The 72,089-nt window shown below is 38.9% G+C and overlaps 1 protein-coding gene across 2 annotated transcripts; it reads right to left on the bottom strand.

Annotated features, from left to right (window-relative positions):
- Positions 1-29,773: 29,773 nt before the first annotated feature.
- On the bottom strand, positions 29,774-61,621 carry ELOVL4 (ELOVL fatty acid elongase 4). Of its 2 annotated transcripts, XM_074368704.1 has the most exons (7): positions 60,668-61,620; positions 41,789-41,935; positions 39,762-39,949; positions 38,517-38,597; positions 35,447-35,618; positions 34,284-34,411; positions 29,774-31,816 (listed from the first exon to the last, which is right to left on the bottom strand). In XM_074368704.1, the coding sequence occupies exons 3-7, from the start codon at positions 39,921-39,923 to the stop codon at positions 31,541-31,543; spliced, it is 819 nt and encodes a 272-aa protein (XP_074224805.1). In that variant the 5' UTR covers positions 39,924-39,949; positions 41,789-41,935; positions 60,668-61,620; the 3' UTR covers positions 29,774-31,540. The 2 variants fall into 2 exon arrangements, with proteins under 2 accessions (XP_074224805.1, XP_010971145.1); XM_010972843.3 differs by lacking the exon at positions 41,789-41,935 and having other exon boundaries at positions 60,668-61,621.
- Positions 61,622-72,089: the final 10,468 nt, after the last annotated feature.

Below are 72,089 nucleotides of genomic sequence, written 5' to 3'. Positions count from 1 at the left end.
GGGGAACCAAAATATAATCATGGCTGTTTTAACCAAATTTTCCTTTGGTCATTTAGATCCTACATTCATTCCTTAAACATGCTATTTTTAAAGAGCTTACGGGGCTTTGGGCTAAGCTAAGAGCTGTGAATAGGATGAATAAGAGTTGCTTGGTTTCAGTAACCTTAGTGTGTCTCACACCTCCACAAATTCTGTTAAGAAAAGTCTCAGTCAAATAAAGTCAGTAAGTAAAAATGAAACTGATTAGAGACGTTCCCGCTGGGAAAAGGATCACCGTGCACCTGGGGCTTCACGCTGACGGACACGTGAGTGGGAATGATGTCAGCAGCTCTCTTTTTGAACATCATCAGTTAGAAGAAGTCCAAAATGCTTTGAAAGGAGATTTTAAAAGGCTGTCTTTGAACCCCATGTTGTTGAATCGCATAGTCACCTGGTTAGGTGCACTATTCCAACCAAAAAAGATCATGTCAAGTCCTTTGGCAAACACTCCCTCTGCTACCTTTTACCATCTTTTGGTTTTTCTAATTATTTAATTCTTGGGCCCTTCAGTTCTATTCCTCCTTGGCTATTTGCACCATCCATCCTCTTCAATAATTCCTATTTCCTTCTTTAGTCATCACCCACAACACACATCCTTCATTATCTTATTGTATCTGAGTGTGAGAAACCCATCTAAATACACCTGTGCACTTCCCTTTGAAGGTGGTACCATAACACTAGTAACATTAGTAATCTGTCTCTCGGTAATTGAATTAGCTATCTAGAAAATGATTTTCACATCTTTTGATTTCTTTCCTTATAAAACTTCTGTCTCTATTGCTGTCACCTGCTGAAACAGCCAAGATTCAGTCTACTAGTTGGGCAGGCAAGTCACTGATATGTGACTAACTGGCCCTCCTCCTTCAGGAAATGCAAGAATCATAAGGATGCCTGACTCACCTGCTGCACGGGCATTGTGCAATCAGAGCGACAACAGGGAGTGGAGGTGACAACAGCCCAGCCCAGCTGTGGCAGCTGGTTCTCTAACTGCCTCCATAAGCCAACAGGAAAATTATGACCTAGTGAAACAAACAGCTCACGACATCCTTCAAGAAACTCCAAGTGGTGTGATTTTTCTTCTCATGCTTGCAGTGAAGAGACCACATTGCTTAATTGATGCTTTTCTTGATTTGCTATGTTGTTTTTATACTTGACTTATAAGATTTTTTTTTTTTTGCCTTGTAAGACTCTTCACAATGGCTCAATCCAATTTCTGTTCAACAAAGATTTCTCAAGCCCCTTGTCACACTAGACACTGTACTGGGAACTGGGAATGCAGTCATAAATACCAGTAAGTGGACATAGACTCTAGTCTCTTCTGTTAAAAAGTTATAAAAATTATAATCATCCTTTTCAGTTTATTCGGTTCCAAAATAAGTAATATTTATTCTGCTTGAATCCAGTTTTCCCATTAGTTCCAGAAATTCTTACCCAATTTAGTTTTATAATCTTAAAGTTATCTGAAACCTATATTTGTCAAAGACCTTTCTATAAATCTCCTTGAAGGTGACACACTTCTGCAGGGAGACTTTTGCGAAAGCATCTGAGTAAAACAGTTACTGTCTGTAAATTATGGAAGACTTTTAAAAGTGTCTGATGAGAGCTTATTACAATGGAATTCATGAGGAAATTTGGTTATTTCTGTGACACACAACATTTTAAAATAACTGGAATTACGATAACAACATTATACCAGGATATATTAGACTTGAGGAATTCTGTACAATTTCTGGAACGTTTATAACATATACCTATACAAATACACCATAAAGAAGGCTTAGTGTAACCTCTCATTTGACAATGCTTCTCATGTAATTTAACATATTAGGTAAGTCTAATTCATTTAACATCTCCTTCTTTTTTAATAAGAAGAGAAAACAAATCTTTTGAAATGTTACTGGGACTCTCGGGAAAATCCCGAAGTTGGTTATAAGTCAGAAAGACTTCATTTAGGATTTGATTTGAGAATGTCTGTCCAAAAATAAATAAATAAAAGGTTTTAAAGCATTTAGTCAAATAGGCTTATAGGTCACTGTGAAGAAACACCCAGTTTTCTACTTAACCATCATGACAATTTAAGATATCAAGGGCAAATATAGAAACTTAAATAATTATTTTTTTTGAAAACCTTAGCTCTTTTCATAGAAAAGACTCAGCTTTCTTAAGTAATCAAAGACCTGATAAAGACAACATAGGAAATTATTTGACAGAATACAGAATCTTTGTTTTCTAGATTACTTTAAAAGGTAAAGAAAAGCTTTTACAGTCTCTTAACAAGAGCAAACCAGCAATCCAAGAAAACTTCATCCTTTTAACAGAGAGAAAACCAAGTTCTAATTTTGCACCAGTTTACTGTCCATATTAAAATTCATTCACTCAATTAAATTCATTCCAATCTTAGCTGGTCCTGACCATGCATAAAATTCCTTATCAAAGATTCCTTTTCTACAAACCTTGGTGGCTTTAATTACATACGTTGGAATTTTTAACGCTTGAAAACCTTAATTTTAGTGAAAATTAAGATGTAAACAATTATGAACTGTCTCTCACACTAGCATTCTGAATTGGCAGACATAAGTATTTTTAATAATTTCTAGAAATGTACACTTTCTCATAGTAAATTTCTCTGTGTGGCACAAACATTTTTACTAATAGACCCAAATATCTTTAGTTATTCCATAAAAGGAAACCAAAAATTGATAAACCAAGAAAATAAACCCCCAAAGAACGGGGACTGTGAAGTGATTCCAAATAGATGAGGAACTGCAGCTGCCACCAGTGGGTCCCAGTGTGGACTATAGGGACCGAACCCAGGACTGGCATTTCCCAATAAAATGGGAAATTGTGTTCCTAACTTCTAGCAGTTCCCAATATGGAACTAGGGATTCCAATCAGACGGGGGAACTGACTGGAGAGCCAATTAGATCAGGACCTCATCACTAATAAAATTTGCAGCACTTTTCAAAATATTAGAATTTTAAAACCATAAAATAGTATTTAAAAGAGCAAGGAAAATAAAAACAGAGAGAAAGCACAAAATACAAAAATGATAAAAATGGACAACAAATATCAGTTTTGATATTTTTATAATTAATAATAAATACAAATAGATTAAAATATTTTATTAAAAAGAAATGTTTTCAGATTGGATCAGAATATCGAATCTAAGTAAATGCCATTTCCATAAGACAAACTTAAATAAGCAATGCTTAAACATTTCGGGATGTGTAAAGAAAAATCAAGAAAGGAAAAGAAGAGGAAGCAAAACCAGATGGAGATAGAAATAGGATTCAACAACTTCAGACAATAAACAGGATCTAGAGGTTATAAATAAATGATAACTAAGAATTTTTAAAATTTGAATAATATAATTAAAAGTCTGATTGAATAAATATTTAACTTTATGCTCTAGAGAAAATACATCATTTTGGAACATCATGGCAATTTTACAAAAGATTCCAATGCAAAGAAGTTGCTGTTACCACGTTCTCTGATTACAGTTCAAAAAAGCAGAAATTAGTAACAAAATATTTAACAGTAGTAGAAAAACAGCCACTTGTAGGGATTTAAAATCACTCAAACTGCAGGTTAAAATAGAAAATGTCACTACAACTGCAACCTGTTTAGAAAAGTGATGTAATAAAAAAATTCTGACTACTGCAATTTACAAAATAGCATGGTAAATGAGTAAAGAGAATCCAATACATTTGTAAAGAGTTAATAAGCAGGGATGTATGAGGGGTTCAGGTCCAGAGGGAGGAGTAGGAAGACCTTGAGTTTGCCTCCTCTCACGGACACACCAAAATTGCTACTATTCACAGAGCAACTATTGGTGAGAAAGACTGGAATCAAGTGGAAAAGTTCTTCAACTAAAGGTGTAAAGAAGGAACCATAACAAGATGGGGAGGAGGGGCAGAGTCATGGTAGAGTCAAGACTCATGCCCGTGATTGGTGACCCACACACGGGAGAAGAGCTGCAATTGCAGAGGCTCCCCCCAAGGAGCCAGGGGTCTGAGCTCCACATCAGGTTCCCAGTCCAAAGGTCCTGCACCAGGAAGACGAGCCCCAAGGACGTCTGGCTTTGACGGCCAGCAGGGCTTACTTTCAGGAGAATCAGAGGCCTGTGGGAAGTAGAGATTCCACTCGTAAAGGGAACACAAATTCTCACACACTCTGGGACCCAGGGCAGAAGCAGTAACTTGATAGGACCTGGGTCAGACCCACCAGCTGATCTTGGAGAGTCTCCCAAAGAGGCAGGAGGCGGCTGGAGCTCACCTGGGGACATTCACACAGGTGGAAGCCGTTTGCGGGAGCTTATTCTACCACGTGGACACTGGTGCTGGCAAGCGCCATCTTGGAATCCTTTTCCTACCATATTAGCACCAGGACCTGGCCCCACCCACCAGCCTATTGGCACCAGTACTGGGGTGCCTCAGGCCAAGCAACCAGCTGGGCAGGGTCACAGCCCCACAAACCAGCAGGCCTGCTGCCTTAAGACGTCTGAACTCACAGCCGCCCTGGGACATAGCCCTGGCCACCAGAGGGCCCAGGACCTGACCTCACATCCCAGTGCGCAGGCACCAGCCACAGGACCCCCTGGGGCTCGGCTCCACCTTCCAGCAGGCCAGCAGCAGTCCTGAGACACCTTGAGCCCCTCAGCCAGCAGCCCCTCAGCCAGCAGCCCCAGGATCCAGCCCCATCTACCAATAGGCCAACACCAGCTTTGGGACCCCTCCGCCCAGGGCCCTGCAGCCAGAGAGCTTGGGACCTGGCTTTGCCCACCAGTGAGCAGGCACTGGCCTTGAGATCCCCTGGATCCTGGTCCCACTTCTGCCCACCAGCAGGCCAATACCAGCTCTGAGATACCTTAGTCTCCTCAACTAACTACCCCAGGATCCAGCCCCACTCACCAGTGGGCCAGCACCAGCAGGAGACACCTCAGAACCCACAGTCAGCCCTATCAGGAACTGACCCACCCACCAGCAGGCCGCAACTATATTCAGGAGCCCCAGCCCAGAAACCACCTGCTCCAGAACCCAGCTCTGCCAAACAGTGGGCCAGCACTAGCCTTGGAACCCCGCCAGGGTTCCTCAGCCAGTCACGCTATGATCTGGCCCCACCAGCCAGCAGCCGGCAGTCTCCACACAAGGCAGAGCCTGGCAACCCACTGGACTAGGGGTCAGCCACACCTCGCAGCCTGCCCACAGAAGTCAGCCCACACAACAGAAGGACCCCCACAGTCCACACAGGGCACCCCTAGAACACATAGCTCTTGTGACCAGAGAAGAGGGCACTGCTGGGACACAATATCAAAAAACACAAACAACCCAATTAAAAAATAGGCAGAAGACATGAATAGACATTTTTCCAAAGAAGACACCCAGATGGCCAACAGGAACACAAGAAGATGCTCAGCATCACTAATCATCAGAGAAATCAGATCAAAACCAATATGAGATACCACCTCGCACCAGTCAGAATGGCCATCACCAAAAAGTCTACAAATAACAAATGTTGGCAAGGATGTGGAGAAAATGGAACCCTCCTACACTGCTGGTGGGAATATAAATCGGTGCAGCCACTATGGAAAAGAGTATGGAGATTCCTCAAAAAACTAAAAACAGAATTGCCATATGATCCAGTAATTCCATACCTGGGACACCATACCAAAGAAAAAGAAAACACTAATTTGAAAAGATACATGTATTCTAATATTCACAGCAGCACTATTTACAACAGCCAAGATATGGAAGCAACCTAAGTGTCCATCAACAGATAAATGAATAAAGAAGGTGTGGTGTATACAGCCAATGGAATACAACCCAGTCATAAAAAGAATAAATAATTGCCATTTGCAATAACATGAAGGGTATTATGCAAAGTGAAATAAGTCTGACAGAGAAAGACAAATACTCTGTTACCACTTTCAAGTGGAACCTAAAAAAACAAAACAAATGAATATAACAAAACGGGAGGGGGTAGTTAATAAGAGGGACTTGCACTACATGACATTGAACGTTATAAACCCATAGTAATTAAATCAGCTTTCCTCTAACTCTCTTACACTGGATACCTGATCAGACTCCACCTGGCCTAGTGACGTTTTTTCTCCTTTTGATTTACACCCTCAGTAGCAGCACTGGACTCCTTGCTGGATACCTGCCCCTCTTAGAACTGGTTCCAGCTAAAAGATTTGAAAGGTAATCATGGACAATGATAGCGGAGGTGGCCAAATCTGTGTAAGCTGCAGTAAAGTCCCCTGGTCAAGGGGTGACTCTAAACACGTAGTACCCAAAGTGTAGTTTACAGCTGAAGCATCAAGATCCCCCGGAAACTTGTACAAAGTGCAAATTCACGGCCCCACGCTGACCTACTGAATCCCTGTCTGGGAGTAGAGCCCAACACCCATCCTGTGTTCAGCCGTCTCTCCGGGTCATGGTTATACCTGCTAAAGTTTTAGAAACACGCTGTAACCTAGTCTCCCCTTCACAAGTCAGCTTCACATAACAACTAATCAAGTTGGTTTTCCATCAATGGGGCCAACATTTTCTTTTAGATAATCAACAGGTATGTGGGGTTTGGATGTTGGGCACAGGAAACGGGAAAAGTGGAGGTGGGAGACAAGATGGAGGTCAGCGGAGATATGATTCCATCTTCCTTCTAAGGGATAACATTTTATACTTCCCGTCTCATAGGAATGGAGAAATTCAATGATTCTTTTGAACAAAATTTTAACCCAGCATCGAACTGAGTATCCAGGGGAAGGACAGAATCGCAGGTGATTATCTTCCAATTGCACCCGGTTTCTTTGACCTTCCCTTCCTCTTCTCTTTCTCATTCTGGCATCTAAAGACTACTGCCGTTAATAACAGTGTATAATAGCTTAGATATTTCTTCCGCAGAGTGACAATTATCTTGCATTCGATTCCCAAGTTCTGAGGAAAAGAAAACGGTTGTCCATTACACTGGGGATCTTCTATCCATATGTTATATACAGATCTCCAGGTTACACAGGACCATGGCAACCATGACAGCCCACCTTCTCAGAAAGCAGATACTATTAAAATAGCCTTGTGTGAGTGCGTTTCCTGCAATAATACCACCTTTAAAAAATTCCTGTCTCTTACCATATGATCCAGCAATCTCACTCCTGGGCATATATCCAGAGAAGAGTGTAATTCAAAAAGACACATGCACCCCAATGTTCATAGTAGCACTATTTACAATAGCCAAGAAGACATGGAAACAACTTAAATGTCCATCATAGATGACTGGATGAAGATGTGGTACACACACACACACACACACACACACACACACACACACAATGGAATACTACTCAGCCATAGAAAAGAATGAAATAATGCCATCTGCAGCAACATGGACAGACTGAGAGATTATCATATTGATTGAGGTAAGTCAGACAGAGAAAGACAAATATCATATGATATCACTTATATGTAGAATCTAAAAAAAAGGATACAAATTCTATTTATAAACCAAAAACAGTCTCACAGACATAGAAAACAAACTATGGTTACCAAAGGAGAAAGAGCAGGAAGGGTAAATTAGGGATTGGGGATAAACAGACACACACGACTGTATATAAAATAGATAAACAACAAGGACCTCCTATATAGCACAGGAAACTATATTCAATTTCTTTTAATAACATATAATGGTAAAGTATCTGAAAAGAAAATATACGTATGCATATGTATAACTGAATCACTTTGCTGTATACCTGAAACTAACATTGTAATTAACTACACTTCAATAAATTTTTTTTAAATTCCTGTCTCAAGATTGTAAAAATGCATCCATTTTAAATTTTGAAGAGAATATGAGTCATTTAACACAAGGATATAGATCCTAACACTTCCCTTCAAATGGGACAGACTCACCCTTTGCAGGAATGAAGGGTAGTGGCTACTGATCTGTGACAAAACAATTCACATAGGATTCCTAACATTTCCACAAGGAGTTACCAGGCTTTGGGAAGTCTTACATTGCTAAGGTGATGTAAACATTTTGCTGGAGGCTTAGTACGATTGGTTGAAACAGGTCACTAGAATTTAATTTGTCTTCTGGGCGGAGTCCCAAAGAAGCAAGCAAAGTGTTTCCACAAACCAGACAACAGTTTGAGTGCTTCTCAGCATGTTACAAATATTTTCAAGGATCGATGAGACTTTAGGGATGACTTAGAGAAGAGGAAGATAATTTTGTTCCCTTAAAAATCATTGCTCACAATAGATATGATACCATTTTTCTTTAACTTTTTAATTATTTATTTGTGTGCCATGGGACATGACTATTAAGCCAAATTTCTTTCCTTTTTTTATTGAGGTATAGTCAGTTTAGAATGTTGTGTCAATTTCTGGTGTACAGCACAATGCTTCAGACATATATATACATACATATATTCCTTTTCATATTCTTTTTCATTATAGGTTACTACCAAATTTCAGTTCTCTTAACCTTTCATATTTTTTTCCATTTAAGACTAATGTCCATAAACTCTCTCTCACGCATACCATTAGAGTGCATGCTGTACTATGTAAAAGCTAATAATTAGGCTGATGAATCAGGTACAGCAATAAAAAATTGGGTGGAGCTTAGCAAAATTTTTAATTTCGTAAGAATGAAGAGATTTAGGGAAGAACTTAGTTTATTACCCACCCCTCCTCCAAAATGAATCCTTTCCTGGCTGCTTCTCTTTAGTTTCTAAAGTAAATTATTATATATGAGCCATATCATTTGAATGTAATTTTTTTTCAAAGGTAGTTTATTTGTAAACATAAGTGACTAATTATTACATCACAGCTTTCCTGTTTTCATCTGTGCCTCTTTGTTAAGCTGGTGTCTATGTACCATAGGCAAAACCAACCGGAACTTAAAAACCTGGTCCGTCCAACTCACTGTGATCTGTCTGTGTGGCCACACCTCACAGTGGGAGCCTGGACACGCCAGTTTTGCTGGTCCCAGTGGAAACTGTCCACACCTCAGAAACAGATCGTTCCCCACCTCTGTTCTCTCTCCCTGCAAGCCTGTTATTCTCTCTCATTAAGGACATGAAGCTGTCTCTCTTTGTCTAGAAGGACCTGTCCTAATTCTACCCTGAATCTGATGTCTCTGGGGTCATAATTAGAGGAAGAGGACAAGCCCAGGACCCCCCAGCCCCGCCCGTCTCTGCCACTGTTACCTGTCTGAGGTGGGGCAGGTAGGTGTGAGCTCCCCCTTCTCACTCCCAACCTCTTGCCTCCCCTCCCTCCTCTCCCCCCTCCACCCGCTGCCTCCACCGTCAGCCTGGTCAGAATGAAGGGCTCGCCTGGATCATGGCCAAAATGCCACGACTCTGATTCTTCAGTTGTTCACTTTCACACTCCCCAGCTCACTCCCTCAACTTTATAGTTTACAAAGTGATTTCATAGCTTTACATTAGAAAAAAAGTTTTTACACTATTTAAAAGAAATTTTTTCCTAATTTATTTTTGTTTTTACTTGAAGAGCCTAGTTTTTGTGGGGGATTTTTTAGCTTTTTTTTTTTTTTTTTTGGAGCGGGCGGTGTAATTTAGGTTTATTTATGAACCCAGGACCTCAGGCATGCTAAGCCTGCACACTACCACGGAGTTAGACTCTCCCCCCTTTTTTTTTTTAACACTCTTGATCTTATTTGATCTTTATAGCAGCTCTGAGGGGCAGACATGGCAGATTTTAATACCTTCATTTTAGAGTTGAAGAAACTGAAGCCAATAGAGGATTTTCCACCTGCTCACTGGCACACAGCTTCTAACGGGAGAAGCCAGGGCCAAGAACCTTGCCTTTACTCAAGGGTGCCTATTTCATGCAGCTGGATTTTATGACTCTACATTATATATCAAATTAAAGAAAGTTTGGTCCTTCTACTCCCATTTCCAGTCATGGAAAAACATAGACTCCAATTTGTCTGTTTGTTGTTTCTGAAATGTCCTCCCTTGTTCTGAAGCTTCAGAACATTCAAAAGTAACTCAAGGGATATATCCAAAAACAATGAAAGTACATGTGTTTAACAAGAATTGTTGTAGTAATTGGTAGGCAGGGCCAGGACTAGGGGTAAGGCAAGTGAGGCCTTTGCTTCAGGCCCAAAATTTAAGAGGATATTTAAAAAAAAAAAAGTAGTCAAGATGAACACTTTAATGCAATATTTTAAAAAATCAAAATTAATGGAAAAAATACACACTGAACAAAATATCAAAATTTTAAATAAAGTTGAGATCAGTAGAGAAAAAAAGGATAATAATTACTTGAAGAATCACAGGAGTTCTATTCTTCAACCTGTCAAAAAAAATTGGCAACTGCACCAAATCTGTACCTTCTGCTTCCAGACTTCTGACTATGTGAGAAAAAAAATAAAGCTATTAATTTAAACTACTATTAATGGTGCTTTTTCATACTTGCAGCTAAACACGCTCCTTCCTGAATCAGTAGCTTTGAGTTTCACTGGCTGAACAAACCAGTTCCCTAGGTTAGCATCTTCTACCAAGAAATGCATGGCAAATATTTATTGATCTGAAAGAAATTTCATTTGATTGAGAATATTTCTAAAATAAAATGCTGAGCTCTTATGGGGACAATTTGAAACTGCTGGGCTTAACAGAGTAGAGAGGCAATACTGAGAAAGCCAGAACAGGTCTGCAATCAATAGAAGTAATGATAGTAATGTTTACTGACTATTCATCATGTTTCAGGGACTATTGATTTTATTTCTAAGATCTGAAGCTTTCTGAAAATGGGGCACCTCCTTTTTTTTTAGTCCATGGATGCAGTCCAAGCTTTCAGTTTACTCTTGGGGTGAGTGTGTATTAATGACTTTAGGCGTTATTAGACAAATCACAGCAGCCGTTTTTAAACAGCTGCTTTCGCCAAACCCTAAGGCTTAAAACATCTTTCCAAAGACAAATAAGATACTATCTCAGCCCTCAACGAACTCGCAATCTGATGGGAGGCTTATAACCCGGTGAGGTGTTTATTCCCATTGATCTGTTTCTGCCTGCTTTATTGTCCCCAATACCCAGCCCCTGACCTTTCTTGGGTGGCTCTGCCCTAAGCTGCTGGACCTGCCAGCAGTGGTTTGGAGCTCAGTAGGTTCCTGCTTCCATTGTGGTGGGGATGTCAGCTGTGAAACAGTCACCTTGGTGAGAACCCGGAAAGCCTTTTCCCGGATAAATGCTGTTGATTTTCTTGATGATTAAGTTTCAAGTACAACTTTCGATTTCATATGACATTCAAGTTCAATAGTTCCTGTGTGTAAGCCTGAAGTTTAATACCTGGGTATGACATTGTTTCAGCTGGAGGGCTAAATAAGTGAATGACCAACAAATTTTTGAAACGCAACGCTAGCTGGGAGACCACCGATACAGATGCTCAGTGCATTGTGTAGTATTACTAAGCCCAGGAAACATCCCCATTGTATCAACTTGAACTAGTCGCCATGAATCCAACTTGCTTAGCAAGGCAAACTCTGTCATCATCCTTTATGGATAGTAAACACCTAGTTAGTTACTATTGCATAAATTAATAATTACAGAATAAACTGGTTCAACTTGGTCTCAACTAGCTTTTATTTTTGACATGTTTAAAATTTTCCTAATGTTTATGAGCATTTATTACATACTCTCTTCTAGTGATATGTTGGCATTTGGCCATTTTACCACAACTGCATGTTAAAGGAATTAATTAAAACTAGTGCACTCTCCAGCACCATATCAACAATCTTACTTCTGCAATTTGTAACTAACAGTAAAAATCCACTGTACTTGCTTTACATATTCTTTTAAATATTGTACCATGTTCTTCCATTAAACCATAACCTCATTTCCAGTAGATGTGAAACAAGCTGACAAATTGCCTACTTCTTTGAGCTTATTATTTTATCTACCTCTTTCACATAAACCAATGTCTTCTGATATTAAAGATGACAGCACAGACTAGGAAAGAGGAAATGTGGATTCTAGCTCAGACTCCGGCTGGGTATAACAACTTGGTCAAGTTTTTTAACTTTGTATCCTGACTATTTTTTATATGCATAGTCAAAATAAGATGATTTTTAAGTTAAATATCCTCCCAGATTCATGCTTCCATAAGCACAGGTTTCAGTCGATGATTTCATCAATTAATGTACGGAGGAGTAGTATGTTCCATTTACATTGTATCAAGAGTTTCCAGGAGGCAGTTCAAGATGGCAGCATAGGAATACCCTGAACTTACCTTCTCCATAGACACAACAAATCTACAGCTATGTACAGAATAATTTCCTCTGAAAAAGATCTGAAAAACCAGATGAACAGCACCTCCACAACAAAGGATTAAAGTGCCCCAGCAAGACTGGTAGGATAGATGGAGACATAGTCTCTCCAAAAGCCTCACCCAAGTAAATTGACCCACAATTAAAAGGAATCTCAGAAATACGTAACTTTTCCCTGAGGAGTGAGGGGCTTGTGCTCCACATCAGGCACCCCAACCCTTGGGTCGGGCACCAGAGAGACAAGCCCCCCAAAATGTCTGGCTTTGAAAACCAAAGGGATCGCTTTCAGGAGATCCATAGAACTGTAGGGAATGGGGAACCCACTCTTAAAGGGCTCATGTGCAGACTCACTCACCCTGAGACCCAGCACAGAAACATTAGGTTAAAAAGCACCTAGACCATAAGTGAAGGAGACCCACTTGCTCATCTTAAAACATCTGCTGAAGAGGCAGGAATCTGCTGAGACTCTCTCCAGAGATGGAGGGAAGACTGGGCAACACATTTTTTTTGAAGAGTTAAAAGTGCTTTATTTTTTTTCCAACTTTTTTTATTGAGTTATAGTCATTTTACAATGTTATGTCAATTCCAGTGTAGAGCACAATTTTTCAGTTATACATGAACATACATATATATTCATTGTCACATTTTTTTTTCGCTGTGAGCTACCACAAGATCTTGTATTTATTTCCCAGTGCTACATAGTACAATCTTGTTTATCTACTCTACATTTTGAAATCCTGGTCTGTCCCTTCCCACCCCCCATCCCCTTGGCAACCACAAGTTTGTATTCTATGTCTATGAGTTTGTTTCTGTTTTGTATTTATGTTTTTTATTTTTTAAGATTCCACATATGAGCAATCTCATATGGTATTTTTCTTTCTCTTTCTGGCTTACTTCACTTAGAATGACATTCTCCAGGAATATCCATGTTGCTGCAAATGGCATTATGTTGGTTTTTATGGCTGAGTAGTATTCCATTGTATAAATATACCACATCTTCTTTATCCAGTCATCTGTTGATGGACATTTAGGCTGTTTCCATGTCTTGGCTATTGTAAGTAGTGCTGCTGTGATCATTGGGGAGCAGGTGTCATTTTGGAGTAGGATTCCTTCTGGATATATGCCCAGGAGCGGGATTCCTGGGTCCTATGGTAAGTCTATTCCTAGTCTTTTGAGGAATCACCATACTGTTTTCCACAGTGGCTGCACCAAACTGCATTCCCACCAGCAGTGTAGGAGGGTTCTCTTTTCTCCACAGCCTCTCCAGCATTTGCCATTTGTGGACTTTTCAATGATGGCCATTCTGACTGGTGTGAGGTGATACCTCATTGTAGTTTTGATTTGCATTTCTCTCATACTTAATGATATTGAGCATTTTTTTCATGTGCCTATTGATCATTTGTATTTCTTCCTTGGAGAATTGCTTGTTTAGGTCTTTTTAGTGGGTGCCATTTTTACAATCTCACTCTGCCTTGCTAATGCTGGTGCTGGCAGGCATCATTTTGACACTCTCCTTCTAATCTGCTAGCACCAGTGATCCACCCACCCTGTGCTTAAGCTGAGGTCCCACCACAGCCAGTGAGCATGTGCAGCCCACACAGGGGATGCCCTGTGAGTTCCTGACTCTGGTTGCCAGAAGGGATTACACTTCTGGGCCCCATGAGCCATCTCCTACATAAGGCTGCTCCTTCAAGTCTGGGAGATGTAGATATCTCACCTACTACACAGCAACAAACTCAGAGAGTCAGGCAAAATATGGAGACTGAAGAATATGTTCAAAATGAAAGAACAAGACAACAACCTCAGGAAAAAAGGTCTTAATAAAATGAAATTAAGTAATTTTCTTGATAAAGAGTTCAAATTAATGGTTATAAAGATGCTCACCAAACTCAGGAGAAGAATGGATGAACACAGTGAAAACTTTAATAAAGCAATAGAAAATATAAAGTATTAAATAAATATAAAGAGATAGAAAGTACCAAATAGAGTTCACAGAGCTGAAGAATAAAATAAGTTAACTAAAAAATACACTAAAAGAGTCCAACAAAAATACTCTACAAAATACTAGCAAACTGAATTCAATAATATATTAAAAGGATTGTATATCATGATCAATTGGGATATATTCCAGTGATACAAAGGTGGTTCAACATCTGCCAATCAATCAGTTGATGTACCATATTAACAAAATGAAAGATAAATATTATATGATCATCTCAATAGGTGCAGAAAAAGCATTTGACAAAATTCAACATTCATTTATGGATAAAAACTCTCAGCAAAGTAGGTATAGAAGGATTGTACCTCAACATAATAAAGATCATATATGACAAACCCACAGCTTATCTCACAACCCAACTGAGAGTTTTTCCTCTAAGATCAGGAACAAGACAAGAATGCCCAATTTTGCCACTTTTATTCAACACAATATTGGAATTCCTAGCCACAGCAATTAGGCAAGAAAAAGAAAGAGAATCCAAATTGGAAAGGAAGAAATAAAATTGTCATTATTTGCAGATGACATGATATTATATATAGAAAATCCTAAAGATGCCACCAAAAAACTGTTAGAACTAATACATGAATTTGCAAGATATACAATTAATATACAAAAATATGGTGCATTTCTATGCACTAATAATGAACTGTCAGAAAGAGAAATCAAGAAAACAATCCCACTTACAATTGTGTCAAAAAAAATACCTAGGAGTAAATTTAACTAAGGAGGTGAAAGACGTATGCTGAAAACTGTAAGACATTAATAAAAGATATTGAAGGCACAAGTAAATGGAAAGATATTTTGTGCTCATGGATTAGAAGAATTAATATTGTTAAAATGTCTATACCTACCAACCAAAGCAATCTATGTATTCAGTGTAATCCCTGTCAAAATTCCAATGGCATTTTTCACAGAATTGGAATAAATAATTGTAAAATTTGTATGGAATCACAGAAGATCCCAAATAACCAAAGCAATCTTGAGGGAAAGAACAAAGCTGGAGGTATCATGCCACCTAATTTAAACTATTCTACAAAGCTATGCTAATCAAAACAGTATAGTAATCATATACAAACAGACACATAGATCAAGGGAACAAAATAGAAAGCCCAGAAATAAAACTATATATATATATAATCAAATAATTCATAACAAGAAGGCAAAAATATGAAATTGGGAAAAAAATAGTCTTTCTAATATATGGTGTTGAGAAAAGTGGGCAGCTACATGCAAAAGAATGACATTGGGCCACTATCATACACCATATACAAAAATTAATTCAAAATGGATTAAAGAGATAAATCTAAGGCATGAAACTTTAAAAATTCTAGAAGAAAACGTAGACAGTAAGATCCTTAGCATCAATCTTAGCGATATCTTTTTGGATTAGATTTTAAAGTGAAAGGCAACAAAAGCAAAAATAAACAAATGGATCTACATCAAACTAAAAAGCTTCTGCACTGCAGAGGAAACCATCAACAAAAGGAAAAGGCAATCTACTGAACAGGAGAAGATATTTGCAAATCATACCCAATTAAGGGTTAATATCCAAATTATATAAAGAACTCATACAGCTCAATAACAAAAAGACAATCTGATTTTAAAATGGACAGAGGATATGAGTAGACATTTTTCGAAAGAAGATAAACTGATGTCCAAGAAGCACATGAAAAGATGCTCAACAACATTAATTGCCAGGGAAATGTAAATCAAAAGCACAATGAGATATCACCTCACCTGTCAGAATGGCTATTATTAAAACAATTAAAAAGAAATCAAGTGTTGGTGAGGATATGGAGAAAAGGGACCCCTCATGAACTGTTGATGGGAATGTAAATTGACACAACCAGTATGGAAAGCAGTATGAAAATTCCTCAAAAAAACTAAAAATAAAACTACCATATGACCCAACAATTCCACTTCTGGGTTTCTATCTGAAGGAAATTAAAACAGAAATTCAAAATGATATATGCACCCCATGCCCACTGTAGCATTATTTACAGTAGGCAAAATATGGAAACAATCCCAGTGCTCATTGATGAATGAATAGATAAAGAAGATGTTATGCACACACACATGGGAATACTACTCGGCTGTGAAAAAGAAGTAAATCTTGCCATTTGTGATGACATGAATGGACCTTGAGGGCATTATGCTAAGTGAAATAAGTCAGATAGAGAAAAACAAATACCAAATGATTTCACTTATATGAGGAGTCTAAAAAACAAAACAAATAGAACAAAAAACAAAACCAAGACTCATAGACACAAAATAAACAGGTGGTTGCCAGAAGGGAGGAGGGTGAGAGGGATCAAGAGGTACAAACTTCTACTTATAAAATAAGTAAGTTGTGGGGATGTAATGTACAACATGGGGAATACAATTACATTGTATTGACTTTGTATGGTGACAGATGGTAACTAAACTTATTGTGGTGATATTTCACAGTGTATGCAAATGTCAAATCACTATGCTGTACACATGAGACTAATACGATATTGTATGTCAAATATAGTTCAATAAAAAAGTTTCTAGTATAGTGTCACATCTAAGATTGCATTGGCCACCATAAATGTTAAATAGAATGCATTGTCTAGGTATGAAAATATTATTCCAAAAAGCTCTTTATAAATTAGAAGCAAACTTTTCTGAAGTAGTTTTGGCTCTCTCTCTCTCTCATCTTTCTCTGGACCTCTATTTTAGCACCTTTTATAATATAATTTTTTGTTTTCTTTGCCCATCTTCTCCACAAATCATTGACTGCTTCAAAAGCTTAGGATGTGTATTATTATATTCCTCAGGCCAACACAACAATTGGTACATGGAAAGAATTGATCAAATAATTGTCAAATTTATATATGCAACACTAATCTAAGAGTATAAAGTATAATCACCATAAAATGATAAAAGCTGCCTTTATATCATCTAACTTCTGACATAAGCACACTACTTCTTGGCAAGGAAATGCCTTGTTCCCAGAATTACACTAATGTCTCCCAAATGTTTATACAAATTATGGTTACAATTAGGAAACTTTTGACTTAAAATCTGAATACGAAAGGGTAAGAGTTGCAAAAATTGTTGAATTTTAACCTTTATCACAATTTTTATGAATTATTGTAATTTTAATCATCAATTAAGATGTTCAAAATTAGACAATTCATTTCAGTAGTACAATTCCATAGCCATGTCAAGATATCTTAAGAATTTATACCACAATTTTATATATATATATATATATATATATATATATATAAAAGTGAAGCTTTCATCTCAAGATTTATTTATATATAAATAAAGCTTTCAGATCAAGATTAAAGCAATGTATTAATTTATACTAAATATTTAGTAAATCTATGTGAAGAGCATTAAATAACCTTCACATCTGTCTTATTTTTTTGTTCTTCTCCATGACACTCTTGACCCTTTCCACTCACCAGATAATAGTCAATATTACACACCCACAATAAGAAGTCCCATTAGGTCATGGTGACCCACTTCTTATAATTCTATGAATATCCTATGAATAGGAAAATCAGACCTTTCTTCTAGTTGCATAAATATGTTTATTTATTGTCCCTGATGCTACTGCCTAAAATAGGCTCCCAGTCCAGTGTACAAATGGAGGCAATGCCTTTCCTAAACTGAACTGGCCACGTGGTGCTATGAAGTTCACAGCAGGTGACCACGGCTTCCCAAGATTGTTGATAAATATAAATCAAAATGAGACAAGTGATTAGTCAAAATAATTACTATGGAGTGTTACAATTATACTGACAGTAATAGCAACATGCTGTAATTACTACAGTGGCAATGGTATCATGGAAACCCTGTGATAGTGCTGACTATTCATTGAACATTTGGTATGTGGGAGGCCCTAGGCTAAATGTGTTTCGAGCAATATCTCACTGAATCCTCACCAAAACCTGATCACTCAATTGTGATGGAGAAGTAGGCAAATTGACATGAATTTTTAAGATAAAAATAAATTCAGGATGAAGTAAGCTACCTCAAATTCTTATTGGAAAAAAGAATTCCTTCTTCCCCATTCCCTCCCCCATCTACAGCACAATGAAGGCATAAAAAATGATGACTCACTCAACAATGTCTGAATGAAACTGATTGTATTAATCAGAAATGTAAGTGGTTAACTTTAAACGTCTGACTGATTTTTCCAAGAAGCAAGTGGTATTGCCTTCATAATAGTCTATGATTGTTATGATTGTTATGACTTAGTGTATTTATAAGATCACAATTCATGTCTAATAAGCAAGAATGAAACAAATCTGGAATATGTTTGCTCCAGTTTGTGTGCCTTAAAGAATGATTAAACTAGTTAATCCAAAAAATGTGATTTATCAAGACAGCGGAAGACAAACCACAGACTAAGAGAAAATATTTGCTAAAGACATGTCTAACAAAGACCCACTATCTAAAATACACAAAGCACTCTTAAAGATCACCAGTAAGAAAATAAACAACGCAATATTACAATAGGCAAAAGGCCAAGGCAGATGCTTCACCAAAGAAGATACACAGGTAGCAAATAAAGACATGAAAAGATGTTCCACATCTGAGGTCATTAGGAAATTGCAAATAAACACAGCAATGAAGTAACACTACACACCTATTAGGATGGCCAGACTCCAAACACTGACAACACCAAATGCTGACAAGGATGTGGAGCAACAGGAATTCTCATTCATTGCTGGTAAGGGTGCAAAATGGTACGACCACTTGGAAGACAGTTTGGTACTTTCTTGCAAAAGCAAACGTACTCCCAACACACGAACCAGCAATTTGCTCCTGGGTATTTACCCAAAGGAGTTGGAAATTTGTGTCCATACAAAAGCCTACACATGGATGTTTATAACAGCTTTATTCATAATCACATTTGTGTTCAAACTGTAGGAGATTTATAGATGTATACAAGAATGGGCACGGTATTAGTAATGTTTCTTAATCCGGGAATCTATGGCGAGCCCCTCTGGATTTAAAGTCATTAATTTCTATTATTGTCACAGTGCCTGACCATGAGCCCTTAATCTGATTATCTCTCCTGCTATTCTAACCAGAGCTGTTCCAGCACCGTCTTATAACAAGTGCAAACTAATACCTAATATAAAACAATACGAGCTAATGTAGAAAGTTCTTTAAGTTTATTGTGCTATTAAATAAACTATGAAGTGCTTCAGTTCTCGGTTAAGAAATCATGCTATTTGCTTTAGTGATTTTCTTTTCCTGAATTCAAATTATAGTATATTAATCCACAATCAACAGTATCAGGACAGCAGAAGGTACAAATAACACCCCAACAAGTCTTTAATTGGAAGGCTTCTGTCTGCATGGAGATTTTATTTCCATCTCATAGTAAGTATTTTCTAAGGAGGTCCCAAATTCAGAGCATCATTAAATTGGTTTTTGATAAATCACAATACGTAAGCTATGCTATCTAAGTATCAATACACTGAATCCTTTACTAAGCAGTTAATACATACAGTGTATTATAGTATCTTTAAGGTACAGAATGCAATCGAATCACCAGAAAGGTTCTACAATTTCCTAACTATAGGAAACCATTTCAGAAGTAAGTTTTAAGCTGTGAATAGAAAACAAGAAGAAAATCATGAATCGTCTTAAATAAGTAATGAACATTTTGTTTCTCTGGGAGGGAAAAATAATCCTTTTTTGGAAATGAACATAAAAAGATTGTGGATCACTTGTATTTAAAAAAAAAAAAGCCTAGGGCAGTGATTCTTTCTTTTTATGGCTGTGGAAAGAATAACAACCCTGCAAACTACCCAACCCTCCCCGTTTCTACCACTAAATAAATTAAGAAACGAAAATAAAACAATTCTACCAGATCTGAGGGAGAATAAACTTTTAAGGAGATGCCAAAAAAAATCAAGCAATTCACATTAAGAAATTATATGAGCTAGACACTGTACTAAATACTTTTTATACATTTTTCTATTTAATTCTTATATATTAACTATTTGAGTTAGATATTATCTATCAACCATCATGGCATTGCAGTGCTTATGCATAAGTTACTGTTATTTTACTTAATAATGGCCCCAAAGTGCAAGAGTAGTGATGCTGGCAATGTGGAGATTCTATTACTGTGCCCCATTTATAACTTAAACTTTATCATATTTATGTGTGTAGCAAAAAATATAGTATAGATAGGGTTTGGCACATCATGTACATAGGCTTATATGTTGTTTTCAAGCATGCACTGGGGATCTTGGAAGTACCTCCTGCAGATAAGAGGGGGCTACTGTATTTATTAGTGAAAACACAAGAGAGTCATAGGATCAATTCAGGGGCCATAGCAGCCACATAACAGTGTTTTCAGAAAGAAGAACCATAGAAAAATGAAAGGGGCAGGAACTATAGGAATAATAGAAGAGAATTTTTCTCCATCAAGGAGAGACATATTTTTCAAATTAAAAGAGACTTCCAGATGTGTAGCAGAATACATGAAAAAATAACAAAATCTAGACAATTCATTGTGAAATTTCAGAAACCTAAGGACAAAGAAATACTAACAGACAAGGGAAAACAAGTCATTAACAAAGGAATAAAATTCAGACCAGCACTTGATTTTTCCTAAACAATATTATTCATGTGAAGACAATGGATATACTTCCGCCAAGTTTCTAAAGAAAAAATATTGATAATTCAACCTAGGATTCTGCACTCAGCCACTGAGGTTCCACCTAGATAATGCAGGATTATCTTCTCATCTCAAGATCCTCCACTTAATCACATCTACAAAAACCCTTTTTTTCAAATAGGTTCACATTTACAGGTTCCAGGGGTTAGGACCTGGTATCTTTGGAGTCACCATTCAGTGCATTATGTTCTGAAACCTTGCTCATTTTTGTTTATGAGCCCACTGAGCAAACGTGGGGTGGCTAGGAAAAGAGGCTGACTAATATCCATGGAACAAGTCACCCTGTCCTGTGTTTATTGAAAGCCTCTTCTACAGTGGTACCTTCGGTAAGCATTTACATGGAAAAGGAGTAACGTCACACTCAGAGCTTCTCAGAACTTCTTGTCATCAGTCCTCAATTTTACTCCATACAGGTTCTTAAACATCTGGCCAAACCATTATCAATTACCCAAAAGCCAATGAAAATTCAGAACTCTGCTAATTTTTCCTTCTAGCAACAGTAGACAACCACGTGCACTGCCCCAGGCTCTTTTGTGGGGAGGATTTTCCTTTCACACATCTTTCAGAGCCACTCTAAGCAAAGCTGTAACACTACCACAGTCCATTTCCAGCTTGTGTTTGCATATTATGTGGAATAGCTTGCAAACCAGGCTCAATCATTTCCCTTTTCAGTTTCTCAGTCAGGGTTCCAGCATAAATTAGAATTTGTCCCAGATGGTTTAAATGAAGAGCCTTTAATAAAGAGATCACTTATAAAGGTGTAGGCAAGGTTGAAGGAGCAAAGGATGGTGAGGTACTTAGACACTAGCAAGAGTGTGATACTACCATCATCCCTAGAAGTGAAGAAACAAGAGAAGAAAACAGTGTTCCTGGAACTTAATGAGAATTGAAACTATAGGTAAGGGGGTGGGAGGGAATAGCTCAGTGGTAGAGGGCACGCTCAGCATGCACAAGGTCTTGGGTCCAATCTCCAGTCCCTCCATTGAAAAATAAATAAATAAACCTAATTACCTACCCTCCCAAATCTTCAGAAACAAAAACAAAAACAAACTATAGGTGAGAGGCTTCCCTGTGGGGGCTGTGGTTGTGGAGGAAGCTAGCTGGGTCAGAGATGCAACACTGAAGCAGGGAGAGAGCATGGAACAGATGTTCTACCCACTCTGTTCGTCTACCTGTTGATCTTCTATTGACTGGACCCATCTGGAAGCCAAGTGGCAAAGGAACCAAGGTGATGCAGTGTCCATATGGGTCAGTATCCTTTCATAGGAACTTTCAAGAGGTCAAACCTATGGGCTGAGGAAAAGCGACAGTGCAGCAGGAGTGATGCAGTGGTCGTCTGAGGCACTGCCCGTGACACTTACCTGATGAAGGAATGCTGCTGTGTACGCCCTAGTTCATGACACGGTGAATCAGAGAACGCCCAGTCCATGACAGGCAGCTCAGCTTACATGACCATGTGATAGTCTGTGGTCAGATACACACATTTTTACCATGGTCCAGAAGCAGTCCAGTTATTTGGAGTTATTTGGAGAATAGGTCACGGCTTTGCTCTAAAATCCTAGAGGGCTGCCCTGTAATTCTAAATCAAGCCTTGTCAGAAGCCCCTACAGGATTGTTTTCTGTCAGATTCTTCAAGCATCATTTGATCTATTGGATTTTGAGGCTCATATATCAAGAGTAACTTGCACTGCTGCAGTCCATAGTAGGAATGAAGCCATCTCTTACTCTGGTCCCATTCAGAACTGGCAGCCTTATGGGGTATTGATACATGGGTCAAAGCAGCACCCTCAAATGTATATATGTTGTTTCAAAAGTCCAGTGAGATTTACCAAGCTAAGAAATTCACCTGTTTAACAGTGATAGGTGACAAAGTATAGCAACTGTCTTTCACGGAGGAAGTAAAACCAACTGCTACAGACCACTGGACTATTATGTCCACCAAACTACTGATGTCATGGCCCTGGAAATTGCATGCTGTTTCTCCTCCCACTCTCAGGAATGCATGTCCTTTACCAAAGAGTCATGGTACTTGCTACCTCCTGCTTGCTACCTCTTACTAACCATATCCAATCAGCATGATCAACCAAAGCCAGGTCTTATGGCATGATGAGACAAACAAGGTTCCTAGATTATTACAGAATGCTGGATCATCGACATTGTCCTGAAGTTAAAACTGCGAAGGAATACAGGTGAACAAAACTACTCATGTTATCTCTTACTAGAGAGTTGAAGAAAAATGTTTAATGGATTGATAGCTAAATATCAGATGCCAAAATTATGTTGATTGGCTTCAGTTAATTGACTACATCTAGGACAGCCATTGCACTTGGAATCACGTGATTAAGTTAACGATAACCCACTGTCATTCTCCAAGACTCTCCAATTTCAGGTCAGGTCAAGTAGGAGAGTTAAATGGGTGTATGATAAGAATCATCACCCCTGAATCTTTCATGCCTTTGGTGCTGGTGTGAACCTCTTAACACCCAGAAACATGGCATTGCTTTTGGTCCACTGTTTCAAGAAAGAGGGGATATTTCAGGGGCTTGGACTTGGGCCTTTAATCCATATTAGCCCTCATTCTATGAGACAGGGAACCAATGTCAAGATTCAGCCAGATTATGTCTAATCCAGCTTATACATTCAGGAACCAGAGAGGCAGGTTTGGGGATCCCCTGGGCCCACTGAGGATGGACTCAGGCCAAAGGTGCGTTTATAGCCTGGCCTCCTTAAGTTCCCATTTCCACTGATGGCCACAGTAGCAATTTGGGTGCCCAATGGTCGGCATCAGCTCAGTGTCCTGGTAATCCCCCCAAAGTCTGCTTATTTCCTTTCCCTTTTGGTGAAAGCTAGGAGGATTTATAGTGTATCTTTGTGACAATGTCATAGGGAATTTTCTCAAGGGGACCCAACATTCCTTTCATTTAGGAAGCTCTGGGTCTATGAACTGACTCAGATATGAAAATTGGTGAGGGGCTGTGTCTCTCTATGGTGGTGATTCAAGCCATGCCTGTGTTCACTAACTTTAGAGTCAGGGATAGACATCAAGTAGGACTTTTGTAGGCTGCCTATCTAATTCAGTCCTAGGGACATTATAATAAATTAGCCACCCCCATAGACACTTATGGACAAAGCTCTTCTAATAACCACTCTGACTCGGTCTCCCATTCCTGTAACCATGTCCACTTTGTCTCTGGCATTTAAGTACTGGCGTTTGGCCCCTGGCCATCCGGAATACCATCATTCCCACTGAAGTGGGGAATGCATTTCAGAGATAGCATCCTCCCTCCCTCATCATCCTGGAGGGGATCAAAATATGTCACCCCAAAATATGCCACTTTGACATAAAGATTATCTTGACCTGAAGGCCACTGAGAAAAAGCAGACACAAGAAGAGCTCTCTGCCTTCCTTCCATCCATCTAAAAGCAGGGCACACATTTCCTTTATGAAGCTGTCCCCTGTCCTGCACCAGGAAAAGGAGAACAACCCTTATCACTGAAAACGGAAAAGGCACTGAGGTGAGTCTGCATAAACAAAACCTTGTGAAATTACCCTTGTCTACCACTAGATTCCCCCATATGTCTCCTAGTTACTTCCACACAATGTATCAGCCTAGAAGCCCAGACTCCCTTTCCTTTGTTGGGTCACTTCTCCACAATTTATTGTCTTTTGTTAATATGGTATATAAGCTCTCAAATCTAACCACTTCATTGGGTTTTTCACTTCTGTCCCATGAAGCATCTATGCATGTAAAATTAAAAACATTAATAGTAATAAAAGTTACAAACCTTTTCTCCTGTCAATCTGTCTTTTGTCAGTTTAATTTGCAGGTCTCAGGCACAAACCTAAGAGGGTAGAGGAAAAGTTTTCCTCCCTGCAATCCCCAGTCTTCAGGAAACAGCCCGCACAGAAATTTTCAAGGACCTATCACCAATGTACATTTACCAATGCATTTCTCTAATAGAGTGAGGTCAGTGGGCCACACATGATAAACCGTTTCCAACATTCCTAACTCCTAACTCTCTAAGCCTTTGGATCCTCTCCTCCACACTACTGCAATGAATTTCAACCATATGTCTCATTTTGATGTAGGCCACTAATGATTCCAGGTTTTAGTTAAACAGTTGACAAATCATGACAGCTACTTCTCACGGTTGAGCTATGTCCTCAAATTATGAAGTTCTGGTTAAGTGCACTTATAGTAATAATTTCAGTCCAACCTAAAGGTATCTTTCTTTCTGCTTGCTTAGCACTCATAGAATCTATTCTTACACATTTCTACCGGGGAAAATGAGCTAAAGCTGATCGTTGTAGGCTCTCTCTCCCCAGGATAGGTTCTGCACTTGTCTCCCTGGGGCATGCTGTGATCTAATTCTCTGTACAGGTGTGATGACGTTGAAAGAGTAGCAAGCAGACACAAGGAAGATCGGCCTCCCTTTTGAAAGGTAACTAACTACCTTGGTTGAAGTCACGACAGGATCTCAAGCAATGAAGGACTAATACCTGACAAGGAAGACAGTGCTGCTTTTCTTGGCCAGAAATAGTCAATGGGGTTGAGAGATTCAGGCTCTCTCAGACTGATCCAAATCCATCCTAATGTCCCCATTCCAATTCTTTGGGTCCCACTCTTTCCCAATTAATGCCACAGCTTTCACTTACTGAGGGCTGGAAACTTCAGTTGTAACTCGGCAACCCATGTTGGATCAAACTTTGGATCTTGTTTTAAGATGTTTCAGATCTGTAGCTACAAGTTATAAGAGGGCCTCTCAGGGCAGCCAAGAATTTAAAACATGAGCTCATTTTCTTTCTGTAAGCTCTGCAGGGCAATCAGAAACAGGTTTCTCACTCAAGTCTTTATATTCCTCATTTCCAACACAATACCACAATGCAGCAGTCACGTGGTCTGCCAAAGGCTTGGCTTTCTATAATTATTTCATTCTTGGCAACCAAAGGTGAAAACAGCTATTGGCTACGTGGAAAACAGTATCTCGTTTCCCACTGGTCATGATGTTATCGCTGCCTGTAAACTCAACTAGGTCAGATAGCCAATTCCATAGTCTTATCTTTGATAGTCCATTTCCTGACTAAATTTTGGTGCTGAATACTTAACTAGGTAAGGTTCACTGCATGAAACAGATACCACTCAAGGTATTTCAAGCAAAAAGAGCTTTAATTCAAAGGATTCAATGCTTATAAGATTATTGATAGGTTGGAGGACTAAAAGTCAGGAAGCCACCAGCTAGTCCTAGACCTCAAATTCAGATGACCCCCATCTGCCGTGATTACTATCACCAACACCACTCCCTGCGTTCACAAAAACAATGCCAAGACAGCGAAACATGTAATTCAGCTGTTGCTAACACGTCTGTAAGGAGCCTGTTTATATAACTGCATTACTACAGAGGGATGGCATCCACCTCCCTTCTGCCTTCCAAAAATTTCATGAGTGCCTCACATGGACAAAACCTCAGTTTGTGAGGGAGTCTGAGAAACGTTAATTTTTTGTCCTCCAGACTGTAGTACCAGGAGAGGGAAGGAGGGAGAACATATCAAGGGGTTAGGAACGGCTTCACAGAGCCCATAAACACCCAGCACACTAACCTAAACATTCTGCGGGATTTCTGAAGTATACTTTGTAGGGCAGCCTCTAGGATGTAAACTCCAAATCTCAGCTCTAAGGATAAATTAGAAACGTGTTCCCCAAATTCATCTGGCTGCTCTTTTTGCCTAACAAGCTCCCATCCATCTTTTCTTTCTGGCAAAAAGACCCAACACCACTTTTACAAGGGCTGGCAGTAATAATTCAAACATAATGAAAACACGTAAATGTTGTTAAATAAATACAGCTTTGACGAGCAGTTATCTGTTCTTTCCTGATCATGTACCTTCTGTATTAAATTTTCACGACGAGAACTGAACTTGGAAAAGATCTGAAATTCAACCGTGTGTGTACAGCTCATATACCCTCACCACATAATCTGCTTATAAAAATGGGAGAGTTGTCCTTGATTCTCAGATTCAACGATGAAACTGGAACACAAGCCACATTCAAAGGTGAGGTGTGAATGTCCCTAACATAATGCTACCTACCGTGCAAGACTTCCCACCCTCTCATTACCAAACAGCTTGGCAATCGTGGTCATCACAATTCTTGAAAGACTGGTTCTCAGGATTGCTTCCTCACAGGGAGGAGAAACTCAACGGGGATGACAAAGAAGGGATTTCAACTGGATGCTTTCCTTTCTCCCTGTGATAAATTTAAAAAAAAAAAAAATTCTAAACTGAGGGAAAGGAGCCCCCTGGCTTCTCTAAAATTGCAGAGAAGGGGTTCCGGGATAACGCAGAGGCGGGCAGAGTGTTTGCAACAGGCACGTAGACCAACAGATACTCTTTACAGCCCACCGCCTTGTATATTAGGTGGGATGCCCAACCATTTCAAGATGCTACCTTTTTAGAAATGGCTGTACTTTCTAAACCTTCCAAGATGTTTTCGTTTTAGAATCGCTTTTGATTTGGACATATTCTTTGTGCAGATGTTCAGTTACAACATGGCCTTCTGATAGGTGCATTCGAATATTATAATTAGGTAGACAGATATCAAGGGGTGTGTTTCAGCGTGCGTTTATTCTTAAAGGAGAAGCTACATTAAGGACACATTCTTGGGGTAAAATCTCACCTAGGAGAATGGGAAAAATAAAAAAATTCCAGTTGCGTTTCAATGTAAGACCAGATAGATCTCCAAGGAATAAAGAGATGAAGGAAAATGTGTTCACACGTGGACACAGAAACATGTCTTTATGTGGTAAAATGAAAAAAATGAAGGAAAAAAGGGACCTAAGTTCTGGGCATTTTTTAAAACAGGTAGGAAAAAAGTTTTATTTCTCAAAGGATACAACAAAACTCAGACCTATAAGTCTAAAAGAACACCAAGAGATAACTCAGATCACCCTTGCTCACCTAAAATTCCTGTTAATTAACCATCACCTAAACACAGCTATTACCACCTCTCCATACATCACAATGCTCTTTTAGTGATGTATTCTAGAATCTCAGTCTTCATCTGGTGTTTGTTCTTTATGTCAGTTGTAATTTTTAATTTAGACTTCTATATGCCCTTCAGGAATGTATCCATGTAAAATCCTCCTGTTTTAAAAACTTAAAAAAAAAAAAAAAGCTGTGCCTTTCAATTCACAGCTGCACCTTCCCCCTGTAATTTATATCAGGAAAACCAACTTCTACTTGTAGGATTTGGAGGGTTTTCAAACAAGGGATCTGTTTCCACTTCTCTCCCGGGCGCAGATGTCCTCTACCTAAGATACCAAAGATTAATTTAAGCGTGGATTCTCAAATAAACTATCAAGGACTTGTGTTCCATGGTTACCTGTCAAAACTGCTTGCATGCCAAGTGGCAGGTGACCAGTCTCCTCCAGCAGGTCTATGGTTGCTGCTCAGAGGCTGTGCTCCTGTGCTCCTGGGCACGTAGTTTGGCATCTCGGTGCCTCCCAGCTCTGCAACCCTATTTATCATCCAGCAGGACGCTAAGTCTTCGTCACCCAGGTCTGTACTGAGCATGCCTCTTCACATCCTCTACATCCGTAGTCGTCTTTTTCTCAGGAAGGACGGCATTATGAACACGACGGGGCCGAGATTAAGGCTCTAACAAGGGAAGAGCTGAGAGACTGTGACCAGCTCAGCGTGATGTAGCACTGAAATGAAGGTGAGAGTCCAAAGTTCTGTCCTAACAGTCAACACGTGATGCCTGTCTTGTCAAACGGATATGATGGCAAAAATCACCTCCACCTCTGGGTTCTCCTTCTTACTCACGGGGTTACATGGAGCAAACCTGGAAATTAAAATATTTCTAATAGACAACAAAACACGGCTGGATTCCATGCTCTAAAATGTGAAGATAATAATCCATATGAGAATGTTTTTTGAATGCATACAGAGTGTGTGTGTGGAAAGAGAGAAAGACAACGAATAAATTAACAATGCTAAAACTGAAACTAGTCACTGGTCAGCGTCCACCAGCAAAGCAGAGCCAAGAGTAACAGAGAAAAGGGGGAAACAAAAAAGAGCGACAGAAGGGAGACCCAAATAAATAAATAAATAATGTAGATGGGGGGGGGGGGAAGAGTGACAGTTACTGATTCTACAAGAAAATGCACTGCTCCACGCCTCAGCTATGGCTAGTCACTGCAAATATTTAACAAATTCCCTGCTTTCTATGTAAGAAGACATTTCTTTAGTGACAAAGTTTTGCCAAAAGAGGCTGCAGTCCTCCTGTACTGATTTTTATGTATGAGGCATGTGTATTCAGTGTGATGATACAGAAATTACCAAAGTTGACAGAAAAGGCTGTATTTACCACATCTTAAAATCATCTTTGGTCAAGAAACTTAAAGTATAGTAAGGACTGAAGGATTTAAGTATCAGAACACGAGAGCTCCCCAACTTTATTTTTGGAATCAAAACAGCACAGCATTAAAAAGTGCTAAAATTTACATTTGAAATGACAAATGTAAGAATAAATCAGAAGAAAATGATATGTTTTATGCCTTGATCCAATAGTTCTTCCAAAGGCAACTAATTTTTAAATTTAATATTCCCATAAGAAAATAAGCTTTTTACCAGCAATTGTTGACATCCAGGTTCTAGTTTCATTTCTTTTCTACTTTAGAAATTGGCAGCAGGGAAGAATTTAAACAATCGAATCAAATAAACATCTAGTAGATAATTTACATGATAACAAACTGATTAACCAAAAAAAAAAAAATCATTTTTTCCCACAGTTGTAGTATATTTATTGTGCTGAAATCAGGTAGCAGGGAATGAACACCTCTGGGGAACCAGTACAGAATGTTTACAAAGATTTACAAACCTCTGGTCATTACACACTGAGCAGCAAAAACAAAGGTGTCGAATCCACTTAGGCCAAACTCTTACATGTGTTGCAAATTTTCTGTAATTCTCATAACCGCATGCCTTTGGGGAAAAGTGTAATTTTAATGCACAATAAACAGTTTATAGTTTACAAAATATTCTGAGATAGCCTGCACAAACAGCATTACATCCTGCACATGCAGTTTTGACATCTTAAAGATACTTAGAAACATTCATGCTTTTTGGAGGGGTCACATTTTCCCTTTCTCTAATGATTCCTGGGCAATACCCACTAGCAATGTGACCTACTTAATAAGACACTGTACAAGTTCTCTTCCCTAGCGGATTTCCAGTAGTTTTTTTATATTACATAAAATACTTCATTTGGAAACAGCAAATTTCATTTGTTGGTTCTGGCTACTCTCACTTTTATTCATTTTATGTCAGCAATTAACACCTTGTAACAATCAAGCACTGAATTGATCAAGCTTTAGCACCAAGGAGTCAAGAATATTGTACCAAAATGGGTTTACACTTCATATCTAGTTAAAAATAAAACCTTGTAACTTTGTCACAAGGAAAATATCACTCCAAAATTAAATACATTGAAAGAGAAGGATAGTTTCACAGAAAATCTTGGTATATGCTATTAGTTAAAAAAAGAAAAAAGTTAGTGAATTCGAAAGCTAATATTAAAATTTACAGTAGAGGACTCCTTGATTTTTTTCATTAAAATTTATTTAATTTTAAATGTTCTTTCCAACAGAAGAGGTAGGTATATTTCCACATATGAAAAATCGGTAACAGCCACAAATCAAAACAAGGAAAGCCTGATAAGAAATCAACATACTCTTCTAAAAGCCCATAAATGTAACTATTTTATGATGTTACTAATAAAGACATGAGTTGTTTCATTTCCAATCAGACAATAATCTTAATTTTCATAATATATTTCTGGTAGTAACAGGAGTATTGAAAGGCTGCCTTCTCATCACAAAAATTGTTTCCCACAGTGATTTGCGCTGCAAGTCATGGTGACCTCTGAGTCGCCAGACAGGATTTTACTGTAATTCTTATTTTCACCAACACCATCATCATCAAGCCTCTAAGAGTCTACAGAAATCATCAGATTTTTAAAATTTAATAACAACCAAAAGGGTATCTTCGGACTAGAGGTGGAGCGATTTGACCATTCCAGTCAGCAAATGAATTCAAATGTGCACATTTCCAGCTCGGGACCAGAAAATGGAAGGTCACTGATTTTCATCAGTAGGTAATAAGTAATTTAGCAACCAAAAAAAAAAAATGCATAAAGACCGTGTTTCTGTGATCATCGGATTGAAGAACGAAGGTACCTGAAAAGTCTCATGCGTTAGACAAACACATGTGAACAGAGGGAGGGCCTCTAAAGTCATGTAATGATTGCTTTGGTCTGACAACATCAAGGCTAATAAAAAAAAAATGTTTAAAATAAAAACTTCATAAATAAAACATCTGGGTGTTGTATTTAACACTTTACTCAATCTAAAGGTTACTAATACATAGAGCACATTTGTCTTCTCCCCAAAACCCCAAACCCTCATTTGCTGCTCTTTTCCCTGAAATCCTGTATGAAATGGGAGCTTCCTCATTGTCAGCAACCGTTAAGGCCCAGTTCAGTTTACTCTCCTTTCGCTTTTCCGTTTTTCTGCTTTGTTCCGTTTTCCAGCCCTAGGTGCTTGTCTGACTTGCTCACACCGTTTGCTGAGACGCCGTTCACGGCCGGTTTTCCAGGCTTCGCGTTCTTGGGCTCTTTGTAGGTCCGTACATAGAAGTTGAGGAAGAGGAGGATGAAGCTGATGGCGTAGGCGATGAGCGCCCAGTGCATCCACTTGGGGAAGGGGCAGTCCGTGTAGAGGGACAGCGCTGTGTGCCCGATGGTCACGTGGAACTGAACCTGAAAAACAAGGCAACGCGGCGACGTTGGCGCGGGCGGGCGGCACACAGCCTGCCCCCGCCTGGGGGCCTTCCACCCGCCGGGCCGGGCCCCTCCGTCCTCTGGCTCCTCCTCGCTCAGGCCGCCGCCCAAACGCCGCGTCCTCAGCCAGGGCTTCCCAGCGACTGGGACTCAGGTGCCTCCACCCAATGGGCCCATCAATGCCGGGAACCAGAGGGTCTTGTTTTGGGTGGGTCTTTTCCTTCACAGGAATGATCACTTTTGCTTCTGTTGACTTCTGGGCTGTCCAGCTCTCACCCGGGTACCGCCCCTGAGGGCAGAGCTCTGCGTGGCACCCAGGACCCCCGAGTCCTTGGCACTGTGTCTGGGCCCAGTGAATTATTTTTTGGATAATGTTGAATGATGTTATCTAATGAGAGGGACTATCAGTGGCCTAAGAGAGTAAAGTAATAGCACTGTAGGCTGTTCAGTGTTTGTTTTCCTCCCATATTTTAGACTGATTTTTCTCCACAAAGTTGTCAGCAAGCTGGTACACATACTTGTAGAAATCAGTTCATCAAAATGGTTCATTATTTGTCCTTACAGAATGGCAGACAGGAAGGTAAATATGCATCTGAATTAACACCTTCCTTTAAAAACTAAGATTTTGGGTAAAATTTAGTAGATATTTGATAGTAAGTGTAAAAAGAGAGAATCACTTTCAACTTTAAGAGTGTTTAAAAGGAGAAAAGCCAAAATTAAGATACTTTTAATTAAGATGAGGCAAATCAATGTAAATAATGATCTATCAATAAATGAATGGTTCTCAATGTAAGAATTATGAATTCCATGGTATTAACAAGGGTTAACTTTTTACAAGATTAACTCACATGATGAACTGTTGTGAGAATATCTGGCTTGGAAATACACCACCCTTCACAAAATTAACACCCTATTTGGAACAGGCAATTGTGTCTTCTCTTTTAAGGATAGCATGATCAATATTAATTATTATATTAAATATTAAAATATATACAATTATATTTATAATACAAATAAATGTTATAATTACAATAATTAAAATAATTTATTCCATCGTAAGCCCAAAATTTCTATGAGAGTAAAAAACTTTTCAAGTTTTCCATGGCAAAACCCAGATTTCATGAACTACTGATTTCACAATGATTCTTAAAACCTGCATGCCCAAAAAAAGGGTGTGTGCAGGGGTGTGACTGAGCACAGCAGGGCTCTGGGGAAGTCAGGGGCAGGCTCCAGCAACACACATACAAAGAGTTCACGGGATTTGTCTCATCTCCTCATTTTCTCAGTACCATTGCCTAATTACTAAGAGAAATGAATTACACCGTCTGTATAAACAGCTTACACAAAAAGTGGAGGAAGCTTCCTGTAGCACTGTAGTTCCAGGTGCCTCCTTCACACCCAGCATTCCCCAAAAGTTGTGCTTCCTGTTTGGCTAGCCAGCTGTTTGGCAACTTAAAGCAGAGATGAATAGTATTTCCAAATGTGATTTCACTGATAAAATTATGTACATGCTATGATTAAAGCAAATTATAATCAATTCCAAGGCTTGAAGAATAGCCACCAGGTTGGTTTGCGATTTCCAGTTTGGTGACCGGGCTAGCGCTTAGGTCTGAATGCTACACTGACACACCCAGATGCTACAAGAAGTCCTACTAGGCGTATGTGCTGAAAATCATCTGCTCTGAAGACTGGCATTTGAAAATGCTGAGCTCTGCTCTCTAAGGACTGTGTGTTAGAGAATTAGGGGTTCTCTAGTCCTTGTTCCCTTCCTTGACCCCACCCCTTCCTTGGCTCCGTGCCTTCCTTACAATCTTTAGATTCTAAATGTATGGGATCTACTAACAAGGATGAAAAATGGAACAGAAAACAGAAAATTTAAGCAAGGGCAGGATGAAGAGAGGTAATATTTTTAAGTGAAAAAGAAAAAACGTAGGGGAGCACGTACAGCTCAGTGGTAGAGTGCTTAGCATGCATGAGGTCCTGGGTCCAATCCCCAGTACCTCCATTAAATCAATGAACGAACGAATGAATGAATGAAGAAATACATACATACCTCATTGTCTCCCCCCTAAAAATTTTTTTAAAAATTAAATTAAAAAAAAGAAAGAAGTTAGATTTCTTTTCTAATCATAAATGAGTCTGTGTACTTTGTGGTGTGCTTAGATCTTAACTCACCCATTTCACAGATATTTTTAAGGACTAGTTCTCTTACAGAGACAAGAGCTGCATCTGGTCTTTTAAGGACATGTAAAAAGCAAGTGGCCGTGACCACTAGGTCTACGAACAGGTCGCTCAGAGCCAAACAGCCTCAATTCCTACAGCTGGAGCACAGAGGAAATTGACTTTGTAACAGAAAATTGTCAAAAAAGACTCAGCACTTTACAATCAATCAGACTCAAACAATTTCAGTGTTTCACCAGAAAAACTTTAGAAGCATTTAACTCACCAGCTGCAACATGGTCAGGTATCGTTTCCACCAAAGATACTTCTGAATCCACGGGCCAAAGGCAGTCAACCCATAGTATGAATACATAATCACATGGATGAAGGAATTCAGCTGGGCTCCGAAAAATGCTTTAGAAAAACAGAGGTAATTACAAGACACAGAAACCTTTATTAGGGAATAAACCACTTAGACATAAAGTAAGTGAATCTCCGTTATTTTCCAACATTTAATCTTGAGTACAGATTAGGAGTAAGACTTGTAAAATAGTTCTAATGGAAAAGCCTTCTCTTCAGAACATGCTGAGTAATTTCAAAGTTTAGACTCAGGCTTTCACCGTATAAATAAAACGGGTGTTCTTCAAACGCAAAGGACTTTCAGAGTGGCAGGTTTTCAAATGGGCTACTCCAGTGGCGTTAAGTAGACGCTAATGTAGAACTATTGCTAAAGTACTTTTCCTTCTGTTTCTTGGCGGGGGGAAAGTCACGGTACACATAATTGTTTAAGCAGATTTGTAAATGTCTTATTACTGCCTTTAGATGTGATGAAATACGTATCTTCAAGACACTATTTCTCTCTCATGTTTCTAAATAGTTTAAAGAGAAAGTAGTAGGGTGACTGTACTATAGTGACTTGTACCCTGGGTCCCCATTAGAGGAACGGTCTGTTTCCAGCTCAGTGATGGAAACCATCTCCAATCTGCAGGCATCTGCAAAGCTGGAGGCAGACCTTGGCCAAACTGTGAATTCGGATCCTCTTCAACATTTAGAAGGCTACATACAGCCTCCTCTGAGTAAGAACCAGCAGGTTCCCTTGGGCCTGAGAGCAGGAGTGGGCTCTGTGCTTGGACTTGCTTCTGACTGAGCAGTCATATCCTGGCATTCTCTGGATCAGAACCACTAGAACTGCTCCCCATCAAAATTATTATCTGCTACATTTAGGATTAGTTTATGCTTCTCTCTGGGGTAAATCTTTAGGTATGAAAGTCGTCACAGATAAAAAGCTAAATCTTTACTTTCTTTAAATTTCTTTAAAATGGAATTAACAAAGAAAATGATTAACTATGCAAGTAAGTTAAATTATAGACCAAGTCAAATTCTCACTACTTTCTACCTGACACATTTACGTAATTTAATACATGCGGATGTGTTCCTGAAAATACTCACCCTGTCCCCCTGCGACCCACTTAATTCCAATCCACCACAATGTAAACATTGTACAGTGATGATATACGTGAAGGAAAGAGACTTGGTTGTTTTTCTTCCTCAGGATGAAAAACACTGTGTCCAAATACTCAATTCCCTTAGATATGAAGTACCACCACAGAGCAGCAGCTATCTGCAAAAAAGAAAGGAAAAGCGGTTATAAACACAGCAATGACACAATCACATGGCTTCCTACACATTGTAAGTAAGTCCTTATTCATCTTCGTTGCACAAAAGGTACGGGCTACTGTTTGTTTGGATTTGGTTTTATGCTTTTGAAAAACCTAGGCATCTCTTCATGGGGAAAAAAATGGGAAAGAATCTAAATCTGTATCTGTGTAGTGCCAAAGATTCAGAGAAAATTTTCAGTCTGTCCCACAGCTGAATGTCACGAGTACCACGCTGCTGGATGCAGAGCTGTCAACGCTTTCACCCGACTATGATCTTCCTTTTGGTAGAGAAACGGAGATACTTACTCTGTAAAGGTATTTCAGTGGCCCATGCTTAGCCTGTGTCCTAACTCAGATGTCCTTTCAAGTGTGATTGTATAGCAACTGGTCTCTCTCACTTTAACACGTGCAACAAAGTAAGATCTCATCACAGTAGTTGGTGTTAAGCAGTAACATCTTTCAAATGATAAATTGAAACAAAAACAAACAAACAAAAACAACAAATATTTCCTAGGTCACAAATATAATCCTGCTTACATGAGTCTTTTCTTTTCCTAGGCTCTAATTAAGACGCCAGATGGTGCAGAAAGATTACATTACATGCTGAGATTAAGGATCCAAGGATCCAGTAAGAGGTGACCTCTGTATATATGGTTTAAAATGTATTACAAGAATCTTACTATACTAGTAACCTAAACTCAGCTTTTTTCCTGTCAAGTATTCTCTATGACGCGTGCCCTGCATACACACAGCAAAGGCAGCAGGACCTGACTGCGGTCTGTTCATAAAGCCGTGTGCGTCTGGCTGTGACAGATGCCTTCACAGCCGGCCCCAGGGCTTGCAGAGCTGAGAGAGCCCTTCCTCATTTTATACCTGCATCCTCTGGGGGTCACAGGCTACTGTTTGTTTGGATTTGGTTTTATGCTTTTGAAAAACAAAATGACAATTTTAAAGTGTGGGCAAGGAGGAAAGAGAAAAGCCAAAGAAGCAATAATGTCTTGTATTTTCAAGTGGAGAATTATTTACTGTATTTGCATGAGTCGTAATACTGTTGAAAGTTGGTTGAAAATAGGCTTGGAATGGTTAACTACTTACACCAACACTGTATTTAATATTCACTACTATGCTCACACTTTAAAAGAAAGGACAAACTGGTACGGTAAACTTTATGCGGAAGGTGACAGATAACGTCCTAATTTTCCCCTCATCTGGGCCTCTAAATTAGCCACGATTCATGAATAGTCGTAAATAATCCTTCTCTAAAAAGAAGTCTGTGAACTGAATAGCTACATCAAAATGAGAAGAGACACTTCTTGGTGCACAGCAATGAACACAAAAATGAGTCTCTTGGTAAAACACTCACCCTACCACATCTAACATTAGGAGAAGAGAGAGGGAGGGAATTTTCAAATGCAATCTGTTGTGACTCTCTGGTTCCTTCCCCTCCTAGATGACAGTCTCACCATAGCTAATTTTTAAAGAACTGACTGTTTATGTATGTCAGGAGGGTAGGTTCACAATGACCAGAGTGGTGTTTTTCAACCTTTAACCTAAAACTGTAAGTATCTTGTTTGGTCAAGGGGGGTTTTCTATGAGCACGCCACTTAGGAAGCAAGTCCAGCCCTCTTCCTTTTCCCTCCCCCGAGCCAAGCAACAGCAGAGTCAGTGCTTCGGGGAGAAGGTGCTCTAGCAAGATGGTTATCCCAGCCAACAAATCTAAATAAAGGAGCCCCCTTGTTCTCTCTCTGTCACACCCCGGGTCTTATCTTCTTGTTAACCATTTGTTCACACAACCAGCGTCTGCCTCTCCTGCCTTCACTAGAATGTCAGCCCCACAAAGGCAGGGATCCTGTCTGCCTTTCCACCTGGGTCCCCAGTGGCCTTCACGCCACCTGCACGGAGCGGATGTTCAATCCACTTTTGTTGAGTGGATAAAACCAACATGACAACCAAAGGGGTGATTTTTCATTAGTGCATTAAGTCTCATAACAGGGAAATGAAGACATGGAACATTAGTACTATGATCAGTACGTTAAAGCAATGTGGTCTTGGGTCTTGATGAATATTGGTATTATATATTGCAACCCAAATGCTGAAGAGCTGTTTTGTTTTTAAAGGAAGCTACTACACATTATTTTATTACTACATCTATTATAGGTAGCATAAAACATATATACATATATAACATATTATATATGTCACATTATATGTTACGTGTATATAACATATTATATATTACATTATGTTACCTATATGTTAATGTAATCTTTAATATAAACCATAGTACACAAGAGGAGTTCAATACTTAACAAAGTAAGATAATTTATTGTTTCTTCACTTGAATAAAATGGTAATTTTACTGATGTAGGTGACTGCAAAGGGAAATATGATAACATTGTATTACTAGTCTATTTTTCTGCAAATATAATAAAAATTGAGTTTATACCTATATAAGTTGTGCTCTGCTTAATTTACTAAACATTACATTGTGTATAAAATGTTTGTTTTCCTTAGACTTTCTTAACAAATGAATTAGACTTTAAGAGTTTCTATTCTTGACCAAAAAACCAAAAATCTAAAATACATCCTTATACTAAACATGGAACTTCTTTTTTTTTTTTTTTGAATACTACATTTTAGTAACCCAACATATATTCACCCTCACATCACCAAATGAGAGAAGATTCTGGAGGTATGAAAACAAATTTTCAATTATGTGCTTTTAAAGAAAAGCATAACTTCATTGACTCAAAACAATCCAATACACTCTTACCACTATATTAAAGCATGTTTCTTCACAGACTAGGGACTACCAAATTACACCAACTTCTATGGATTAATAGTATTTTTAACGTACTTACCCTGACTTCATTAACATCATCAGAATAATCCACACCCTGGCAAACATAGCTATATCCTGCATTATACGATCCCATGAATAACTGGAAAAAGGGAACAATATTTGGAGGAAAGTTTTAGTAGGTATAGCATTTTAAAAGACTAAGTACAATATGCAACCTTTCAAAATATTTTTAAAAGCAATATTGTCTAAAAAATTTCAAATGCATTAAATATTTAATATGTTGGAATATCTAAAATTTCCTGTCAATTTATTTTAAAATTGAAATCTAAATTTAAAATGACGTAGCATTTGGACTGAGACAGAGACTCTATCTCATAGTATTAAGAGAAGTTGTGAGTAACCGTGTCACAGATCCAAGAGTTACACTGATTTCTATTCTTGAATCAGAGTGGTTTGCATCTAACAAATTAGGTAAAAGTATCCAAATAAATTATTTTTTTTAATGAAGCTGAGATTCTATAGGCTAAATTTTCAATTAAAGAAAGATTTTTTAAAAGGAGCATAACTGTTTATCCTCCCAGCATCACCAGCCCAGTTCTCTGGGTTCACACAGAACTTTAATGAAGAGTCTCTGGGGAAACAAATTCCTTTCACTCTGACAACTTAAAAAATGGCTGTGTTAGGATATTCTTTCCAAACGTCATGGAGAATTTGCTGGTGCTCAGAAAAGTACACGATGATTAGCAGCCAAACTTGCATAACAGTTAATTCATTTTAGTTCCAACCTAAAATACAATTACATCATGTAATAGGATTTAAACTTGAAATCGGTATTTTACATTTGCGTATTTTCATCACTTACCAAACCTGAAACTGCTGAATAGTAATTATAAATAAAATAGCTACAACTATTTACTAAGTGCTTAATATGTTCCAAACACTATGCAATAATTATCTCACTTATCTCTGATACCCTAGAAGGTAAGTATTTTGTCTATTTTACTGATGGGAAAAATGAGGGTCAGAAAAGTTAAATAACTTCCAATGTCAGAAAAGCCAATGTGGGTTATTTCAGAATCTAATCTGTCTGCTACAAAATTGCATTTAAAACAACTGTCCTATCCTTGATGTATGATTCATATTATTGTCATCCAAAAATGAAAACTGTTAATAATATAAAATTTATTCTTAGAGGAGCTAACAGCTATCTTAGGGTACAATATTACAATGATAGTTTTATACATTTTCATTTTTTAATTTCCAATAACCTGAGGGAATTATAAAGTGACTTTAGTAAACCTACCTCTCTGAAGATAAAAAGGTTAAGCAAAACCATCCCAAAATTATAGATAATGAGCACTAAACGCATCTGAAAAGGTTCTCTGTCCTTCATCCATTTTGGACCCAGCCACACGAACAGGAGGTAAAGAGTGCTTATACAAAGTGTAGGCAAGGGAGACTGCATCAGAGGCCAATTTTCCACGCGTTTATCTACCGAAAGACAATAAAATTCATTAAATAATAAATGTTTTATACAATGAATTTATTACAAGGTATAACATTTCAACTTAAGTTTTCCTAATTTGACCAAATGCAGATCCCTGTCCTTAGAGTCCCAACAAACACACATGACATAAAAACCAAGGAGACAAGACCACTTCCGGGCAGTAGCTTTTGAAAATGAAGTTTCATTACCAGAGGCACACAATACGTTTTACAGAGAGCCTAGAGCACAAGGAGAAGAAACAGGGCTCCTAAAACTACAGAACAGGCTTGGGATGAAAAGAGAAGCAAAGATTTCACAGACAGAAAATAAATACTTTAAGGGGAAACTAGACTTCAACATCGAATGTGAAATTGATCTGTGCAGTCAGGAAGCTGCTCCCTCCTCTGCCGAAAACAGAAAAAGCTTGGTAAGCTAAAGAGGTCTGGAGCAACAGAAGCCATTCCCTGGAATGTTTCTGGATACTGAAGAGAAGAGTATAGTATGTACTAAGCTGGAGATTAACTTAGAGATCATGCCAGTTCTGTAATTCATTTAAACAGCAACCACCACACTCAAGACATATTTCTAACTTTTTCCTTGAGAACGTGAGTCTATTTTTTCCCCATGAATATGACCAACTTAAGTGCTTTTCTCTAAGGCTATAAATCATTGACCTTACATGTGTGTACATGTAAGTATCTATGAAATGTGACACATTATTTCATTTAAAATGAATCAACTGCCGTTAATAGTCAAACATGTAAGCCTGGATCAAGTTTATAAAAGAGTTTTGCCACAAGTAAAACACTTCCGAGAGAAGCATGAAAATGAAATATGAGGCTGACAAAAATTAACTTTCCAATACATTATAAAAAGCACTGAAGTTAATTTTGGTATTTCTAAAAGCTCATCAGCATTTTAAAGGTTGTGAATCTAATGTCTATGTAAATAATGTAGTTTATTTTTGGTAAAACAAAACATTTCTATGTTCTATTTTCAAGAAAATAGTATTTTTTAATAGTAGAAAAAAATTTAACTTCCATCCAGTTCCTGAAAGCTAGCCTAAATGAATTTAACTTAATTGCTCATTACAATGTCCCCCTATTTAAACTGTCAGTTTTATTAAAACTACCTATGCAAAATAGTTCTGGATAAGTTAATTATGTTTCAAAATAGTTTACTTAGACATAGTCTGTTTCTATATACTGTCAACAGAAAATAAGATACAAGAAATGAAACAGAAGTACAAAAATATTTAATCACATAGCTTCCAAAGTCAGGAAGTGACATAACAACTATGGTTTTGTTTTGTTTGGTTTGGTCTTTTCAGTGAATACTGGGGATTGAACCCAGGACCTTGAGCACGCTAAGCGTGCTCTGTACCACTGAGCTCTACCCTCCCTACCATTACTATGGTTTTTATGAGAGAAGAGTTGTTAGAAGGGTGGGAGAGTGACTTGAAAGAAAAACACATATAAGAAAAACAACAACAAAAAACCCCAGAAAAACTGATCTTACTTCATAGTTTACAGAGAAGGTCTACCATCTACCTATTCAAGGTTCTGTCATTCAAATCAAAACATATTCCAGAACTAACAATAAACTACAAGTCTTAAAAGACAGGAGAGACAGTAATCTTCCTAGGAGGAGGGAGTGACTTAGAGATGGGGGCCAACTTCTGTTGAAGGTCCCACCAATGGTTGCTCACTTTTCTTTAATGTTGTTATAATATCCTTCTGTGACTATATCTTTCTATGCTGAAAGTCTCTTTAAAATATGGGGTATTCATCTACTTAGAGCTTTGTTTTTCTATATTATAGGAAAAAAAAAAAAAACACACAAACCCTCTAAATCCTAGAGCCCGGCTCTACTTCAGGTCACCAGGAAAAGCGCTGCCAGGGTGACCCACCCCGGGCCACAAACCAGAGGGCAGATGCTGCTTTTCCCATGAGATGGACACAAAGAGCGAAAGGCCTCTGCTGTGAGATGATCTATGCAACAGAGAACAGAAGACAATTCATCTGTAAGGAGATTCTAATTTCTAACATCACGGGCCAGTTCTTACCCTCACACACACAGAACTCCCACTGACTTCAAAGGAAGTTCTGAGCAGCAAGCAGGAAAGAATTAGAGAAATGGGTCCAAAGTTTCCCCCAAATCAAAGAGATAGAAATGTTCCTTCTTTTTAATGCACAGTGAAACCTGTACCATTCTCTCACTCAGTGGAGATACTGAAAAAGAGAACTAACAAAGAAGGGAGAGAAAGACCCAGAAGGTCTAAGACTAAATACTGACAGAAGCCAACAGACGAGAGAAGAGGTGGCGGGAGCAGGTGAGGAGTAATGGGGAGGGGGGGTTGGAGGAGTCCGGGAGACTCCATCGGGGACCAGGCAGGCGGAGGTCAAACACTGGCTCTGCCACACAGTCTGTCCTCGCCCTCTTCACCTAGAACACCCAACGGAGAGCAGGGGCACGAAGCACCTGGGGGCATCTTTAAAATGCAAGTTCTGACTCAGCCCGTCAGGGTACTGCCCGTTTTTAGGAAGATTCTGCACTTTCTAGGCAGTTCCAGCTAATGTCATGCCAATATTTCATGCACCATCTGTGAGTATCAGGAAACTAGGTGAAGTCTTAGGATTTTATTTTTTTAACCTCTGAAAACTGTTACTTTTAAAAATAACAGGAAGAAGAATGGAATTTAAGGTGAGGAAAGCAGGCCCAAGGCAGTGTGTGCTGCCCAGGGGGCCCATTTCTCATGGGCAGAGAGCCCGTGCAGACATTTTCCTGTCACTGCACACATCACACTGTCCTGTGACTGCACGCGTCGCACTGTCCTGTGACAGCTTTAACTGCATTCCCCGAGGGCAGAGGCGGGTGTTGCATTCTGGTTATTATTACAAGGCCTGTCATGGTGCCTACACATTTATTTGATGAATAAGTGAGGAGTAGACAATTTTTTTTCATATGGGTCCTTTATTCTCAAGCCCTTCAGTGAAATCCAACGGTACATTCACTGACAGTCCAGGTGTCTTCAGTGTCCAGCATCCCCTACCCTCAGCTCTTCCCGAGCCTCCCGCACGCTGGCCCATCACTCTAACCCAGAGTCCACCACACTTCATGCTGGGGTGTGGTGGGTGCTCATGTGCCCCTGGAGCCTGACGTCTTTCCTTCATGGCTCCCCCCAGGGGGAAAACACAAAGCCCTCACTCCTTTCCCCGACCATGCAAGCCGTGCACTCAGCCACCACTTAGCAGAGCCCTATTTCCAGCCTATGAAGGGCCACATTTCACACAGTGTCCTTCTCAAACTGGCCCCACAGCTCACGAGGACCAGAAGGCACTCAAAAATTCCTCCTCCAATGACCATTATTAGGGAAGGTATAGTAACAGTCAGCAATCTGAATCACAGCATAACAGCAGCTTCCACTTACATTTGCAAATGATAACATTTGCATGAAATTTCTCCATGTCTTTGCAGTTATTTGTGTCTTTCTGAACCGATGTGCATTAATGTTTTTTTAGTACTGTCTGCCAAGACATCCCACACTTCTTCTATATGTTCTCTTTCCCACTAAAGAGAAAGACTGAGTACGTCACAATATCAAACAATGATACAAAAATTCACCATTGGTAACAGTCCCAAGTCTTGAACCAAAAGCAAATGATGGGGGATGAGAGCAGTAAAGAAAAAGCATGAATACTGAAGCTTTAACTATTTATATAAATAATGAATTATTTTATATAAAGTAATGAGTTATCCAGCTTTTCATTAACTCAAATGTATATGTTGCCTTTCTTCTAAGAAAGATGGGTGGATTCCCTTACTTTTTTTCACTTTTTTCCCCCAGTTTTATTGAGAAATAATTGACACACATCCCTAAGTTTAAGGCGTACAGCGTGATGGTTTGATTTACATGTACTGTGAAATGATGACCACAGTAGGTTCAGTTAACATCACCTTCTCATACAGATAAAATAAAAGAAAAAAAGGAAAAAAACTTATCCTTGTGATGAGTGCTCTTGGATTTACTCTCTTAACAGCTTTCCTATATGTCATACGGTGGTATGATGATGTGCATCGTACCCCTAGTACTTACTTATCTTAAAGCTGGAAGTCTGTACCTTTTGACCACCTTCCTCCGATGCTCTGTCCCACAGCCCACCGCCTCTGGTAACAAGTCTGACCTCTCTTTCTGAGTTTGGTGTGTGTTTGTTGTTTTTTTTTTTTTCTTAATAACCTTTTGAAGGTAAACTACATCTCTATTTATTTGAGTTACACTGAATTCAAATACAGATTACGCATATTAGAGTAAAAGAGGATACATATCATATCTGGTATGCTGTCAACACCTCTATCCCTACACAGTTAGGGTGGGATTCCATGCCATGAATTTATTAGAAAAAGAAAAAAAGAGAAAAATTCTATTGAAACCCTATCCCTTCTGCCACCGCTGAAGTCAATCCTGTCATCAAGGAATACCGAGATTCAAATATGTTTTATGTAACATTCTTGGGAATTCTCTCTTTGAAAAGCTTTCTTTCTGGGGAGAGGGGAGCAGGGTCAATATGGCACAAATATAAATTGGACTCTAGTTGACCTGTTTTATTTTTATATTTTATATTATTAATGTTTATTAACATGTTTATGCCCTTCTGTCTTAATGATTTTGTTCTTATTTTGAACCTATTTATTAACAATTTTAAGTCTTTCATGTTGTGTGTAAACGCTGACCTAAACTAGATTTGTAGAATTTTAGACTTAGAAATGATCCCTTCATCTTGGGAATGAGATGCACAGAGGTCAGAGACTTGCTGGAGCAGGGGGAGCCTCCGGCATCCTGACAGCTGCTCCAGGACCACTCAGTCACCACAGCCGCTAACTTTAGGGGAGAAATTTCCCTGTCAATTTCTTCCTAAATTATAGGTGCAAAAAATACTTTCAGATAGAACTGTGACCATCGATCATGTGCCTTCAAGGAAAAGAAAAGAGAGACCTTCTTTGAAGGAAGAAGGACAAGAGATAAACAAACCAAGGGTCACGCTGTCTCAGGTGCTGCATCCAGCAGACCTGGTCTGGGACCACGATGCTCTGGAAGACAAGACACAGAGACCAGTGGGAAAGAACCAAGGATGTCCAGCCTGGCAAAAAGAAGGAGGCCTCATCTAATACTGACAGACCCAGTGAGAGATCAGATTTATGCTCTATTTCCAGAGAACCAATGAGAAGAGTTCTAGAGAAATACATTATACCTAAATTCAGAAAGTTTCTAACCATTAGGTCTTTCTTTAAGTAGAAAAGCTTTCTCCTTTGGTTATGAGTTTTCTATCCTAGTTTTAAATTAAACTTAAGCAAACCTAAGGCTAAATATTACAGTAAATCAAGTTCAGGTGCAAGAAATTTTAATAATAAGAATTACTAAGACATATTACCTTAACGTTCCAGACCTTTAAGGGTTAACTCTTTCTCAGGAAATGGTTTCCATTTAGAACATTTTGACTGTTGCATAAAGTTCAGGCCAAGAGGGACTAATTTATTTACAAACATTAGTTTGGTCAGCAATCAAACAATTGTATCTACATTATAAAAGGCCATGTAATGGTTACACAACTGGATGTGTTTGTCAAAACTCACAACCTGTTCATTAAAAAGTTTTTTTTTTATTCTGTGTAAATTATACTTGTATAAAAAAAATGGGAGGAAAAATGGTCCATCTTAAGTGGGGCTTCCCTTGAACATCCTCCACCAACAGTTTTTTATTCTTAACATGATTTGCCTCTTAAAACCACACAGCACAGTGGACAGAACAGACTTTCAACTAGGCCCCTCGATCCCTTTTGCACTGAGTGATCTGGGGCAGGTTATTTATTCCCTGACCTCTCAAAACTCATTATCTAATAGATAAGACAGACATGAAAAATCAATTACTTTGCAGGATGATGAGGACAAAGTCAGAGGCCAGCCTAAGGACAGTGGAAGGACAGGAGAGAGGGGACAAGGTGAACTTTAAGAGCAGACATTGAAACTGTTCCTTGAAGAAAAGAAGAGCAATTTGCCGAGCAGACAAGGAGGGAGGAAGGCCTTCCTGTGGAGAGAACCATATGTATGAAGAGCCCCAAAGCAAGAAATAAAACACGGATTTTGTAAATTAAGCAGGCCTGAGGTAGAGGATATATACAAGGAAAGACAGCAGGAGATGATTAGAGATTTATAGGTCAGATTGGACCTGGGGAAAATCTCGCAAACGATGCTGAAGAGGCTGGAAATTACCCTATAGATAATTGGGAGATACTTAACTGGTTAGAAAGAGGAGATCACATTTGGCTTTTAACAGATCATGATGGAGGGAGTGAGAGACGGACTAAAGGCTATGTCAAGAGGCAGGGAAACCAGCTGGGTCAGTGGTTCTCAACCTGTCTGTTGCTAGGCTGATTACCTAAGACTCATCTGCTTGTTAAAAATATAGATTCCCAGGCCCCACCCCAGATCTACTGAATTAAAATCTCTGGGTGGGGCCCAGAGCTATGCTCTCCAAGTTGCCCTGGTGATGCCGATGAGCAGCCAGCCTTGCCTGGAGACCGGCCACTATAATGCAAGAATGATGGGAACCTGGATTCAGGGAGCTGCCCTGGGGATGGAAGAGATGGGCAGAAGTGGAAGTCATGAGAGTAAAATCTACAGATGGCTGAAGTGGATGTGAGATGTGAAGAGGATAAGAAAAGTTCAGGATGACTCGCAGATTTCTGGCGTGGCTGGAGACACAGATGGTAAAGTCATGGATCCGGAACTGGGCATCCAGGAAGAGAGCAGATCTGGAAGGAGATGATCAAGTGAGTTTTGAAACAACTTGTGTTTGAAGCCCTCGAGGGACACCGAGGTGGGGGTATCCTGTTGGCAATGGAACTGCAGATGACTGAGTCACTGGCAAGGGAAATCACACCAGAATTTCAGGTCATGAAGGAAAGAGCACACAGAAGGAGAGAATAAAATGAACAAGACTGAACCCTGGGGAACACTTAAGGGAAGGGTGGGATCAACGGCAGCGAAGCAACCAGAGAGGAAGGAAGAGAAAAGAGAAAATGACGTTGTAAAGACCAAGATGCTTCTGAAATGATGCAGCAGGCAATGGACTATATTGATGGAGAATCGACTGTTCTTTTCTGTTCTTTTTACTGAGGAACTAGTAACCATCTCACAGCCTTGATGTGTGGTAGTTAAATGGGAAAGTTCCAGCATACAAGGATGATACATCCACCTTCACACTGTACCCCACTCCCCCTTCACGCCACAGCTCCACACAGGTGTGTCTCACGTCAGATATAACCTACACCCCTCCCACTAAAAGTTAAGCACTTGGATGTCTTCCGGACCTTTTCTTCCCGATCCAGAGGCATTCTCTAGGTTCTGAATATGAACACTGAACATCTCAAGTCGGACTAGCAGCCCCAGAACCCAGCTTCCTCAACAACCAGCTGGGTAAGCCAAGCACGGCGCCTGGTCTCTCTGGCCCTGCGGATGATAACAGGCTGTCAAGAGGAAGAAGACACTATGTGCTCAGTGTCTGACACAGAATAAGAGCTTGATAAATGTCGCCATTGTCATTACTACTGACAGCAACCAAACTCCTGAATCCTCCTCTCTCCCAAGGGAAGAGTTAAACCAGATTAAAGAAAAATTATCATGAGTAATTTTAGAAGAGTTTAAACTGAGAAGACAGCACATCTTGTAATTTACTTAGGAGAGCAAATACATAACAAGTCTAACCCTAAATTTTGAATTATTTGGAGAGGTTTTTTGTTGTTGTCGTTGTTTAAAAAAAACTTTTTAAAGAAAATGTAAACCAGATTTTTAACAAATAAAATATTTTTAATCCAACAGTTTTGACATAACCCAAGTCCTTAGAAACTTCTACTTACATACAAACAACTGTAATTAATTCTTACAACAAACTATCACTGTGTATATTAAAGCAACTTCCTTTAAAATCTCTGACAGGCCTCCTCTTTCTTTGAGAGGCTTTTTTCTTTTAAAGCTTTTTAGAATTCAGGGTTTGCATCAGCCAGAATGAACTTTCTTCCCCAGGTATTCTAAGCTGGTCATTATCTCCCAAAAGAAATATTAGCAAAAAATTTAATTTTTAGAACATCCAAATTCCTAGAATTAACAAGAAAGAGCCCAAGATTACAGAAGGAAATGATCCTAATTGGGTGACGACTTTGGGACGTCCATGAAGCAGAGGGAGTGCACAGCACGGGGCAAGGGACAGGACCTGAATTCAGGACGACTGGACATCAGCTCTGCAGATCATTTTCTAGCCCTGTGACTGTGAACCTGAAGCTTTCTGCACCACAATTTCTTCCTATGTAAAAATAAAAAGGTGGTTTTAATAAGATTGCCCAAATCACAGAGTTGCTTGATTTGGGCCTCTCCAACATTAACTCCTTCTGCATTTAAAAATACTAAATATGTATTTCTTCTGAAACTTTTAAAGCACACCGTGATTACTTCTCTCATGTCATGCAACTGTCCTGTCACTTCTGCTTAATCGTGTCCCACACTAGACGGGGAAGGGGTTACACCTGTGTTCTCTATGTCACAGAGGCTCCCACAGTGGGAGCACCCAGCAGATGGCTGAGGACTAAGTGCACTGAATGAAGGCCACAAAGTATCTAGAAGATAAATACTGTTATTATGGCTACTGCTACCATGAGAATAGACATTCAAGACATTTCTAAATCGCCTTTTTGATTCAGGTAAAATCAGCAACAGTGACTAATTAATATTGTTCTACAAGAAATATAAAGTCCCTGTTGGGGTTAAAAAACAATGAATTGTTCTATAAAAATCCATGCCATTGTTTAGTTTTCATTCTTTTTTTTTTTAATTGAAGTATAATCAGTTACAATGTGTTCATTTCTGGTGTGCAGCATAAGGTTTCCTTCATACGTCTACATGTATACATTCTTTTTCATATTCTTTTTCATTATAGGTTCCACAATATATTGAATATAGTTCCCTGTGCTATAATGAAAAAACTGGCTTATCTATTTTATATACAGTAGTTAGTTACCTGCAAATCTCCAACTCCTAATTGCATTGTTTGGCTTTCTTAAATAAACTTTAAACTCAATAGCTTATGAACATTTAAAAGTTCTCCTTTTTCAATCATAATACACAGTAGCAGATTATCAGAAACATTAGGAAAACTCCACTCCCATGCTAGTCAAAGTGTGGTCCATACCACACCAGCAGAAAAGCACCTCTTGGAAGCTTACTAGAAACACAGAATCTCAGGCCTTTCTCCACACCTATTAAGCCAGAATCTGCATTTTAATTAGATTCCCAGGTGATTTACACATTCAAGTCCAAGAAGAACTTCTTTAGTCTACTCAGAAATGTGGGCTGACTTTATATAATACATAATCAAGTCATGTAAGTTCAATTTATTTGTTCCTAGAGCCTACCTGAATAAGTCAGCCACTTCTTTCTCTTCTAACAACATCTACATCTATTTAACCTGTCATAAACAAAAGAAAAACACAAGTCCAGTAACCAACGAGAAATTCTGAGTAGCTTCACCAGGATATTCAAGACAAGAAACATGTACTACGCTATTCTCTACAACTATTCACTCCTCTTTAACAAGTTAGAACCAACAGTTGCAAATCAACTTCATTTTTTTTTTTTATACCTGATGGCTAATCACTATATTCAGGTGATACTGTTATAAGTCCATTTGCCTTTACTGGCTACACAAAAATAACGGTTATTCCCAGTCACACTGTATACTAAAAGCCCCCCAAAGGGAAACTGGGTCTCTTCCATAGGGAGTTAGTCACCGTCTTCCTCCATTTACTATAAGTATCAGGAGGGCCAGGGCTACAGCCCTTGTTCCTTGGTGTATCTCTGTAACAATGCCTTCAAACATCTGTTAAAAGAAATTTTTAAGGAAAAAAATGTAGGTAACAGTTGTCAAGAAGAGTTTGAAGGGGGAGGATATAGCTCAGTAGCAGAATTCGTGCTTAGCATGCATGAGGTCCTGGGTTCCATTAAAATAAATAACTAAACCTAATCACCCCCCACCGCAATACATAAATAAGTATTTTTAAAAAGAAGAGTTTGGGAAAGATCTTATCTCTGTGACAAAGATAAACTAAATAGCACTGTAAGGCCTCTTCCAGGTTCTAGTCTAAAATGTGATGCTTAACATATTCTCCAAGCCAAGTAAGAGCTTGGGTACCAGTGAGGTGGAACAGGCAGACTCAGAGGAGAAAGGACCTGCATACAACTGGATAAAGGGGACAGGTGACGATCGGAGATGTACTCTAGAAATGACACAGGTTCTGAAGGTGGTGGAGGAATGAGGGGTCGGTTTCCTGCTGAATCAGGGTGATGAGGAAGGGGATGTCTGCTTTAACCCTCTACAGACTCAGGAGAAAGGATGATGGTTTGAATTTGGAGAAGTGCCTGGATGAATGGAAAGAGAGGGCAGTTCTTGCAGAATTCAGAGGTGAACCAGGCAGAGGCTGCACTGAAAAAGACCAGAAGGTCAGAGTGTGATGGGCAGGCAGGAGGGAGTGGAGGTCTGCACCAGTAAGGCCGGGGTCAGCTCCAGGGTCTGAGGGTCTGAAGGAGCAGATGGCCAGCATACAGTTTTATGGACTCAAATATGTAACAGTCACCTAAGAGCCTGAAAGAATGGAGAGAGAAGTTAAAAAGCAGAGAAAAAAAGAATTCTTGTGGGGGAGGGTACAGCTCAGTGGTAGAGAGCACACTTAGCCTGCAGGAGGTCCTGGGTTCAAACCAGTAGCTCCATGAAATAAGTGATTAAACCTAATTATCCCTTCTGCCAAAAAAATTAAATATATATATATATATTTAAACCAAAAAAAAAAATTTTTTTTTAATTCTGGTTCTAAGTTTACCTGAACAGAGATCACAATAAAGGTAGAAAGTGAGAGAAATTATAAAATGTCCCACAGAGAGCAGATTAATAGGGATGGAGCCAGAAACTTACAAAGGAGAAAAGACAATGCACAGATGATGTGGGTGAATCAATGTGCGATACAAGCTGAAGACTGATTACTCCGAGGTTTAATTTGGGAGGCTTAGTGCTCGATGGATAAGATTCAAAAAGTCAGCTCACTGACTTGGAAACTGGGGAGAGTAACAGTACTCAACCCAAAGGAACATGAGGATTAAATGTGGCAACACATACAAAGCTCTGGACACAGTGCCTGGCATTTAGTAAGCATTCAATAAATACTCTCTATTAAGACTGGGCAATAAAACAGTATTTGCTGGATGAACAGGGAGGCTGCACCGCTTTATGAAAAGGTCCCTGATGTGAGACAGTGAAAGATCCGGATTCAATCCCAGCTCTGTTACTTTCCAGCTGTACAGTTTTAAGTCGATTTCTTCATCACAGAATGATGGCTAACTAATACTTACCTTATAAGGACACGAAAGACATTAAATAATACAAGTTGTATAAAATTCATACCACAGCATTTTATAGCTCATAATGGTCCTACACTAGAAATTCAATAAACAGCAGTGAGTTTTATACCATGTGCTCTGTATTCACGGTTTAAAAAAATAACATATTCATAAAAGCCAGTGGGGGGGGATGTACAGCATTAAGAGGTCAGGGGGTGGGGTGGATGTGTATGTGTGTGTGTGTGTGTGTGTGTGTGTGTGTGTGTGTGTGTGCGTGCGTGTGTAATATATATATATTTTTAACCATGAATTTAGATATTATCTGCACATGGTGAAACTCACAGCTATTCACTGAGCTACGTACAAGTTCACTGCGGACATAAAATGCTATAATGGGCATTTCATATACTTTATGTTATTTAATGTTCAGAGCATCCCTATACAGTACGTATGAAGAAGAAATAGACAACTACATCTATTTGATAGGGAAGAATGATGCCTTGCACACAGGAAGCCAAGGCAGAATGCAGATAAGTGGTTTCCTTCTCACCTCACCTTCACATTTTGCTGTGCTTCTCAGAAAAAAGTAGTCATAAAACCTCCTCCCTGTGCTAAACTAGGGGTTCAAAGCCCAAACATCCCCCTTGGTGCTGCCAATGTTCTTAAGGCTTTAAGAAAATTGAAATGGTGTTTCCCTTTAGCAAAAAAAGATTGAAGACACTACTGGAGTATCTATGTGTGTTTTAACGGGAACTTTGGCCAGAACCTTCTCTTGCTAACAGTCTATAAGCTGATAACCATGGTCGGTCCTGAATTAATTCCTTTTCACTAATGAACAATAGTTTTCAGTTCCTGTATTATAAAATTTGTCTAACACTTTCATAATTCACTTTGAAAGTACTTTTTTATGGTTCTAGCTAGTCCATAACATGGAAGTCAACTTCATCTTCTCAGGCTAAATGCTACTTTTTATATTTTAGCTATATATTCACACATATGCTATAAATATGTAAATTTACATAAATAATTAACACTTTTAGTTTAATCTCAGACAAAAACCTTATACTACCATTAACATTTCAGATGCTTTTCTTTAGATTACCCCTGGTGGTATTATGACTTTGTTCAGATTTAGTATTTTAAATAGTGATACTATGTTGATGAGAAAGCAGTATATGATAAGGTTAAAATAAGAGAAGATACACAGGTCAAAGGACTTCGCTTTGGTGTGATGGAAGACCAGAGCACTGGGCTAAGAGACAAAACCACCTGCTTAGACCCACTTCCACTACAGTGTTCATCTGCAAATTATTTAACTTCTCTGACTCTCAGGGAATTTAAAACATACGGAAATGTCACCGCTAGCCAGGCCTATTTTCCTGAGCTGTTGTAAGGTTCTTGGTAATACTGTAGAGCAAAACACAAAGGCAAGGTTGTCATCCTTGTTACTTGCTACCTTCTAGCCATTTAGGTATTTTTTTAAAGCAACAGCTCTGCATTCTCTTTATAAAGCCATTTTATGATGAGCTGAAAAAAATAATAGAAGAATCCACTGCTGAATTCTTCAATAGCACTTCACACTGAAGAAAGATCATTTCTAGAGATGCTATATTAATTTTAGAATATATGAAATTCTTTCTTTAATTGTAGTTTAAAAAAAACCCACATAAACCTTACTATCTTAACCACTTTAAAGGGTACATTTCATTAGTGTTACCTCACTGGTGTCATCTACATTCACACTCCTGTGCAACCAACCTCCAGAACTTTCTCATCTTGCAAAACTGAAACTCTGTATCCATTAAACATCCCTCTAGCTCCCCCTCTTCCCAACCCCTGGCAACCACCACTCTACTTTCTGTTTCTATGAATCTGACCTCATGAAAGTGAAATCTCCAGGATCTGTCTCTTTGTGACTGGCTTATTTTACTTAGCATAATGTCCTCAAGGTCCATCGATGTTGCAGCTTATGTCAGCATTTCCTTCCGTTTCAAGGTTGAATAATATTCCACTGTCTGTATATATCACGTTTTGTTTATCCACTCAGTCACCAGTGGATACTTGGGTTGCTTCCACCTCTTGGCTATTGTGCACAGTGCTGTTATGAACATGGGTGTGCAAATATACACGAAATTCTTCAACAATACACATCCGTGCCTAAGTTTTCATTTGATAAACAAATAAAAATGAAAACAGAGAAGCTAACTCCTTCAAACACTCCAGTTCAAAATTACAGATGGCTTTATGGGATCACACCTAACTGAACAACAACGGATTCCTTCAGTGGATTAATGCATTTGCGTTTCAAATTCCAAGACATATTCTAATTAAAATGTGATCACAAATAAAATATTGTATTGAGGTATTTGTTTAAGGATGACAATATTCCATGGAGAAAAATACATGACAAAAGTAAGATTTCTTTTTAGTTAATAGTTTGGTTAAGGAACATACTTCACCAAAACCATTTAATTTCCTCTGTTTTCCCCATATGCTAAGACCTACACATTTGTAGCAATTTTACAAAAATTTTAAGCCATACTTTCAAATTTAAATTAGAAGTGCTCAAAGATAAAGTGCTTATAATTGAAAATCTTTTGTAATGATGTATGATAAAATTTGCATGTTCCATGGAAAAAGCAGAAAATAAGATTAAATCTAGACTATCTAAGCCATTGCTTTAAGAGATATTATGAGGATTCAATAAAATGGCCTTAAGATAACATGTAGTTTCAAACCTTCTCATTATACAGGTAGAAACATGAGCCCCAAGAATCAGGAATAACTTGCCCAAGACCACATAAAAAACTATCCTCAGAATAATAAGCTTATTCTTTAATGTTATTACTATTATTTTTGACAAAATAGTTGGCTCAGGGTTGTTCAGGAATGTCTAGATAATTAAATAGGTACAGTATTATATAGCAACAAACAAAGTGCTATGTCAAAATAGAGGCTTACATATCTGTATCCCTTTGTTTTTCTATTCCTTTACCTATTTCTTACAGAGCCGATAAGAGAAAGTAAAAAGGACTAAATATGAATATGTTATTTTTACGATTTGGGCAGCACTAATAACAGCCTTGTTGGAGAAGATCAGAATTATTTCATAGAATGAGATTTTAAAATTACTTATCAATATCTGTCTTATTGAAATTGCTTTAGCTATTTAAAGAATTTTTAACAGTTGCATCTATAGCCAGAATTTAAGAGCCAGATGACACCTCAGAGATTGCCTAATTCAACTCAAATTGACAGATGAAAAAAGTTGAGTTGGAAAAGCAAAAGGAATTCCCCCAAACTCTCACAGCTAATTAGCGATAGACCCTGAGACTAAAGCCTCCTTGGTCATCTAAATCCCAGTCCATCTCTGAACCACGCTGCCTCCTCGCGTCCACACACCTCACAGTGCTTCTGCACAGACGATGGAGTGAGAGGAAGAATCACATCTGATTTTACATCTCCTGAAAGTAAGTATTTTGGGCTAGCAGATGATTTAGCAGTTTGATTCCTTCATCAGATTTTGTCAACATCAACTGAATTGATGACTTACATGATAAAAACCATTTTTAAAACTTTCTATAATTTACTGTGGCCCAAACCCTGATTAGTGTCAGGGAATCAGAATATATCACTATTTGAAATTATGCTAGATTAAGGGGATTATCTCAAATCAACAAAGGTAAGGGTACTCCCTAGTGCTGGGGAGAAAAACACAAAGAAGTGAAAAAATGGGTAACAGTGAAGGTTAAAACAGCCCAGGACAACAGAGTGCCAGGAGGAATGGCACGAGAGCTACACAAATAATCGCTAAGGGCTTTGGGATTAGATGGAGTAATGACCGCTCGGAGTTCCATGGCCAAGAAAGGCTTCCTGTGGGTGGGAGACAGATCAGGCTCCGGGGAAGGGCATGTGGGGCGGTAGACGGGGGAAAGGGCAGGAAAGGCAAGGGGTACAGCGTGATAAGAAACATCAAGGTGGACGTGCACACGTTTTACTCGAGGGTGAGTTCTCCAAGTTGGCTGGAGCTGTGGGTCTGTGGGCAGGGAAAGACTCACGGACCAGGTTAGAAAGGAAAGCTGGAAACCTGGTTTTGAAAGGCTGTAAATTTCTTCCCTTCTCTTTTCTCAAAGTCAAAACCCTTATGATTTTTTTTTTAACATATATTCTAACACATTCTCACTGTAGGGGAAAATAAAACAGTGGCACGTTAATTTAACAGGAACAATGTCCTGATAATGAAAAAGAAAAAAAAGAGCCATCGAATGTAAGAAAAGACAGATTCTGTTACCTAACTCTTCTCTATATGCTAATATAGGTCTAATTCAAAATAAATGACTCAATAAATCTAAAATAATACTTAGGCTAATAATATTAAATCATTCACTAATGATAGTACCATATGACTTGAGAAAAAATAAAATGTTGGATTTTAAAAGGATGAACAACTTCTTGTGACCCTTAAGATCACAAAAGCACTGTCTAATATAACTATCTATGTAATGCTTAAAACCTGTCTCCCTAAGCCAAAGAAGCTAGCTGTATAAACTGTGTCCTGACACCAGTTTCAGAATTTGCACTGTTTCCCCCCCCTGGAATTCCACGTGGATTGGCTCTTTTGCTGGGGAAGGGACCAGAGCATCAAAGTCCAGGATTCTACCCCTAAAACCAGTGGTGAAGGAAAAAGCAACAAGGATCAAACAAGCAAACAAACTCCTAAAATAGCCTTTGGGGACCTCTCGGACGCTTCTGGGGCGTTAGGAGAGAAAGGGAAGTGTAGGACCTCCCTGGGAACACTAGCTAAGGGAGACCCCATGTTAGAAGATGGAAACATTCCATGTATTTGTCTTTCATTAACTATCTAGAATTTAGTATGTCTTTTCTCAAAGAAACACTAAAAATGGTAAGTGGGTCTCCAGCCTAGGCCAGACAAAACCTATTTAGACAATAACGTAGGTTAAAAATACACATTAACTGTGACAAATAATAAAACTAACACAAATATGAGACAATGTTTGAGACACGTGCTCCTCCGGGGCCTAGCCATCCCTGGCTCAGATCTGCTTTCCCTCCAACCTGTTTCCCTCAGCCACTCTCCCCTCTGAGTGAGATGGCCGCACTCTGTCTATGGGGTGTGTATCTACTTTTACCTTAACCTGAGCACCCAACCCCACACCTCGTGGCCTTTCTCTTGCCTTCTGAAACACCCTACACTCTATGGAGTACGTATCTCTCTAAATAAATCGACCTTTACTCAAAAAAACCTAAAAAAACAAAACAAATTCCCTCCCACGAGCCCCCAGTTTCAGCAAACCAAGCTGATGTACTGACCCTTAGACATCTTTCCAGTTTTCATGGCTTTTTAGTTATAACACCCCTTTCCTTAGTCCACCTATCAAATGCTCTCCAACTGTATCTGCATCAACTCCACACAGTGAAACAGCTAAAATATTCTAAAAACAGAACCTGTATATCCTCCTCACAAGTCAAGATCGTGGTTTAAGTAGAAGCGTAGACGGGAAGAGTAGAGAAGGACTTTTCTGACCTTCCCGAGGCCCCAGCAAGGCCTGGCTCTGACAGACCACGCTGCCTTCAGACGGTGACACCCAGGAAGGTGGAAATGGCCATGACCCCCTAGACTTCATAAGCGGCATGGGGCAGAGACTGGGTGTCCTCATTCACTCCCCAGAGCCCAGAACTTTTCCTGTACGTGGCAGGTGATGAGATAGGAACGAATGATTATACAAGCCTCGCTTCCAAATTTCATCATCACCTGACAGGAGTCCTCCCTCCTCCTGCACCAGGCAGTGCCTTCTCCCTTCTGCCCCTCCAAAGGAAGTTTAAGGCCAGCTGGACTGGCCTTTCATACCCTAACTTCAGTTCCCAAGTAGACATAAATTTTTCACCCAAGCATGGGGTGCTATATCCATGAACAGAAAGCAATGCCAACACCCCCCCAACACACGCATGTACATCCATACTCTGTGAACAACGGATGTTTAAAAACACATGGTGAAAAAGAAATATGGTAGCTCAAGAGACATCTGGCCTTACTGTGGGCACACTGGCTATTAACTTTGTGGGACGTTTCTATGCTAAATGTCACTTATACAAAATGCTACTAATAAGCATTTATTAAAGCAATAAATGCAATGGATAATGTAAGTAATTTGGGGATATTAAGGCTCATCAGTTCTTAAATTTTGCATAAAACGTTTCTTGATTAGAGATATTCTTTGAGCCTAGGATCCCAGTTCTAGTAATTTTAATGTACTCATAAAGTAAAAGAATAGAAAACAACACAGTGACAGCAGAGTACTTCATGCCACCAACTGGTATAAAAAAAAGCCCTGGATCAGTCTCTCTGTTCCTATATATTATAGAACAAGATTCACTGAGTTGTTCAAAATATTTAAAAATATAATAGAGGGAAGGGCAAAATTATTTTTGTGGTTTTTCTAAAAGTACAGCTCTTTCAAAGTTTCAATTCCAATGTATGAAGTGTTAATGATATAGTAAAAGTAACATTTTCTGTGTCAATACACTGTGGGCCATATTCCGTATTTGCTAGATATGTGTCTTTGAAAAGCCCAGTTTTTCATACATTGCTTTGGATATGTTTTATTAAATAGCACCATTTGATACAACAGCACAAAATGATATTTTTCCAGAAACGTTCCTAGGACAAAAGTCTTTTGGATTATCAGGTAAACTCTACAAATTTGTAACTATTCCTGTTACAACAATCAAAGTGGGTACTAGTTAGGCTGAATTCACACTTTACACTAACTTGACACTTAGGCAGAAACCTCGGTGGGGAGAAAGACACATTTAACGAATTAATCAAACAGTTAGAAAGAAGCACAGAACTACAGTCTGGGGATGAAAGCATTCAAGGGCACAGAGCCTTGCTCATTTCCTGTTCTCCCTGAATAGTCTGTATCCTTTCACCATACTCATCACTATTTCTCAAGATCATCTTTCCCTCTACCCATTTTTATTTTCCCCTTTTCAAATGCCTGATTCATTAACTCTGCCTTCAGTCTTATCTAATAAGCTACCTTTCTCCTAGGAAACTCCTTCACCCAGATGTTCGTGAAATTATAGCAAGATCCTCTTGGAATCGGAGCAGTGTGAACTGAGTCAAAGGGAAGGAACCCTGAGAGAAGCAGGCAGAAGGGGGTGGGGGTGAGAGGGCAAAAGGAAATGGGGCATCACAGGGTTCCTCCTTTGCCCAGCAGCAAGGCAGAACAGACTATCTCCCCCTAAGCCTCTGAGTTGGTTAAGAAACACCATCTACCCACACTTGGTAGCTCATTACAGAACAGAGGGAAGCGGTCTCGGGTTTCGTAAGTGGATAGCCAGAGCCTGGGCATGAATACTTTCCCTCCAACCTGCTAGTGAGAGGTCACTTGTCACTTGTGTTCCTGTGGCTACTCTCACTTCTCAGGCTGGGCCCACAGTATGATTTTATATGCTCTTCACAGGCCAGCAGACAGCTTTCACATGGGGCACCCATAAGAAGTTTGCTATTTCATTTCTGTTTTTTTTTTTTTTTTTTTTACACAAGCACCATAAAAAGGAATTAAGCTTTCCAGAAAGGTGTATTCTACCTTTGCTGTCAATTGTTCTCTCTGAGACTCCAGAGGTGGGAAGGCTCTGAGGGAGGAAGGGAAGGCAGGAATGAGAACTCCTGGGTGTGGCTGGCTATATAGAGATTGGAGGACCTTGACAATGCCTAAACTCTAAAACATGCAAAATGTAACCATCTGCCAAAGAGATGCCTGATGCTCAGCTCCGTGCAATTGTGTAATTGGAAACCCTGATGCAATATTTAAATAATCAAAATCACAGATGAAGGGAAGGGCACATCTTTCCCAGTTTTTGTAGGTACAGCATAAGCTCAGTGTACACTACACGCAAGAAAGACTTGAAAAGGAAAGATTCCATTAAAAACTGCCTTTTAACCATTTTCAATCACCACGCGGCTAGTTAAATAGCTTATTTCTTAGTGTCAAACTCGAGATCTTCTGAAAAAAGAAACACTTAAAGAAGTGAAACCCTAATCAATGTCAAAGAATCATTCTGCCTCACACAGAAATAATTCCAGCACACATTTTTCCCACAATAGATATCCCATGTATTGTACAGTATCCATGCTGTAACCACTGGCCCATTTACTCTAACAACAAACACCAAGTTAGAGGAATGCATTTCCATTTCCAGGGAAGGAAGGGACAGTCAGAACACGTCATGTTATCTCCTCCACTGCTGGGATGCAGGGCAATGCTACAAAAGGACTAGAAAACGTGAAATCACAAGATCGTTTCTAAAATCCTATTAGCCTGTAAAAACTTTACAAACTTTCAAACCAAACGTATCTGAAGCAAATGAAGAAAATGCACGGTATAACATAAAAACAACATAATATCACAACTCTTTTTCCGGGAAGGGCTGCATAACTCCGCTAACTGACGATCCCTGTCAAACCGCAACAGCTAAAGCGAAGAGTTTGCCGATTTAAGAAAATTGTATACATGCAGGCTTCCGGGACAACCTCTAGGTGCTGCTGTAGAGACCCCCTTCCTAAAGATTTCCTACTTCTTTCCCAGTGTTTTAGCCTTTCTCCCTCCCCTTGACCGCGCTGCACTGCGCAAAGCCATTATTACAGACAATCACTTCAAACATATTTGCTGTTGAAAGAGCCTCAGAAACTAACCTTCTGCAAGGTTCAAGGAGCCAATAATGGCTTTTTACTTTTCGTTCCAAATGACACTACAGATGGACGAGCTAGACAAGAAAATACTAGCAGGTGTGTCAAAGCAACCAGGAGGCCAAAGAAGCAAAAGGACAGCTATCACCAGGCCCTCTCCCCTTCCCCAGCCACCTCACCCTCTGGAATATTACTAAATGTTAAAACCGACCCCAGTGCGTAAGTTAGAGCTGTCAGAGGAGCTCGGGAGATGTGGGACTACAGGGTGGGGCGGGCCTGGGACGAGCCCGTAGCTGCACAGGCTCCGTCTGAAATGACAGTCCTGCATCCGAGAACCTGACGAGAGATGGTGGAAGCTCAGAGGAAAACCGTGCCAGCGTCGGGGGGAGGGGGAAGCCATAACGTTCGGATCAGATTAACCAGTGCCCGACCGCGGTCCCTGCGCCCGGCTGCTCCTCTGATCCGCAGCATCCCAACAGCCGCAGGGGGCGGAGGGCCGCCGGGCCGGGCGCTCCGAGGCCAGGGTTGGTGTCTCCCGTGGGGCCGGGCGAGGATGGGGAGCCAGCGGCTTTACCTGTGATGGACCAGGTCCAGCGGTAGAACTCCACCGTGTCGTTGAGCGCCGTGGACACCACGTTCAGGACACTGCCAGGCTCCGCGTCCAGGAGCCCCATCGCGGCGGTAAGCGGGCGCCGGGGGCGTTGGGAGGAGAAAGGGGAGACCCCCGCGGAAGGGTTGACCTCGGAGGCGACGGCCGACGGAGCGAGCGGCAGCCGGGGACCCCTCTAACGGCGGCGGCCCAGCTGCGCCTTCTCCTCCTCCTCGGGGCGCCGCGGCGGCGGAGATACGGCGGCGGCTGCGGCGGCGGCGGCGTCGATGAGCCGGGCGGAGGAGAAGGTACCGTCAACGCTCCCAGGAGGAGGAGGAAGAGAAGAAGGAGGAGGAGGTTGAGTAGGAGGAGAAGATCCCGCCGTGAGCGCCGGGCGCTGCACCAGTCTGCCGCCGCGCGCCGCCGCCGCTCCAATCTCCTCGGCCCGCGTCACGTGGCCACGCGCGGGGCGGAGGGGCTGGCGCGCCCCTCCCTCCTCCCGCCCGCGCGCGGGTACTCTTGCGCAGGGATGCTGCGGCGGGGGGCCGGCGGGGGCCAGGGCCGCGCAGGCGCGCATCGCGCCGCACCCCTCGTCCTGACCCCTTCCGGGAGCGCGGGAGCTGGCACCGCGGCCTCTCCTTGCCACCTCCCCGCACGGGTCTCCCTATGCCTCTTCCCCGCCTCCCTCTTCTTTCAGGCCCTTGCGGAGGAGTCCGTCGCCTTCCCACAGGTGACCTCGCAACCGCCCAGGATGCGTCTTAGGAAACAGGACAGGGAAGAATGGACGTTTTGTGGACAAGGATGGAGTGGGCGAGATGCTTTGGTCCTTACCTGTCATTCACTTCGATTTCCCTTGCTTTCTGTTTCCTTCACCTCCGCCAGCACAGGCTTGTTACCATGACACGGGAGACACACAAGGTATCCCTCTAAATTAGTGAAGGGATATTCGTCTTCCAAGCTACAGTGATGGAGAATGGATTTGGGAATCTACTTGTTAACAAATTAATAAATAATTTGAATGAATGCTTGCATGTGTTTGGTAGACCCTTTTTAATATACATGGAATAATCAAAGCAATGTGATTGTTAAATGAGGTTATAATAATTAAATGACGTCATTAGGAGTTCAGAGAAGAGGGAGGACAGAGAGAGCCCTTACAGTTAGAGAAGTCCACTTGGACCCAAAGAATCTAGAAAACAATCTAGGCGAAAGAGAGAAAAGTAGTTTTTCATTTAAAACAATTGTCTAGATAATAATTAGAAGATAATGGAAGGCAACAAGATAATCTTACTCCTGAAGAGTGAACCCCTGAAAAGTAGCAAAAACTACACTACATACAGTTCATAATTTGATAGGTTCTGACATTGAACAAGCCTTTGAGAATAATCCAAAAACCTTTTCACCTACTTGTTATTTAAGCATGTCACCTACTTTTTCTGTAACCTTTTCTCCAATTGTTGGTTTAGGATGCTCCATTTAAAGGCCACTGAGTGCAGTGTTGATTGCTTCTGCTCTTTGATACTGTTAAAATAATGTGAATACTATCTTTTCTCACAGTTACTTGATTTATTTATTTTCGAATTGACACCTTATATGTTCTTTGACTTTATAGTGGAAGTATTTTGGAGGCTAAAAATTATTTTTGGTTCCTCAGTGGTATAAATAATAATTTTAAAATATTTATGATGATGTCAAAATTATAACTTTTTTTTCAGAACATGCTAAGGACTATTATAAGTGGCAGGCACTTTAGGGAAAGAAGAAGTAATTAAAAGTAACTGATTTATTGCATCACTCAAGCAACCACAGCCTTCATTAAATACTCTATGCTTAAGATTAATCAAATAGAATGTAATTTATCAAATGTATTTACCAGATTAAAGTTTTTGGATTAAAATTATGGTTCCTCACATGTCAACCCTAAGTTATGTGTATTAGTCAGATTCTAGTGGCTATTAACTATATAAAAAAATCCAGTCACATCTCTATATTTGGAAAGTGGATAAAGATCAGTCTACTCATGTACTTTGATGGTCTAGCAAGGTTCAGATTAGTTTGGACTTCATCTAGAAAATTAATTACTATTTGTATATTGTGAGATCATGGATGCTTTCTATGGAGAACAGATTCCCCACCCTCACTTCCATTCACATGCTCAGAACATCAGCATCTTTACTTGTTTAATAAAGTGTGAAATTCTTAAAACCATTTCAAATAGCATTTCCCCAGCTTCTCTTTTATAGTGAGGCCAGTTTAAGTCCCTCTATTCACTAGGGGGCACTTGTCACATATAAGAAAATCCTAGACAGGCGATGACTCCTCCACACCCTACCTAGTAGAGGAGTCTATTTGTTATGAACTGTCCAGACACACACCAAGAACCAGAGTTCTAGAACTTACCAGCTTTGGAGCCCTATTACTCAGCAATGGAAGCTGACAGGCCAGTACGCAATTCACAAGTGGTTTACAAGCACCATTGTCTGAGAACAAAAGCCTACCTACTCTGTGCAAAGGAAAGGAGACTTGCATGTCCACTCACCTAGAATGACAGCCACCTAACCAAGATCTTGGTGGCATTGTGGCAGAACAAAGTCAAATACAAGCACCTATAGTATCTGCAAAATTTTCAAAACAGAGAGTTCTTTGTGAGGGATTGAATATAAATACAACACAATTACAAAAACTAAGGGAGAGGATGTGATTATCATAAATATGATTTTATATAAAATAGCAAAATATTTTAAATGACTTACAGCCCATACAGAATTGACAGCATAAATAGACCTATCCATTTTTCCTCTAGTGTTTCCACCTTCCCATGTTGTCAGTATTGGTGGCAACTTGTGCTTTCAAAGAAAGATGACCCCAGGAATCTGTTGAATCAGGAGTGAAAAGAGGTGGTCTGATAAAGAAGAGCTATAGAAAGACCCTAAATCTTACAGAAGTAAATTTTGCCAAGTGGATAATACAGAGAATGGAGAAAATCAATGGTAATACTATTTGCTGTCTATTAGTTCTGGTCTTTTGTTTTATTCCACTCCCCCTACTACACAAAGAAAAAAACACATAGTACCCATGACAATACAGGTTCTTAACTAATTTAGAATTATAATTTTTGCCTTAAGTCATCTTTCATTTACAAAATTTTAAGATGTTTACTTTTTTGTTAACTTTCATACAGTTATTTTTATTATATTACATGGATATAGATGCTCCTGATAATTCATGAGTATTGAAAAAGTAACAGACAATACAGTGAAGTGAAAAGCCCCCATTATCTTATCTATCATTGTTAATAGAAATCATTTTTCCAGATTTTTACACACCTGTATAAGCTCTTTTTTCTTTACACAAATGGTTATTTATTAGTCAATAATCTCCCTTTTAAAAAATGTAACAAAAGTTCAGGAGCACTTTTCAATGTAAAAATATCAACTCCTTAATATTCCATTATATGATATACCATAATTTATTTAGCCATTAGAATTAGATTGCTTCCAGTTTGAGCTATTATATCAATTTGACTATTAGTGTCCTTGTATATACAATTTTGTGAATTTTCCTAATTATTTTCTTAGCATAAATTTCTCCGAGGGAAATTCCTGGATCAGGGAGTTTTAATTTAGAAATTTTGATACATGATGACTGATTATTCTCCAGAAATGTATCAATTCACAATTCTACCAAAAGTTATTAAATTGTGCTGATTTCCCCACACCCAATTCTTCTTACTGAATTTAATTATGCTCTGTAATCATTACCAATCTGATAGCCAAAGAATGACATTTATTGTTGCTTAACGGTTTATCTTGCTTATTGGCATTTCAGCTTCTTTCTTTTGGGAATTGCCAGTTTGTATTCCTTGCCCACTTTCTAATAGTTGTGTCTATTTTTCATACTGACTTATAAGAGATTTTATGTAATAAAATAATTAAAAGTTTGCTATATATGTTGCAAATGTATTTCCCCAGTTTATTTGTGTTTCACTGGATTTATTACAACAATTTTTAACTGGACATATTGGAGGCCAGGGAAAAATTAGGCTCACCTATCACCACCTCCACCAGAATTATGTCTCAGAATAGTCTTTTCAAACTATGTAATGTCTGGCAGTTCTGATCTACCCTTCTGAGAGCACATGCTACTCCCTTCCCAAGAATCTCATCTACAATTATCTTGTATTGGATATTCGCTATTTTGAGGTCCCTAGTATGTACACCCAGTCTATACTCTTTCTCTTTAATAAGTCAGTGCTATTGGTCCAGTCTCTCTGCACATAGCCAAACTTCAAGTCCATGTAGCCACACTTCAAGTTGCATGTTCAAGGGTGTAGGGTTAAGAGTGCCAAACCATGGTGGTGGGTATAGTTCAAGTGGTAGAGTGCATGCTTAGCATGCACAAGGTCCTGAGTTCAGTCCCCAGTACCTCCTCTAAAAAGTAAGTAAATAAATAAACCTAATTCCCTGTCCCCCTCCCTATAAAAAAAAAAAAAGACCAAATCATGGTATTGCTGCCAGTTTTGCCTGGCTTGGTTACACCCAGAAAAGTTCTATCACTCTCAACTGAATAACTCTGGGTTTCCAGTTCCTTCATTTACTATATCTTATAATATCTTCATCTTCACCAATCATACAAACCTTGACCAAGAAACCTGATAACAAATGGGAAGTGATAAGGAGAAAGCCTCCATCCTGCTCTTCTCTCCCCGTGACTAAAAGTCAGTCTGGTTTCATCGTAGAAGACAAAAGGAGCGCCTGAGAGTAAACTAATTCACCCTGACCAAGAAAGAAACTGGCTGTATTTCAAGGACTTAGTATAAAAAACCTGACTCTTGGTTCCAGGTCAGCATTTAGCTGACTCCATCCATATTAGCCATCCTGATAATCTGGGGGTGCCTTCAGGAAAATAGCTATATGTGATTGAATTTAAAGAAAATTGCTAGTAGCGAACTGCAGTGTTGTGGCCCTGAGGCTGTGCAGTGGGACACTCACAAGAGATGAACCCCCACAACAGAAGTGCATGACCTCCCTCAGACCTTGGAGAAGCAGCCTTTGCCCTGAAGAATCCATAAACAAAACCAAAAGGCAACAGCTGAGGGGAAGTATTGGCTTCTACACCATCAATTATATCTGGTCCCTCTTCCTCATTCTTTTTCATCAGCTCCTCTTCTTTCTGACCTTTGAATGTTAAGGTTCTTTCTGGTTGCTTTATAGGCTTTTCTTTTTCTTATATTATACCAGCCACCTAAATTATGTGATCCATTCTCATGGCATTGGTAGCCATCTGTTTATAGCTCCCAAATGTGTATCTTCAGCTTAGAACCTTTCTTCAAGCTTATCTATCTCACGGCTTGTGTAGTATTTTCTTTTTGATGTGCCTCAGGCATCTAAAACTCACCCTATCAGAACCTGTTCCCCTCAACATCCGTTCTTCCTCCTATTCCTCCATTACTACGTATGCCCAGAGTAATCTCTGACACTTTACTCTCCCTTACCTCCCACATCCAATCCATGACCAACTCCTATCAATTCCACTGCAAAACATACCTTGACTCCTTCCTCTTCCTTCAGCTCACTTTAACCTAAGCCTCTGTCACCTCCTCCTCATTTTAATCACCTCAATCAGAGGATGACTGACTACTCTTCAGAAAGGTATCAATTCACAGTTCCACCAAAAACCAATTAAACTGTGCTCATTTCCTCACACACCCCATTCTTCTTAGTCAATTCAGTTATGCTCTGTAATCATTTCCAATCTGATAGACAAATAATGATATTTATTGTTGCTTAATGGTTTATCAACAGAAACTTACCTGGTCTCTCTGCATCTGTTTCTTACCTTCTTCTCACATAGCAGTTTAAGTACTCTTTTAAAATTGCACATCGGATCATGGCACTTCTCAACTTAAAACCCCTTGATGCTTTCACTGCTCTCAGGAAGCTCCAAAGCCTCCACATGTGCCCCTGTCCACCACTCCCTTGCCACTTCTGCCTTTGCTGACCAGTGAAGCTATTCTGGATGTTTTTTGGTTTCTCCAAAGAGCCAGCCACTCCCTGCCTTCAGGCTTTGGCACAGGATTTTTTTCCTTTCTTGGGATGCTTCCCCACAACCTTCTATTAGAACTAACTCCCACCTTACCATTAATACACCACTTCCTTGGAGACGTTCTTCCTGATTCCCATAATTAGGTTGGATCCCTGTTTTATGCACCTTCATGATATCTTGTACTTTTCTATCATACTATTTGTATCATTAACTATTATGTCTGAATATATACTATAGAAAAAATCCAAATAAGAGTTCCTGAAACATAATAGGAGTTTTTTCTTCTGATTTACTTGAAGTTAGAGGTAGACAGATCAAAGCTAGTAGAGAGAAAAGGGTCAGTAAAAGGTAAGCACCTTATAACAACTTCAAAATACATAAAGCAATTTTTTACAGACTAAAGAGAAAGCCAAACAAGTTAAAAATTATTAGTGAATTTAATACCCTTATCTTACAGTTGATAGAATAAATGTGTAAAAATATAGATTTTTATCACAGTGTAAACCATTTGACCTGGTTGAGGTTTATAGTATACTATATCAAATTACTATAGAATACACATTCTTTTTAGTGCACACATAATATTCACAAAGCTCTATCAGTTTTCTGGACCATCAAATAATCAGTAAATTTCAGAGAATTGAAATAATATACACTGTGTTCTCTGGCCTCAGAGAATTAAATGAAAAAAAAATCAATAAAAATCAAATATCCATAAAATTACCAAATACCTGTGTGTTGAACAACATGATTTTAAACGATAACACAAGTCAAAAAAGAACTCAAAGTAGAAATTATAAAATATCTCAAGTCAAATAATAATTAAAACATAACAAGGGGGCAGGTATAGCTCAGTGGTAGAATGCATGCTTAGCATGCACAAGGTCCTAGGTTCAATCCCCAGTACCTCCATTTAAATAAATAAATAAATAAATAAATAAATAAATAAATAAATAAATAAATAAATAAATCCTAATTATTCCCCCAAGACAAAACAAGACAAACATAACATGCTAAAATGTGTGGAAGGCAGCTAAAGCAGCCTTTAGAGGAAAATACGTAACTTAAAATACTTTTATTAGAAAAAAGAAAGATTTACAATCAATGTTCTAAGTTTCTAACTTAAAGAACTGGAGAAAAAAGTAAAATAAAAATAAGCAAAAGAAATAAAATAAGATAACAGCTTAAAAGGAAATAGAAACAATCGAGAAAATCAGCACAGCCAGTGGTAATTCTTTGAAAAGTTTAAGAAAATTGATAAATCTGGAGTTAGTTAATCAAAAAAGTAGAGAATGAAAGAAGGATATTATCACAGGACCTATAGTCAGTAAAAAGTTAATAGGTTAATATAATGAATAACTTTATGCTATAAGAGTTGATAAATTGGATAAAGTTGACTATATCCTTGAAAAACATAACTTATCAAAGTCAAAACAAGAAGAAATATAAAATTTAAATAGCCTTAAAACTATGAAGGAAATTAAGTTTATAATTTAAAAATGTCCCAACAAAAAGTTCCAGGTCTAGAGAGTATCACTGCCAAATTGTATGAAACATTTAAGGTTGAAATAATACCAATCTTACACAATTTTTTTTAGAATATAGAGGATAAGGTAACTCTTTCCAATTCATTTTGTAATGTCAGCATAACTCTCTGATATCAAAATCTAACTTGGACTTGTCAGAAATGAAATTTACTGGTCAAAATTCCTGAAGAACATAGGTGTAAAAGTCTTTTTAAAATTGATCAAATCAGGAAATATCATGCTCCCTGATTTCAGACTACAAAACTATAACCAAAATAGTATGGTACTGGCACAAAAACATACACGTTGATCGATGAAACAGAATAGAGAGCCTAGAAATGAGCCTGTGAACCCATGCTTATATGGTCAATTAATCTACAACAAAGGAGGCAAGCATATACAATGGGGGAAAAGACAGGCTCTTCAATAAATGGTATTGTGAAAACTGGACAGCTACATGCAGAAGATTCAAACTGGAATACTTCCCATACCATATACAAAAATAAAATGGATTTAAGACTTAGATGTAAGACCTGAAACCACAAAAATTCCAGAAGAAAACATAGGCAATATGCTCTTTGATATTAGTCTTAGCAATATTTTTTTAGATCTATCTCCTCAGGCAAGGGCAACAAAAGCAAAAATAAACAAATGGGACTACATCAATCTAAAAAGCTTTTGCACAGTAAAGGAAACTATCAACAAAATTAAAAGGCAACCTTTTGAATGGGGGAAGGCATTTGCAAATGATATATCGGAGATAAGAAGTTAATATTCAAAATATACAAAGAACTCGTGCAACTCAATAGCAAAAAACAAACAACCTGATTTAAAAATGGGTGGAGGACCTGAATAGACATTTTTTGGAAGAAGACATACAGGTGGCCAATAGGTACATGAAAAGATTCTCAACATCACAATCATCAGAAAAATGCAGATGAAAACCATAATGAAATATCACCGCATACCTGCCAGAATGGCTGTTATCAAAAAGACAAGAAATGACAGGTGTTGGTGAGGATGTGGGAACCATCTTGTACTATTCTTGAGAATGTAAATTGGTGCAGCCACTATGGAAAACAGTGTGGAGATTTTTCAAAAACTTAAAAATAGAACTACTGTACAATCCAGTAATTACACTTCTGGGTATTAATCTAAAGAAAACAAAAACACTCAGCCAAAAAAGATATATGTTCCCCTATGTTCCTTACAGCATTATATATAATAGCCAAGATATGGAAGCAACACAAGTGCCCACCAAAAGATGAATGGATAAAGGGGATGTGATACACACACACACACACACACATATATTATACATATGATATATATAATAAGATGTGATATATATACTACTCAGCCATGACAAAGAATGCACTCTTGTCATTTGCAACAACATGGATAGACCTCTAGGTAAGTGAAAGAAGTTAGAGAAATAAAAATATTGTATGATTTCATTTATATATGGAATATAAGCAACAAAATAAATGAATAAACATAACAAAACAGGAATAGAGTTTCACAGATACAGAGAACAAACAGGTGGTTGCCAGAGGGAAGGGGGGTACAGGGAAGAGAAAAATAGGTGAGGGAGATTAAGAGGCACAAACTTCTGGTTACAAAATAAATAAGTCACAGGGATGAAATATACAGCATAGGGATTATAGTCAATTAATATTGTAATAATTATGTATGGTGACAGATGGTAACTAGATTTAATCATAGTGATCATTTTGCATATAGAAATATTGAACCACTATGTTGTACACCTGTAACTAATACAGTGATGTAGGTCAATTATACTTCAATTTTTTAAAAAAAAAGACAGAATAGCTAACAATACTGATAAAGAACAAAATTGGAGAATTTACACAACTTGATTTCAGGACTTACTATAAAGCTACAGTAATCAAGACAGTGTGGTATTGGGGAAAGAATGGACACACAGATCAATAAAAAAAAATAGAGAACCCATAAATAGATGCACACATATATAGTCAACTGATCTTTAACAGAGAAACAAAGACAATTCAGTGGAAAAGGGATACTCTTTTCAACAAACCATGCTGGAAAAATTGTATGTCCGTACACAAAACAAAACAAAAACCTAGACAGAGACCATGTATATTTCACCAGAATTAATTCAAATTGGATCATAGACCTAACTGTAAAATCAAAATAATAAAACTTCTGGATGAAAACATAGGATAAATCTAGGTTACCTTGGTTCTGGTGATGCGTTTTTAGACACAACACCAGAGTTGCAATCATGAAAAAAAAATTGATGTCATTAAAATTTAAAACTTCTGCTCTGTTAAAGACTGTTTAGAAATGTTGGAGAAAATATTTGCAAAACATTCATCTGATAGAGGACTTGTATCCAAAACATGTAAAGAAGTCTTAATACTCAACAATAATAAAACAAACAATTCAGTTTTAAAATAAGCAAAAGATCTGGACACCAGGTGAAAGAAAATATACAGCTGGCAAATAAACATGTGGGAGGCTCAGTGTCATTTGCCATTAGAGAAGTGCAGTTTGTACTGGTGTCTCTGACTCCAATCTATTACCACCGTATGGCTTACTCTAGCCTCCTTTTTCCTTGCTTACTGTAAACATCCACTCCAACAGTGAGAAATCTGGCTCACACCGTTTGCGATCCATTTACTTAATCATTCAATTCCAGCATACACATAGAACAATAGCAGAATTGTTGACTTGTCCTCCCTTGGGAAACAACTCTATCAACTAGAGCACATTGTCTACATGCAGTTCCTTTTGCCTTCAGTCTTAACAGACTCTACTCACTTCCAAATCTACCTAGATCAGCAACTTTCATCCTGATCTTCTTCAGTGAGGTCGTCCATCCATTTTGTTATAATACAATTAAATTCTCTTGTTACAGTCTGTATTCCATCCTAGGATATCTTCACCTTCTAAATGATTTTTAAAAATTTCATACTTCAAGATTCACCTTTGCTGTAAAGTTCTATGGATTGTGAGAAAGGCATAGTGATAGTTATCTACCCTTACAGTACCACACAGAATATTTACACTGCCCTACAAAATTTCCTGTACTAAGTCTGTTCAACCCCTTCCCATCTCCCTGAGCCCCTGGAAACCACTGATAATTTTTGCTTTCTCTAGAATTTTGCCTTTCCAGAAATGTCAAGTAATTGGAATTATGTAGTACATAGCCCTTTGGGGCTAGTTTCTTTCACTTAGCAGAAGTAAGACAGAAGTATGATGGGGTGTAAGGGAAACAAGAGGGTCTCTTAACTCAGACTGGGAATGTCAGTGGCTTACTAGAAAAGGTAATGGTTAAGATTTATGCCATGAGTAAATGTTAACTAACTCGTGTGTTCATTCAACATTCATTGAGTTTCTACTATGTTTATCAGGCACTATCCTGTCATTTTTTGAGACTCAAATTACGAGTGATTTCTGCATCACACTTCCGCCTTCCATAACTTTTATTTTTCCTTTAAATCATTTGACATCAGTCAATTTCATATCTGGAGCCAACAGGCATTCTTCAAAGAAAAATGTCTCTGTAAATTGGAGAGTGTTGTCCTTGCCAGAGCATATAAAGAATTAAATTGCAGGGGTTTGGCAGTGAGTAGCATCTAAGTACTACTAAGATTATTCCTAGCCATAAAGTCAAGTTAGAAAGTGAAAGAAATATTATGCTTTCATGCCTTACTGTGAAGATCATTTTACCAAGAAACTAAATCAAGTCTATAATTAATAAGGTCAATGTGGCAGAGCTAATTCAACTGATTTGCAAACTCACAAATTTTAACTGCCAAAGGTGAATTAGATTCAGCAACATTTCT

Source organism: Camelus bactrianus, chromosome 8, assembly GCF_048773025.1.
Source record: "Camelus bactrianus isolate YW-2024 breed Bactrian camel chromosome 8, ASM4877302v1, whole genome shotgun sequence".
Classification (NCBI taxonomy): Eukaryota; Metazoa; Chordata; class Mammalia; order Artiodactyla; family Camelidae; genus Camelus; species Camelus bactrianus.
Note: the sequence above shows the minus strand (reverse complement) of the source record. Positions and strands in the feature narration are given on the sequence as shown.

Coding starts and splice junctions, on each gene's coding strand:
- ELOVL4 (XM_010972843.3), bottom strand. CDS start 60,767: ATGGGGCTCCTGGACGCGGAGCCTGGCAGTGTCCTGAACGTGGTGTCC. Junction 39,950..60,667: donor CTGGACCTGGTCCATCACAG/GTAAAGCCGCTG, acceptor GTCTTTCGGTAG/ATAAACGCGTGGAAAATTGG. Junction 38,598..39,761: donor ACCTTTTTATCTTCAGAGAG/GTAGGTTTACTA, acceptor CCCTTTTTCCAG/TTATTCATGGGATCGTATAA.